Consider the following 68,172-nt stretch of genomic DNA (forward strand, 5'->3'; position numbering starts at 1 on the left):
TTCCTGCAAAGACATGGCTAACAATCACCTGTAGAAGTAAGGTAAACTGATCTTACTTCTTCAGTAAATGCAGGACAAAGAGTTGTTGACCACTGGCATGATAGAGAATACATGTGTGAGATTTTAATTCAAACCTTTGCTGTATTCTGAATCATCTTGAGAGAATGTGCACAAGATTGCTAGTAATCACCATCACAATTCTGATCTTTTAGAACTTTCCACCATTGTCCATCCAGTTGGCCAGGTTGAGAAGTAGAACTGTAAGCACAAGATAGAGGCTCCATGGAAGGTTAGAGAGAATACCAGCTTGTTGACTCCACCATCTCTCCACTAAGCATCAATCTACCAGTGCTAAAAAGAAAATAAATGGATTTTGAGAGTTTATGAAGGCCTCAAACACAGCCATCGCCATTGGAGTATTCACCATAAATCTACAAGAGAATTACAGGGGGAAAAAAAAGAAAAACAAATTCACCATATAGAAAATTCAGCCAGAAAAATAGGTTGCATGAGAGAACAAAGTAGCATATAATTTAGCAAACGATTACAAGTTTTCGAGACTCCTAATTAACGAGTCAGTCTTAAATCCGACATGTATATATGCATATCATTTCTTCCATTTTGGCATCAAAGCAAAAGGTTTATCCATCCAACTTCACCATTTGTCTGCCATGAAAGAGACATCCTGATGTTTTTCTCTCAGAGAAATACACAATGAATTACATTCTTTTCCATGTTTGATGGATCAGCCAAAGTAATATCTGAACACAATTAGCTTATCCTAATTCATCAATTCACATGGAAAGAAGTGGATGAACCACATAGAATTTAAAGGAATAATCAGGTTGCTTTATTGCTCACTAAGTTAGCAACGTGATGAGCAACAAGAAAAGCACGAAAGCCACGTCTTTTGGGCAGCAACTGGTTCTTCTTTTGGAGGCTCTGCTTCTTGATGCTCTGTTTGTGGTAGAGGCTGCTCGAGCTGTTCCTTTTGAAATGCAGGACGCACTGATTCTTTCACAGACCCATTTCTTCCTTCAGCAGTCAATCTGAAACAGCCAAGTGATCACTTTTAGAAGTGGAAAAAGCAATTTTACACAGACATCTAAATTTCAAAGCCAAGTCATCCCAAGATGCATCAATTAGAAAAATTGATCCTAACCAAAACCCTAACAATTCCCTCTTAAGATGCTACATTGAGCAAATGCAATAACAGCTGCAACATATAGCAAAGCTTGAATTGTATCAGTTTCAGTACGTCAAGTTGTGTTTCATAAGGATTAAGATGATAATAATGGACCCCACAACCATGCTACTTTCAGATTGTGAATGCATTGTCAACTCAATGTATTCATATGTATATTTATAAGTATCAGTTTTATGGCGGAGGGTGAGAGAAGTACATACATTGGAAATGCAAAAGAACGATAGCTGTTCACACTGCCACCATCAGAAAACTGAGATGTGCTATCAGAATGACGAATACCATCAGTTGCACGAGATTTGTCATTTTCAGCATGCTCCTCGATGGTTGTCTTTAAAACATCATCCTTCATAGCTTCATCATTTGCTGCTCCGTATTCAACTGTTTGTTGTAAACCAGGTCCTGCTCTACGTTTTGTGGGGGTAATGTCAGCCATGGGAGAAATTGGAGGATAACCGTCCAATTGGCTACCATATAAGCCGGTCAGATCTCCAGACTTTCCCATATGGATACTGAACAACGATTCATTAGAAGCCACGCTCCATTCCATTGGTGTAGTGGACTTTGTCCTTGCGAATACAGAAGAAGGTATCCTATTTGGATCAGGGACATCTGATCTATACATTGATTGAACCGGAGGAGACTGCTTTGTTCCAGCATTGCCAGAATTATCAGATCCAGGACTGCCATTAGAATCATAGGAAGAGAATGATATTTCTGTTGGCACTTTACTTGAGCCTAGACCTGCTTCTACTTGTGTATTTTCCACACGAAGTGAAGATTGCAAGTCGTTTCTTTGCATCTCATGAACAACTGCCATTGGCTTGCCAAGCTCACTTGCATCTAACTGGAAGAATTCCTCCTCTGATGAAGTGCTTGAAGAAGAGGAATTTGAGCATGATCTTTCTTTCACAGTTTTAGGCTTAATTGCTGGCTTGGGCAGATCAGGGTTATCAACCTTGACACCGGAAATACCAGCCTTTTCATGCCCTTGATTTGCATTGTAATATTCAGAACTTTCTCTCCCATGTTCAGAATCCATAAGCAATGTCTGAATCAGGTCTTAAAGTTCCACATTACAGCATCAAGCAAATATTTCTGTTGAAAAAAAAAAAAAAATGATTCTCTGCTAACTTGTAGATGAAACCTATAAATGCTTAATGAGACAAAAAAAAACTAGAGAATGTAAATAGAAACTTTTTTGGTGCTTATTGTATTAAGATCATAAAGCAAAACAGCAGTAAAAAATTACCAAATTGATAACAGATAAGTGGCTTAGGATCATGCACACAGAATCACAAAACACGAGAAACTTTGTAAATGTGTTGCCTTTCACATGTGACTGTAGTATCAAAATTATTGATATTTTGAAAATGTGTTGCCTTTAAGAACTGAGATAACTGATGAATCTATTCTAAAGAAGTCACTAATTTATCACTCAGCTGCTTCTAATTGCACAATATCAACCTTCACAATTCTTTCCCTAGTTCACAGGAGCCATATAGTTTTGTAAATAAAAGGGCGTACCTAGTGTAAACAAGGTGGGGTATGGGAAGGGTCAATTATGTAACCTTACCTTCAAATATTTAAAGATGTTATTTCCGTGACTCGAACCCTGGTCTCCCAAATATATAGTTGTCCTTTTCTCAGCATACAAAAAAAAAAAAAAAATGCAAGATGTAACACTTAAGAGGAAGCATTTAAAAGGAAAATATATCTGGAACTACAACAGATAGAGATAAATGAATACCTAACATGGATCAGATGGACTACCTTATATTATCATTAATGAATTGGAAATGGACTTCCCACTGGTGACAGATAATCATGGATGAATTTTTCTAATTCCAATTACTGAAGCATGTGACTACTCCGATCATCTTACAAATAAGAAACTTTTGAAACAAGCCCAATATGAAATCCATAAATGCTTCATAACAGAATGGTTGCAAAATACAGGAGTGAAGTGTGTTGTGATATAAGAAATTCAGAAGATCATAGAACAGACAGATAAAATGATGCAATCTGTGCACTTACAAGAGCACATATGGTGACTTCGAAGAAGCTAAGGGAGGCTTGAGCGTATTATTAAGAACACAAAGCTACTAATCTTTATTTAAGCTATTGCAGTTAGTCTACTTTTCGTTAATCAACACTTGATGCCAAGACAACGACGATCCAAAATATGACTGGGATAACCCAAACTCCACACATTTCCTTGATTTAACTTCTGCAAGCCTGAACTCATGAACATACTATTCATGATTTCAGAATTTTACATTATATCGGTTTGACCTCTGATTCAATGGTACGAACAACCATTTTTCCTTTGATCATGATTTTGCAAAGGATTCAATCAAGAACATCTTAAAAGTGCATCAACATGAATGAACCGCCTACCAAGGCACATTATGAAAGGATCAAAGAACGAAACCTTACCCTCTTGACTCCCAGCTAGAAGCAATCTTATCGTGGCACCAAGGCTTGTTGTCTATTCAAGGCATCTTATAAAGCAGAAGTTTTGAGACATACAAAATCATAAAATCAATATCAGATGAAAACTAAAAAAAATTGCAAACTAAGATACTTTGAAGATTAGAGAGAGAGAGAGAGAGAGAGAGAGAGATCCAGAATCAACACAAAAGAAGTATGAGTTGATAAGAGTAATAAAAAAACACCTTCGGCATAATTCCACCAAACAAAAAGGTAATAAAAATCTCAGAAGGGCTGCAAAAAGTACCTCGAACGGAGCCTGATTCACAAAAACAATGACAATAAGCGAAAAAGAAAAGACAGTCCTTCCTCCTCCTCCGCCTTCCCTCTCTGAGAGGAAAACAGAGCAGGATGACTGCCTATAATTGGCAAAGAAGAATGATAAGAACCTATTGGAAACAAAGCCGAAAAGAAAAACCGAACCTTTACCCAAAATAGTGCGAAGACATCCTCTTGCAGATCTCCGTCGGGCGCAAATCACGGGATGCCCTCCGCGGCCAACCATCGAACCACACCCCTTCTTCGTTCTTCCCCTACGTTTCCTTTCCCGAGTCCATTCACGGTGGATTCTTTTGCCGCTGCGACCACCGCCGCGACTAGGACTGTCCTCTGACTCATCCATTGCCGCCACGATCGCCGCCCGGTCCCCTCTCCTCCCAGCCGCTCTCCCGGCATTAACTCCCTTCTCCGCCTTACCTGCTCAAGTGATATTGAATTCTATCGGTGCTTTCCCGATTAGCCGTATTGTGAAGATGCAGGCGCTTTCTTTCCGTTGATTGCTCGGCCAAATCATAATACTTCTATTGGCACCCCAGATCTAACAGAACAATCAAACCTTTCCCGCTCCGCTTGGTCCTCTGTTGCTTGTTTACTCAAAACTCTCGCAATACTACTTACTCGCTGAGCACATCGAGGTTCATCGCCGGACTTTGAGCTCTACGACGAGTATGAAGTCAAGTAAGAGAATCATATATGGCAAGCAAGTTAGGTACCAGTAACAACAAAATGAGGACGGAGGCGGAACTCTTCTATAAGGTCAAGCCAAAAACACAAAGCAAAGGGATGATGGTCTTGTGCCAACTGTATCTTTCTGCTTGAGCACAGGGTTTTCACCGACTTATCTTTCTACTTGAGCTCGTCTTGCGCCAGCTATATCTTTCTGCTCGAGCTCTTCCTGAGTGATCGAAGGGGGAAAGCATATCCATCCCTCACTCGCATTCTCCTAATCGAGCAGAAAGCCACACGGTGATCATCCGGTTTCGTTTGTAAAGAACCAAACCATTAAGGCCGTATCCGGTCCGTACAGGATTTATACGTCGGGTGCATGTTTCCATCGGGTTCTCTGAGATGATGGCAGCAGCTGGCCAGTTGTGTTTTTTTTGGGAACCATGAGAGCGCAACACTGGCAAAACCATCAAAGAAAGTACTGAAAGAACAGCGAATTGGTGCACCAGTCCTCCAAAGAGGGATGGCGAGCCCAATTGCCACTCCAAGCATAGATTCACGATAGCCAAAAGCATTGCGAGCCACAATGATATCATCTGATGAACTTTGGTCGCTAAGCATTTCATTACTCCCAACCCAAAAGCATTCCAGCTCATGAGGCCTGCGTTGACATGAGATAAGATAAAGCACAAGAGAAGCATACAGAACAGCGAAATAAAATGCAGGCAACTAATCAGCCTTAATAGACAGACTGACAGTTTGGTGTTTTCCCTTTATCAACCTTAGAAGCATCAGGAAACTGGATATATATCAGTGAACCAATGTAACCTAAATGCTTCACCTTTCACTGCAGCAGAAATGCCTCCTTTTTGCAGCTCAAAAAGAGACTGCAATTCAGCAATCGTCTTTAAACACCCAAAAACGGCCCATCATTTCCATGGAAAGCTATTTAGAAAATGGTGCTGCTGATGCGGATGTGATAATCTGATCTCAAATACCCAAGTTACATTGCTAGGTTCTCATATGACAGTTCACTCAGCATTTTATGGGTAAGAATAGACAGTCTACATACTTACCATTGGTCCGATAATCCAAATTGCAAGACATCATAAGAAAAACCAAGTCCAAAGTGCCAGAATTGAAAGTCCTAGATATCGCCTGAGCAAAATACAGACCAGTCCACAAGAGGAAGTCCTACAGATGACTTACCAGACTTCAAGTCGGGGGTGCCTTGCTCGCTGCTGCACCAGTTGAAACAGCAGGTGCAGCAGCAGATGCATCATAGGTCCCATGCGCAGCAGCATTGTCATTAGAGTATGCAGGAGGCTGTGCATAGCCACCACCAGCATAAGAGTCACCATATGATTGTTGCTGTTGCTGACCATAACCTGGTTGGTTATGCGTTTGGACTCCATACGACTGTTGTTGCCCATAACCAGATTGTGAGGTTGGAGGTTGACCATAACCCGATTGCACAGGAGCACCCTGCATATAGCCAGATGGAGTAGACAGAGCCTGTTGTTGACCCTGTCCATAAACAGCCTGAGTACCTGGCGGCTTCTGGACCTGAGAAGGCTGCCCATAACTAGGTGCCGCTGCTTGGCCATATCCAGTCATAGCAGGGGGTTGACTCCCATATCCTGGCTGTGACGTTGGGGGAATGCCAAATCCAGATGGCGATGTTGCCTGGGCAGGATAGCTAGCAGTGCTGTTATTTATTGGTTGACCTGTGTACCCTTGGACGTCAGAAGGCTGACTTGATGGAGCTTGTTGAGTTGGAGGTGCTTGAGCAGACACACCCTGAGCACCATATGCAGAGGCAGATCCATCCTGAGAGAGGTTACTCATTGAACCATAGCTAGGTGTTGAACCATAGCTCTGTTGATCATACCCAGTCTGGACATTTGGTGCAGGCTGAGAATATCCAGTTTGAGGTGCAGGAGCATTATAACCACTAGAATATCCATCCTGTCCGTAACTTTGTTGTTGGCCAACAGTTGTCTGAGAGTAAGAAGCATCACCATAAGACACTTGTCCATAATTGTAACTTGTGTTTCCAGCAGGTGCAGAAGATCCCCCATAAGGTTGTTGCTGCAGCTGAGATTGTTGGTTGTAGTAATCATATCCAGTACCTGGTGCAGCTTGCTGACCAGGCTGATTGGATGTTTGGTCCCACCCAGAAGAGAAACCAGTAGACGAGGGTGGAGGATATCCCGCATAAGGTGGCTGAGGTACATTATACTGAGGTGGTTGACCAGGATAAGCTCCTGGTGGCATGTAACCATAACCAGGTTGCTGCATGGGGGGTGTGCCAGCAGGACCCCAACTTGTTTGAGGACGAGGTGGATGGTAGCCTTGCTGAGGATACCCTCCAGCCATAGCTGGATTCCTGACACGATTCTGCATGTACATTATACTTGATGTGAATTTATGTAATTTTTGCATGCATATAGCTCAAAAAAGAACATCTGAGTCAAACAAAGAATTTAACAAAAGCACAATAAACAAAGAGAATTATGAAGCAATGTGATGAATGATACAAACAATTGATTAAAATGAAGAAGGCCATCAACTTACCATACCAGGAAGAAACAATTTCAAGGTACATTGAATGCTCACCTATCTTCTCTTCACATGAGAACCTAATGGACTAGCAGCAGTCGACATATCTAGACAAATAGTCTGAACAAAAGCAAACATGTAGTGCCACAGCTAACAAAAGGTTTCAAATTTGAGGCAAAAGAACTATCAGAGTGGCATAGTCGCAGCCAACTGATTCCATTCAACCAGTTGATAAGGATTATGGAGATTAAGATATTCAACATGATAATCTAATATGAAATTATACATGGCAGGCACCTTGCAAAATTCTCATCAGGAAGGAAACCATTACTTCTGTGTTAGTTCTCAAAAAGCACATACTAAATATAAAACATACAGCAACAATGGTTGCCAAATAAACAAATATGACAAGAAGAAGGTCCTACAGCCAAGGTACACTATCACAAAATATACGAGGTTAGGCCAGGTAACAAAAAATGCAAAGAAAAATTGCTTGCAGCTGATCAATGTTAAAAGAAGAAAACGAAGATCAAATATATTAAGATGAAAGCACAACATAAGAGTGTATACAAATTGCAGCAGCCCAAGTTGTTGGAAAAGCTTGTAAACCATGGAAGAAAGACTTCTCAAATTTACACATAATCACATCTTAAAGTAAAAACATAAGCATATCTAAAAAATGTTAAAAGTTGCTTGCAGTTGATCAATATTAAAAGTATAAATGAAGATCAAATATATTAAGATGAAAGCAAAACATAAGCATGTCGACAAATTGCAGCAGCCCAAGTTCTAGGAAAAGCTTGTAAACCGTGGAAGTAAGACATTTCAAATTTACACATAATTGCATTCTGCTTTGTGCTGGAAAGCATCGTATTGCTATATGTGTCTTTATAATGAAAAGATCACTTCGGCAAAATTATCTTAATAAGCATGTCCAAAACATGTAGCACACGAGTTCTAGGAGAAATTTGTCAATATGAATACCTCTTTTTTATCGTCTCCTCAAGCATCTGAACATGCAATGGTATCACATGGCGAAGGCTTGCCACTATGTAATGATTTATTCACAGACTAGCAAAACATTACAGTAGAAGACTCTATTGTAAATATTTACTACAGAGATAATCCTCTATGTTAGATAAAATTTAAATATATACTGATTTATACAAAATTTAACACAGAAGATTTAGGCAAGATTCCCTTGCAGTTATAAATAAAAATGCACTCTCTGTGTGGAAAATTAACTTGCACTTGATTTCAATGACACTGACGAAGACCATGCATTGAGACCACTCAGCCTGCAGTTTGCCCCTACAAGAAACAGGGATCCCAGAGTCTGAAAATTTTCCAGATCCAACTGGAGAACAGAGGGCCAACGCTATTATAACCAATATTTTTGGAGTTAAAGTATACAGTTTAGTAGTAGTTATTATAACATCAAATGCAGGGTAAGACTACGAAACATAATCAAATGACACAAAGAACGTCGAGCTTCATCATGAAAAGAAGACTAGATAACAATTCCAATAACCATCCAGAAAGCAATTAAGCTTGCAGGATCCCTCTATACATTGGCTAACAATTACAAGAAATTGAGGCTAAATACCATACCAGTGACAAGCCAACAAAGACCAAAATGGAATTGCCTATACCCTCGCACAATGTTGGAGCACCAACACAAGCTATACTCCTACAATTACCATATTTCTCAAAAAACAAAGCTCAAAACAAGAAGTGTAAGTCAGAACCCATCCTTTCATTCAATACCCAAAAGATTGGCCAGAACATTTAATCTGAGCAAACCATACTAATATGATGCATACACACACACACACACACACACATACATATATACATACACACACACACATACATATATATATATATATATATATATACATATACATATATATACATATACATATATATACATATACATATACATATATATATATATATATATATAATGATGCAAACCATATTAGAAATATGAATCCAACAAGGATATAAATAAAATGACTGAACAGGTTCAGAAGTCAACAAATAAGCAAAGATAAGCAAGCAAACTTCAACCTTAAGTATTACAGAATCAGATTCTCATAACTCTGTGTATTCCAACATTAATAAGTCAAGTGTTTATAGAAATTTGAGAAATTGGCAAAACAAAAGCAATGGACGTGAAAAAATGGCAGGTGCCTCAAAATTATGTTCCCTTCTAAATCTGGTAAGACAAATTATAACTACTCTTTTGGATAGTGGAACATTTTTCAGATTGTAAACAATTACAAAACCAATCTCTGCATTGTCAACCCTAGTCAAAATATCCTGATGCAAGTGTAGCCCCAAGTTATTGTGCACTCCAAGATTTGGCACTGATCATTGTGTCAAATTAAAAAAGAAGTTAAAACAAAAGAAACAGATACAGGCAGAATAAAGTATATGTTAACCTTTACCAAGGATTTAACAAAATTCTGCTTTGCATTTTAGTTGCATAAACAGTCAGTATGATGTTACCGTGCATTTTAAAGTATCTTCAATAAAAAATAAGATAAAATGACAGTTACAGGAAATCTATACAAATCATGTAAAATAAGGACACAGCAAGCAAGCATGATCTTCATCCATTAACTGGTCTAGAGACAATGCAACAATCTCAAACGTAGAATTTTATTCTTCTGATCCTCCACCGCCCCTTCCTCTTCACCCTCTTTTTCTTCCTCGTCAAAACGTTGAAACACCGATACGCATTGGCATACCGTGTCAATACACCGATACAAACCGATACATCCCATTCCAATAGATTGCTGAAACTAGTCCGATACCCGAAAAGGAAAACCTTGGTTCTAATATCTAGATAAGAACCAAGGAATTAGCTAGAGTAGTGTTATCCAGTTCGAGAATCCCTAATTTCCAAAGTCGGAAACATAAGAACCATAGCATATATTAGCCAAGAATATTCATAGTGGAAGCAACATTCCTGTCAAGCTGAAAACAAGTATATATATATGACTCTCTCACAGAACAGATTGAGTAGAACTGTGAAACAATTTCAGAACTAAACTTTTTTATGTATGAGTGTTCTAACCATACAGATATACAATAACAATGAAGCGCACAGCAAAAGAGACCTCATTTAAGAAAGAAGTTAGTACTAAGAAGACTTTCTCCCAGGTTGGTCTTTACTCTATAGAATGTATCAGCAGAGAACTGTAGAGATCAAATTTTGATGCATTTTAGAACAAGTCTGCCTATGCCTTTACATTATCACTAGCATCAGTTCAGAAGTGCACTAAAAAGTGTAGAATCTTGCATGCTTCAGCCACCATTTATTGTTCTTTTAAGGGGGGAAAATCAGAAGTGCATCAAGTAGACTTAGGCTTTATGGAAAAAAAGGAAGAATATGAAAATCCAAAATGTTAATATGAATTTTATAGTCACATTCCATCCTTACCAGTCTGTGCAAACCAGTACCTGATGGTTTCAGTGCAAACAGGCATCCACACTTGGCCGTTTCACTCAGATTGGTCCAAGGCACTACTTAATGCTCAGTACACCTATTGTATACCAATAACAAGTTTGTATCAGGAAGTATCAATACCTGAATCTGAGAAAGAGCAAACCCAACACACAAGGCACCTTCCAATGCAGGAAGTACCATTATTTGAATCCTATAAACCCTAAGCCTCTCTCCCAGTCCCATCTTACTCACTGTTGCCATTCTCCCCTCCCTTACTGCCATCGTTCGCTGTTGACCACCATGCCAACAGGAGCAGCGCCACTTTTCTCGCAACTAGTTGCTACCCTCCCTGTCCCTCACTGCTCATCCTGTTCCTCAGTGCTGTATTCAGACACTCTACCAACACCACCTACCACCACCCACTGCACCATCCAGCACAGACTCATACCTAAAAAATAGTATAAATTGATGTACAATACCAAACCAAGATTTAATCCTTGATGTGAAGATTGTACTGCAACATGTCGATCAGATAGAGCATAAAGATCAACCTTCTAACCAAATAAAAAAACTAATGGAAAGAGCAAAAGGGAACTGCCAAAACATAGACTACAACTACAGTCATTTACCCCAATAAGAAAAGATATACAAGCACTACACTCAAGAAAGCACAATTGTATTGCAGTAGGAATAATGGAAAAGAAATAAACAAAAGTTTAACAGAATCATAGTTCTTCTGACGACAGTTTCTAGATATAGGTCTTTGATTAACTTGGAAAATACCTAAAAATATAAGAAACTTAAGTACCTTTAATAAAGACACATAACTAAGATGTACATAACCAAAACAAGATAATTGAATCTTTTAAATGGAATATAAGCACATGTTCTAACAGAAGTCAAGAAAAAAAGAATGAAAAGAAGGAAATAGTGATTCTTAAATAGATACTGATTAAAAATAAAAAGCTACTATTTAAGTATTATGCTGGAATGTAGAACCAAAAGAAACTGTATATGTCACCAAAACTTTACAGAACAAATACAAAAAATAATAAGAAAAGGTGTCATTTAGATAGCTTAGTCAATTAATGGCCTAAAAATATAAGTTCTAACATAAGCATTATCCACAACCCGGAGTAACTGCATAACCGCTTGTTGAAAGTTATTCAAACAGCTTATGACATAGAATAAGCCCTGGCAGGACTGAGAAGATAATTCGAATGTATAGACAGAAATTCAATCAGTTTAAAGTACAATATAGAATCCTGAAACATACATCCAACTAGCAAAGTTCCTTTTTAAAGATGGAAATTCTGAATTATCATACCTCACTAATAACTTCATTGACCAACTGTTTTGCTGCTTCAATCTGCTCCTTTGTGCCATCTATATACACTGTTCTTTCGTTTGATGTATCACCAGGTGGCAGATGCAGAGGTATCACCTACAACCAAATATATCAAGTTTGTTACAGTTATACCACACATGCAAAAATATCACTCAAAATCAAAATGCATCATTTGGCATTATATATCAAGCAGCAAAGCAGCAGCAGAGGCCAACATCAAACCCTCGAGACTTTAAAGCACAAATATACAGAAGCTAAACATGTTTAAAACTTAAAAGCCATTAGTTGTTTATATAAAAAGGAAGCCAAGACACAAAAATATAGATAAGGGTGTTCTTAGTTCTGAGTTGTAAAAATAACCAAGGATCAGAAGCAAATGCAATGAGTCAGATAAAACTTTACGCCTTGCTATAATACAAAAACCTATCAAACATAGTAGAGATTCGATCCGACCATTAAGAACAGTTATTCAAGGACACATATGTTTTGTGATAAGCATGCCCAGGTATGATGTTGTGCAAATAACAAGGACTCAAAGCAAATCTAAAGATAATTTCTGAAAAACAACACTACACTATCATGACTTCAAGATTCAATCTCTGCGCATGATAAACAAGGTGTTAAAATGACATCAAATAAATCCAGCAAAAGTTCCAAAAAGTTCTCAAACTGAACAACAAACAAAATGAGCACCTCTGAGAAAGCAATTTAATAACTAATCAGAAATTGTAAGCTTGATTAGTACGTTATAAGGTTAAAACTTATCATCAACTTGCTCAGTGTGAGTCACCATAAACATTATGGTTAGTTAAAAAAACATTTTCCATTTGACTAGTGAACAAATCTCCTAACCAGAAAAGAACCAAGGATGTGTTCGGCATTGTATTTGTTTTATTTACTTTAAAAATAAGATTTTCAAACAACACTTATGTTCTCTTGATGCTTCTTTATTTTTGGAAATTTTGCCTGAATTACAATTTTAGATATTTTAGATACCCCAATTTCCCATTAGAATTTCCTTTCCCTGCTTAAAAATGATGCCCTACTTTCCTGTAAATTGTACTAGGTAATAATAGTGGCATGCTTTCTTTTAAAAAAAAAACTAGTATAAGTTTCTTACTTTGGATATTTAGAAAAAAAATAACTGCTTTCTATAACAATAAACAAAAAATAATATTTTTTTTTGCAAAAGGTAAGTAACGAAAGTGAGATTCGAACTCAAGACCTTGTGATAAACTATCAAGATCTTTACTAAGTTACCTAACACCTTCAACAAATTAAACTTATCATAGATATTTTTAACATTTTACTTAAAAAAAATTAATGCTAAATGCAACCTAGATTTCTTGATTACTGCATTTTTTGTAAGATCTAAGCTTTGGTTGGAAGATGAATGATGCTAAAAGAAGAAGATAACAATCAACGAAGACAACAATGCTAACCTGGATACGTGCACCAGACCTAGCTTGCATATTTTTGATAGTCTCACCACCTTTACCAATCACCAGACCAACCTGAAATAAAAGATCAAAACTGCAGAATCAATTCAAGGAACAGCTGTAACACAATGATATCAAATACTAATTTACCTTGTTGTTTGGAACTTTCATTTGAAATTGCTCTGCACCCGCTTGAACACCACCATGTTTCCGAGCCGCAATGACGCCAGAAGCCCCAGCATCAGCCTAGGTATTTTACATAAAGTACAATATAACAGGAAAATACATCAGCTACCATACTAATCATTCTACCTATAAAGAACACTCCAATAGTACCTCAGCAAGCACATCATTAATTAATTGCTCGGCCCGACTAATCTGTTCAGAAGTACCCATAAGTTCTACTGATCTAGTCTGCGAATTAGGATCTGCATCCATGTCTCTGGTTACTTGAATCTTTGCTCCTGATTGAGCCTGAAGATATTTAATTGTCTCTCCACTTTTGCCAATGATCACACCAACCTAAGACAACCCACGACATTGAAGCAAATACAGAATCTCCAGAAAAGTCATATAGCACACAAATGTGTTACTTAATATTTTGTCACATAGCGTAGATAACTAAAGCCAGCACACAATCAAAAGGAAAGCATACCCTTCCATTTGGAATTTCAATCTTTTTGCTTGAACCTTGATAACCATACACGGGAACTGACTGGGATGTCATGCCAATTTGAGAAGGTATTGGCTGATTCAGAGACTTCTGTGTATGGTCTGATAAATATGGAAAAGTCAGGCACCAAACATCACAGTTAAGGAGTAGGCAAATATGAACGATAGAAATTTTCCACTATAAAAAGATGATTGAAAATATATGGCATTATTTAGTGAGAATTATCAAGTATAATACAAGGGTAAAATAAAAAAAATTAAGTATCTAAATCAAACAATTAAGCTTATTTAGAAAGCACAAGAACTAAGCACAACTGACCTTAAAGTTCCAGCTATTATTTGCAAAAATCATCAGGGATATAGAGATCCAGATTTGGAACCTTATAATGTTTCTTGAGAAGGAATCTAAACTCATATTCCAGTTGACTTTTATTCATCAACATGGTAGAACTTGGCAGATATACTATGCTAGTGTTAGATCATTTGGTAGAAAGTGTTGATTTTTAATCGCCATTTGATTTGTATACTGCATAAAGCTAGATTGTTACAACATGAAAAGTCTGTGTTTAAAAAATTAAAAGCATATATTTCATCTAACCGTTTGCAGCTAGCATTTAGTGACAGCACAAGATTTATATCTTTCATGACTTGTCTTGCATGTTCAAGTGTAGCGCAATGGTCAGTCTATATCAGATTGATTCAAACCTAATCTACATCAGATTGATTTAAACCAATTCATCATGGCTGAGAGGTTTTATAACAGCACTAGGCACATTTTTCAGTTATTTCTAGGGCTTAAGTTGCATGTTCAATAAATGCCCACAACCAGCTTGATTTTCCTCAGTCAACTGAAGATTGAGATAAATAATCCCAAAACATAAAACAACTGAACAGACAATATATGGGGCAATAATCTGAGTCAACAATTTTAAAGGATATAGATATTTCTATGGCTTGGCTTGCATCTTTAATCAAGGCCCACAATCAGGTTAATTCTTCTACAGTTTAGTTGACTGAAGCCCGTAAATAGATAAATCATTCAGGGCAAAAAGCAATCAACAAATAATATGAGGTGAAAATCTCAATCAAAAATTGAAGGATATTACTTCTGCTGCCAAATATCTATTAATAATTTGTTTGGGCAACCCTATGAAGTTTTGCAACAAACGAAACAAACTGTTCATGACGGCAGCTGAACCATCAAGCTTGGCAGACTCAGAAAAGTTATTGACAGCAATTGTTCCTGCTTTGGCTAGAGTTTGAACATTTGAGGACTCAAGTTGGCACTTCTTAGGTTACTCGTATGCATCTGGCTCTCAAAATGAAAATTGCAATTGATGGTGTCACAAATATATGGCACAAATCAGGAACACAAGCAGGAGGTTTTCTGTACAGACCAGCTGTAACAAAAATTCTACAAACAAAAACATTAGTCATGATACATCCAGATAGCCTAGAGCTTAAAATGGTCAACAAAATCTGTTTTATATCTTCTTCAAATGGCATGAAGCAAGAAATCAGAAAAACACAACTTTTTGTCACTAAAATAAAGAAACAATACAAAAAATAAATAAATAGTTTACTCAAAAAAATAAGCTAGAAAATTGGAGTATTCTGTCTTTATACGTGCAACGAATTGAGAGAAATAGCGAGCATCAATATAGAATTGGTTTAATATATGATTTTCAGGATACAAAATCCCTGGATTGAAAACCATGAACATCAAGAAAACAACACAATAAAGCAAAAAACACAAAGAAATATGGACTCCACACCATAAAAACCCTAGCCCTCAACCTGTTGAACTTAAACTTCTGAAGTCTTGTTGATGTCAAAGATGGAAATGGTCAAGGAATCAAAGAATAGGCATATTGGTGTGGATTGAATCACTGTTTCTCAAACTGTCTAAATCCTTAAACCTACAATCGCTTTAGCAATTTGGCAGGGCAGGATGAACAGTTTGCATGGTTTCATCAGATTGTGAAATACACCAACTCCTATCATGTGAACGTATCAGGCCAAGGGGCAGTGACCATTCAACCTTGTTCAACTGGCCTCAGGAATACCAATGAAATCTTTAAATGAGAAAGTTGCCTAAAAGAGGGAATCTGCGAGAACAAACGAGGGTTGATGCAGGCATATAACATGGGGAGGAGACACAACCAAGAATTTGGTCGCGAAACTGCCAACATGTTCCGTTCTATACCTTATTGGTTGTTAGTCTATTACCTGTGTTCACATCTCCTCTCACTAGCTCCTATTTTCGGGCTCTGTTTGCATAACAAGTTATGGAGAAGAGAGAAAACGAAAGAGAGTAAGGAAGACGAAGGAAAACACAATCTTTTCTCTCGTTTGCTTCGTTAAGACATGAGAAGGGAGGCCCTTCATGCATTCTTAAAGATCAAAAGCCGGACAGATTGCCTGTGAAACCCTAAATCGAAGACCAAGAAGTTCACAAGAACGACACAATCAAGCACAAAGCACAATAAATGCCAACTCAGCCTACACATCAGAACTGTGATGCCAAAGCTGTCATAGAGGGAAGGGAAAAGATGCACTAAAACATACAGATCCAGGACGACAACAATTACCGGTTGCAGAGGAACTGAACCCCTTGTCCCTCGAATCATCCGCACCCCCGCCGTTGTCGACCCTGGGGCGCTTGGCCTCGGCGTCGCTGAAGAGCCTCGCGGCGATTTCCTGGGCACGCTGCTTGGCGAGCTGGATCCCATCGAGGGGCGGCGGTACGCTGTTGTAGGACGCCGGTGGGGGGGGGCCGTCGGGGGACGGCGAGGCGATCGGCGCTGAGAAGCCCGTGGGACGCCTAGCGGGCGGCGAGGGGCCGGCACCGGCGGCCGGATCGTCGAACTTTCGCTTGTTGTCGGGTCGAGAAGAGTAGTGGAATTCGTCGGCCATGGAAGGCGGCCGGTGTTGGCAGAGCTCGAGAGAGCGCGAGAATGAGAGACGGATATCGAAACCCTAAGCGCAGGGTAAGAGGGCAGAGTATTTATGCTGCGACTGCAGCCCGCCGCGAAGCTTAGGGGGCGAGCGATTCCGTGTGCGGCGGATGGGCACGCTGATATCGGTATGCCGTACCGGTTTAGTATTCGTATTCTGCGTCTGATCTAAAACGAGCGGTTCCGATGTGATGATCGAGGGTGATGATTTTTTTGTGTTTTCACAAGGTTTTCCGAAGACTGTAAGATTGTGTTCAACATAAATCAGGACATGTTCCATCTTACCAATTATTATTGTATAAAAATATGTATATATATATATATGTGATTTGTGTTGAATTTGAATTTTCTTTTTCTAAAATTAGCTCTGCAAGGATAAGGAATCATATTCCTTGAGAATGAAGGAAATTTTGAATATTAAGGTTTAGTTATTGGAATAATATGGATATTAGGAGAGTGAGAAAGAAGTATGAGAAATAATTGTGAAGTATTTGATTTTCTCAATTGATGTAAAGTTTCGAACCATATTAATATTAAGGTTTAGCTTTCTAATTTTATTTTTTTTTATTTGTTAATCTTTATGATTTTTCACTTGGTTTTGGAAATATTCTTTTTTTTTAACAAAATGATATCAAAACTCAAGGGTTCGATGCTTAAAGATTTAATAAAGATGAGTGATGAATATTGAAATAAGCATGAAGCATGGTATATTCATTTTAGAACATACAAAAATAAATAAAATTATCACTAAGGGACAGATTGTTGAGTTGGTATATTTGTACAATGAATCATAGTACGAAAATAACTCATTTTAAATTAAAAAATAAATAAATTTAAGATTTAATTATTCTATAAATATCTTATATATCTCTATATAATTTTTTTATAAATACAATATGTGAGAAAAATACTATATTATTTTATTGGGATCTACGGATGATGAGAGAAAAAGTATAAAAATATATTTTAAAATTTTATGTGAGAGGATATAAAAAATTATAATTAAATTATTCAAACTCAAGAGTCGTAATTGATTTCATATGATAAAGAATCTGATTTTTACTATTGATATAATCAATGAGTGTGTTATGCCGATTTTTTAGTATACTTTTTGTTTTTTACTCTTATGGTATGTTCTTTGTTTATCAATATATAAAATTTCTTTTTTGATTTTGAAAGTCTTTTAATCATACTAACTTGATATTAGCTATTCGTTAGATGAAGTTTTGAACTCTCAATATTTAGCAAGCAAGGTTTCATGTCCTCAATATGATATAGCACTATCACATCAAAATTTTATGTGTAAAAAAATTATTAATTAAGATCTAAAATCTTCCACGTCGGTAAGTGGATATAATTTTTTATTGCTAAACTAATATCTTGTGTTTTTTTTTTGTGATTTTTATTGTACGCTTGTAAATCCAAAATGTTATTATTGCAATGTGGTGTGATATTTTGATATTTCATTAGGACTTAACATGCATAATTTATGGCATGATTTACTTAAGGCAATGGGGAATGCCTCGTTTTTATAATCTACAAATGGTATGACAAGTGTATGCCTTCTTTCTTCATCATCTGCACTTTGAAATGTCTATACGAAGGAGATGATGTTTGATCTTAACTATTTGAAGGTCAAGTATTTTCTCAGTCATCTGAATCTTCTTCTCTTCCGATCACATCAACTTGACTGACCATATGGTGAGAGAGAAGTATCCGATCATGCCTATTCTTCTCGGTACTGGCAGTATCAGATGGCTCTTTGTTCTCTACAGCTTACAGGGAACAAGAAAGTGTTACTGAACATGGATTTGTGCCTTTGCCTGTGCAGTATGGTTCCTCAGTGCAAGATATTCTGATCATATATAGAACAGATGTATAGAATTATTAGCTGAAGGATTGAATTCCACTAATCTTTTATGCCTCTCTGTGTTAATTCTCAGATCATGTTTTGTCTAGGCTTTGCCATCAATGGGAATAGAATTCATAGGCCATTCTCAGATCTTCAGAATGAAGCAGTTGCAGCTTCGATCAGTGGTGACAGGAGATAGATGCTCCCTTGGTCATCCTCAATAGACAAAGAAATCTTGCATAGCAACGATCATGGTGAAGAATGTTATATCAGTGAGAATAGTCATCTCTTGGAGCTACAGACTTGGCAGTGCCAGCTTTACCATGGCATGAAATGACATGTTGAACAGAAGAACAACTCCAAAGCCAACTCAACATCACAAATTACGCAAGAACATGTTCTTCTGGTGGTGCATTTAAGAGAGCATAAGCCAGTGAATGCATACAGCCTGTTTACTACCCAGTGCAGCGTTATCCTGACAGAGGTCATGGCAATGACGGCAATGAGGTGGACAAGGTGAATGAAACGCCAGCCACACCACCTCCCTGACCCATGGCGGCAGCGCAAGCCACAGCCTGCGTTGATGGTATCCTGAGGCAGCTGAGATCCACTCCAGGTAGCCCTGTGCACTCCGGTGGAGGCCTCTGCATGTCCCTCCCAGCCACACAGTTCCCGGAGAAATCAAACCCCACATTCCTGAAGGACAGCTTGTCACAGTCCTGGCTGAACCCAGAGAAGAAGTTGAAGGATAGAGAAAGGTTGAGCAGGCTCTTCAGGTCGCAGACCAGGTCTGGGAGCTCCCCTGAGAGCTGGTTGTGTGCTACGTTGAGGACCTCGATGTCGGATAGGCATGACAATGAGCTCGGAACACGGCCTGTGAGTGAATTGAAGCTCAAGTCCAGGACTTCAATGTCGTTGAGCAAACCTACCCCCTGCGGGATGCAACCCGTGAGCTTGTTGTTGAGGAAGAGGACCTCCCTAATGCCGGAGCCCGTGTAGCCGAAGTTGGCCGGAATGGAGCCGGAGAACTTGTTGCTGGCCAGGGTGATCACAGAGGCCGAGGAGGCCCAGAGGTTCATGGGGATCTGGCCTTCGAACTGGTTGTTGTTGAGGAAGATGGCATCCAAGTCCCTCTCGAAGAGCTCATCGGGAAGTTCACCGGAGAAGCTGTTGAACCTGAGGTCAAGGTAGACGAGGTTGGGGATGAGGAGTGTGGAGGTGGGGAAGGGGCCGGAGAACTGGTTGCTGCTGAGGTCCAGCTCGGTCAGGTACTGCAGCTCTCTGAAGGAGTCTGGGACTGCACCTGAGAACCTGTTGCTGTTCAGGTGGAGGAAGGATAGGTGGATGAGCAAAGAGAGCTCCTTCACCAGTGAGCCCTTGAGGTTGGCACGGTTGAGGTCTATGCCTGAGACCACAGAGGGCGAGGAGGAGCTGTCCTCTGGTGGCTCTGAGCAGAAGACACCTTTGTATGAGCACACATTAGGGCCAACCCAGGAGGCCAGGATTCCATTAGGATCCTCTGTCATGGCAGACTTCCAAGCTTGAAGAGCTGGGTACTCACTGCTGGAGGCGGCACCTGAGGGATCGGATGGTGGTGCTTGGGCGGTGGCAGTGGTGATGCTGGTGCCTCTTCCATTGATCCAGACACCAACGCCACCACCGATGCCAACAAAAGCTGAGGTTGTCAGGGAGGAGAACTGGAACAAGGAAAGAATGAGATACCACCACGCTGTTCGCATCTTAGCAGAACAGAGCAAGGAGTGGAGATTACAGAGCTTTCGGAGGTTCTGAGATCTGGTGACCAGTGTGCTGCTGCTGGTTGATGAACTCTCAGCAGCCTTATGTTCGTTTCCTCTACATATGGAGGACTGTCTTTTGTCCAACACATGTCATCATCTCATTTGCAGTGCTAAATATTTTAGCATTCCTCAAGGTTGGTTCAAAGGAATTGAAGTGCAAGGAAGCAGCATTTATGATGTTGGCTGGGATTTGGTGGAGAGTGTCATCCGCTTGAAGCATACAGTACAAATCATGCCCTATCTGATCTGTAACATATTCAGTCTTTATAAATTGTGGAAGGATTAATCATGAGAGTAGCAGATATGAAGCATTTTAACGAGTTCCATTAACTATAAAGGTCTTTAGTTGCTATATGAGATAGTCGACCCTCTCTGTCAAACATTGCTTTGATTACTGAACATACATACTGGTGTAATCCTCTCGAAGCTGACACTCGAGCTTTTATTTTCGATCATGTAGATTAGAGTATGAACAATAATTATTGATGGCGCATGTGGATGCAAGTGAACTGACTCATGCTGCCCACTGTATGTATGCATGGGGACTGGACTGGTCGACTATGTTGTGGGGTGGTAAGATATGTGGTGCTTCTTGGTGATTGGCATAAATTTAGTAAGAGTACAGCAAAAGTAAGAAGAAAAAGTAAGAAGGGAGAGAGAGAGAGAATAAAAATGTACAGTAAAAGTAAGAAGAAAAAATTTCGTTATTTCATTTTTTTGAATGATTTTAAATAAATACTTTGTATGATTTGAAAGAAATGATTATTGTTTACATGTCACACTTGGTGGCTGGAACGAACACATATCCATTTATTTTCACTTTGTGCTTTGAAGTAAAAGGCCTTGTTTGATAGTGATCTTTCGAGGCCGAATGTACACGACCCCCTGCCGCAATGTTTAATAGGCTTTCTTAGGGGGAATTATTCTAGCAGTTATGATGATTAACTCAATGTCATTTATTGGATCTCGCTGGAACTCGATCTTTTGTTTGAGGTCAATGACTGGTGCAATTATCTTGGATACTGGTCCTTGGGGGGTCTCACTCAAGAAGGATCCAAAACTTTCTCGTGGTGGTATGCGAACACTGTCGTTGTCAATAGCTGTAACACTACTGTTCTCATTTCCCTATCTTCCTCGAGAGAACTATTTGCGTGAGTTTTAATGCAATTGCCACTGGATGACAGCCTGTGCATTTGCTCAAGATAGTTTCAAGGAATCCTTAGCTTGTTGTCATGGTGGATCCAAGTCGGGCATCCTCATATCTTTTCAGCACTAACCAAAAAATAAAGTTCCATTATGGATCACATTAAGGCCTTTTGCTCATCTTTACGGAATCCATTTAATCTCTTTAAGCGATGCACACTCATAAAATTTAATTATGTGCCTTCTCAGTCAAAAACCTAGAGGCTGACAAAACTAACAAAAGTTCAGACTACTCGAGTCATAAACAGCACTTCCAATTGTCTTTTGGACATCACACCACATAAACAAAACTAACAAAGGAGTTTTGTTTTTCACTCAAAACTGTTGTAGCAAGTGCCCTTGTTATGATCCCTACTTCAGAATGTAATCAAATGCTAAGAAATTGAAGTTGTCGGAGCAGTACGCTCAAAATTTGTTGCATACCTCCTCAGTGCTGAAAGTGCTACATTTAAGTGCCGAAGCTGCGGTCACCAGCATCTCCCAGTCCTGGGACTATGAACCTGGTGATGGAAAAAATACATAAAACAAGATAAGCCACATGCATTTAAGGCTTTGCATACTTCCGTGGATAGAAGAATATACCCTTTCTCGTTTAGAATTGGATCTACAATTCCTGTATACACATGAAGCCTGAAAACAACCAGCACTAATTAGGTAAATGACTAATCCGTAATTATACAATTATGGAAGTTGAGTTACCCCGGAAACTTCTGGCTAAGCTTCCGAAGGGCTGGAGGGGCAGCAATAGCAGAAATCTGACAGATTATATATAAAAAACAAACGAGTCACAAGCGTTGTATCAAGTGGGGGTTGGACTAGAAAGAGGCTGAACTTTGTAAGGCTTACAACTTTTATTTGTTTGTCCTCTGCTCCACGGTCCTTCAACAAGTCAACAGCTGCAATTACTGTACCACCTGAAAGAGCTCAAAAACAGGGTGATAAGCCATAATTCATGTTATATTACATGGTAAATAAAAATGCTAGTCAAAGGAACACGGATTGGAACCAAGGGACATGCTATTATCACTAATATTATTTCCATGACTACTATGACCTCTATGACCACCACCATACTATTTATCACTAATACCCCTTTCCCGCCACCACATGGTTAACAACTTCATCATCTGCTAGGACAACAGCCACTTGGACTGCAAGTTGCTCTTCCTCCTCCAAACAGAAATTGGAGCGCCAACACCGGCTCCCACAGCCTGCATTGTCAGGAACACTTTTCAGAACCCAAAAGTTCACCTCTTCCTATTTTTTGCTTCATCTCTGAAAGTTTTTGGGCATTTTCCTTGGCAGATATGCCAGGCATTTGGACACATCCCCTAATGTCTGTAACATATTTGTTTACGATGTCATGTGCATCCTTACTACCAGTGCATAAATTTCTATCTGAAGGTTGTGATGCCCTATACTGGTTCATTACATGTTTGTTGGAACCTCGAACAAATTTGATTCTAAAATGAATTATTGAAATACCAAGTCTACATCATCAGCCTAATGTGCAAGAGTGTAGGTATTCATCATAAAATAAAGGATATATGTTACCATGTGGCTCAACCTCATATCCCCTTCTTATAAACCTCAAGCAAAGCCAATTCTGACCCAAGTCAGCTCTCCCAACTTTCACAAGGTCCCAAATAGGGGCTGACATATTCTGCTTCAGCCTTTTACAATTTGCGGTTGCCTAAAACATATTGATTCAGACTTTCACTGAGGGTGCATATAACTCATCCCTATTTGGATAGGAGTGGAGAATTCCTTTTCAAAATTCAACTGGTTAATTAGGAAAGGAGAGGGCTAACTGAGCCACCTTATTCAGGTCTAGTGGTAAAGATCTAGATTCTCTATATCTCATTATTTCAGAAGGTCTTAGTCATTATTCTTTTATAGCTAATTTAGAAAGCCTATAGTCTTGTTTTGAGTCTCTTTGAGCAAAAAAAATTCAAATTTGATTAGGAGTTAAATTTTAAGAGTTCAAGGGGTCTCTTTTGGTAGAATTTTGATACAGGCTTATACTTAATATTAGATATTAGTTTGAAAAAAAAAGGGGAGAATATGAATGGAACTTAGTTCCAACAAGCCTAAAGATAGTTTTCAACCAGTATAGTGAAAAGTACACCATTAAAAAGAAAGATACCAGTTGCAAGCATAGGATCAATAAGAAGTATTTGAGACCCCTCCTGAAACTTGTCAGGTAATCTGCATTTTAACAGCAAAAAAAGGAAAAACAGTAATTCATTACATGGTTATCTCATGTATATCAACTAACATGCTCATGATCACATGAAACACAGCAGGAAAGATCAAGCAGATTGTTGAACAGAATATAAAAGATAAAAGAGCACAGTACTTTTCATGGAGAAATGAAAGAGAAGAGACATCTTTTCCATTTTCGTATAACTACTATTTGACAAGATATGAAAATCATATTACATAAGCTTAATATTTCATGGGAACACTTACTCATTACTTTCACTACAAATTTTTGAACCGAAGAACTGCCATTTATCAGTACATCACTTTATCTGATCTTTAAATCACACCAATGGGACTTTAAATTCATAAAGTCCCGATTGAAAAACAATTAATTTTCCATTCAGTTCCTGAGGCATGCATAATTAATTAATAAAAGAATACTAAATAGTAGTGGAAAACTAAGAATGCAAGATTACCATAGGAAGCAATGTGGAGGTTAAGGGCTCAAAACCAGCAGCACAAGGTATTGCTCCACATAAATTAATGGAAAACTATTGCACCCTTTAGATTTTTAGAGAACCATTAATAAGAATGTTATGCAATAGAGATGCGGGTTCATAGTGAGGAACTATTAGCAAAAGTTAAACTATACCCTAGAGATGCACACATAAATTTTTTTAGATCTGAATAGAGATATACCACATGATAAATCAAAATTCATTTATGAAGTGATATTCAAAAGTTCAAATTTTCCACATATTGTCTTTGCATGAAGAACATTCACCAAATGGCCAGTTGTCAAAGACTCAAAAGTTACATAAATCACAATTAATAATGCAGATAACAAAAACTAAACATTTGTACATCAAAGACTGATGAGCGAAACCTGTAGAGACAGAAAGCAACTACAAGCAAGTTAAAATATAATATTTGATCCAAACAGCAATGACAATTTCAGAAAAAAGAGAAAACACTGTAAACCTTATGTTAAAAAAAAGACAAGGAACAGTAGCTCTTACTTGTTGAGGTACAAGGATGGCTCTAGAGTCATCTCATCCCTACGCATGCCTTCATTTGAAAGAAGAATATGGCAACATCATTCAGGAGAACATATCATGCAACTATAAACAGTTAAAAGTTCTACAGCTTGGTTTCAAGTTCTGTGGATTTTAAACCAGCTATGTGATAATAGCTTCATAATTTGTGGTTAACAATCTGGTTTGGTAACAGATAATTTCTGCCTTCTGAACTAAGAGACAACTCCTGCACCTCACTAATCAACAACAGATACAGAGAACAAGGATTTGAATATCATACCATACCACCGGTCCACCAGTAGACCGGCATGTAGACCACCCGCTACCGAGCAATATCAAGTATTTGGCCCTGTATCGGGTGATACGGGGCTGTATCGAGTGGTGACGATTGAAATTTTTATCGTTACCGATCTACACCGGCCAGTACCGATCGATTTTGACCGTTACCAAATGGTAACAATGTTCTAATAGTCAATTTGACCGTTGGAGGCCTCCTCAAGGGTTTTTAAACCCTTTCCACCCCTCCTGTTATGGAGAATCTTACGACCAACAACAGTACGATGATAGTTGGTCATACTTCTCCGAGCAACAGTATGATACGGAGCAATAGATCAGTGTCGAAAGTAGATACCGATCATAGCGACAATCCATCACCATATTGATGTACCAATGTCATACGGTGTGTCAATACACTATGTCGTGGGATCAATTTCAGGATTGGATTCGACAAACATATCATATTGATATACAGATACATAGGATCGAGAAACCCGATCCACCACCCGTAAACGCCCGTCGTTTGTTTTGATGATAGAATGAGATAAATCTACACATGTGATTACTTAATTCATTTGAATCTTAAAATTTAAGTAGTATACAAAATAATATAACAATTCAAATAATTTTTCTGTAGATAATTCAATATTAACGGAAGAACGATCCAAAATGGATTGAAATTACGAACCTTGCACAAGGCTACTCCTTAAAGTTTGAAAAAGATATGTGGCACTATTCTTATCTAATTCACATTAGTTTTGCTAAAACTATACTAAATGTATATTTATGTCTAACTTAAAAATCTTATCCTAACTTTTTTTTCTTTCTATTTTTTAGGTATTTTCGAAGGTTTTTATGTCTATTTTAGGTGTATTGCTCAGTACATCGTACCATACCATACCGAGCAAAGCTCGATACACTGGTACCGTATGGTATTTAGAACATTGACAAAGAAGACTAGTAATTTGAACACTTCAAGATATCTCTTAGTTTGAAGGCTTCCAAATGTCAACAATGGTCAATCTGCATATCTAATTCATTTATAATTAGGTTCCTGGATGTTGAATACCAACAGCATTTAGTCATTGTAAAAACCCTATTATAAATATAGTGATGCTTAATGTATTTGTTCTCACCGAGGTGGTAGGTTCTCGTTGCAGGCAAAACTGATGAAGCATGCTCGGCTAGAGCAAGACCAGCCCTCAAGATGGGAACTATCTGTCAAGTGAAAAACCATCAGTAAGTTAATGTGCAATGAAATACTACCAATCAAGGTAATTCTATGTAAATAAGGCAGCATACAACAAGACTACTATGTCTAATGAATCATCTACACACTGAAAACGCAAAGTACCCCTGACCATTATGGGCTCATGTGGATCAACAAATTCAACAGTAGCAACACCCATTGGAGTCCGAATCTCTCCACTGACTACAGGCTGCAAGGAAAATAAACTGCCATATGATTGGGGAAAAAAAGGAAAAAGTGTACAGAATATATCAAGAGTTTTAGCTGAGGATAACATTATTCTTTGATGACATAAAAGATTTAGAAATTTAGAAATGAAGCACACCAACACATACATATTACCTACTAAATATCTGAATATACTTTTCTTTAACAACACATATAATTTCTTTTAAAGTTCTTGTATCTGTTCAACAGCATTGGAAATTGTGATGTGCTCTTCTAACTTTATTATGATCTGAACCTGTTAATGGGGTCAAATGTTGTTCAGGGATATATTCTAGAGTTGGTGCTGTGTGGTTTTGGCTGTGGATTGCTGGTCTCCACTCAAATGGAAAAGTGTGATGTTTCATTTCCAGTTCTAGGTCTAGTCAAGGGGAACCATTGGCCATAATCACAGCCAGTAAGAGATATTTTTTGATATAGACATTAATCACGTTAACCAACTTTGCCATTATTCCTTATTCCTTGATTGGTGTCATTTGAAGATATATCTAACTGGACTTAGTCATGGGGCTGACTGATGGTGTCCACTCAAATAGAAAAGTGTGATATTTTATTTCCTGTTCTAGGCTTTGTCACATGGCAACTGGTGGCCATAGTCACAGGTCACCTAGAGATACTTTTGTCGTACTATTAATTAGTAACTGGTGGCTATAGTCACAGGTCAGTATGAGATTGATATACCCCATCAATTTGCACCGAAAGCTTGAGGTTTGTTTGAAAGGATGTAGGATAGGTAGCTAAAAAAATTATCACAGTAGTCTATATGATAGGTTCTTCAACCGGTAACACCTGTTCCACCCAAAAGAAAATTCATAGGTACATGGTCTACTTCTTCACTGTAAAAGCAACTACATATTATGTTTCACCTTGAAAATAAATAAAGTTTCTGAACCCCAAAAAAATCTAAATAATCTTTATTCACAATATTTGTCCCAACAGTGACACATAGCTTTACTGATGGATGTCTACTACCTTAGCAAATCTCAGTCCTTCATGAAAACAGTTTTTTCAACAAAAACAAAACCAACTGAGACTTGCCAACAATGAACAGTAAAGATGTTTAAAACATGGGACATAAGATAAATGAAACTTTGACGCACCAACCAATCTCTAGAAGCTTCATAGATGAGTAATCTCCCAAGTTCTGCCATGGCATTCTCTGGCAACAAGAATAAGAAAGATGAAATTAGTGATTACCACATTAACCTCTTAAAGTACCAAAAGCAGAGGATATGAGACAACAGTAAGAGAACATGCATCACTATTTCTGCAGCCATACATGTATATGCGATCATACAATGGATATATAGACAATGTTCGTCTATAAATTGTGCCTGCAGAAAGACAATGGCCCAATGCATGAGTCTCCCACCAACGTGGGGTACGAGGAAGGTAATGTATACAGCCTTACCCCTCATAAGAAAAGAGAGTTTCCATGACTCCAACCCGGGTCACCTAGGTAATGTGAAGCAATCTTTTCGTGATGCCAAGGCTTGCCCTCTTGTGTGTTTATACACGAAATTCAAATATTTCAAGGCTTCACATTTTTCAATCTAATCAACCATCTTCAACGTCAACAAAAGCCAACTCAGCATATTGACACCCAAATCATTAGAACAGAAAGAGTTCATCATCCATATCATCTAAACAAGATGACCACCAATGCCATATAAATTTTGAGAAATGCCTATCGTATGTTCAGCGAATGGTTTAAGTGAAGAAACAATCTTCAAATCAATCGACTACGCACATAAATAACGTATTCCAAGTCTACCAACAGAAATGATAGAGCAGTAAGATTCATCCAGACCAAATATAATTCCATGGGGCGAGAACTACTCACTAAATGTGGCGCAGGGAGTCTGCTCGTTCCTGAGGATGGATATCCAGTGCTTGATCAACGGGTGCGACGGGACGCAGACCTATTGCCCAGTAGATACCAGAACAAGGATCAAGGGAACGAACATCACACTCTAAAACAGAGGGGCAAAGGAGGGCAAGAAATCCTACCATCGTCGTCCCGTTGGCGACCGGCTCCTCCTCCATCGCGGTGCCTGCTCTCGAGGAGAAGCAGCCGCAGACCCCCGATCGAGATTTAGGGAGGAAGGGATTTGGAGGGCTAGGGTTTTAGATGGCGCGGCGTTTGGGGAGGAGAGGAATCGAGTAGCGGAGTCCTCACGCTTGCAGCCATCAAATGCGGCAAATACTTGTATATATCGGGGAGGAGAGGAATCAACTAGCGGAGTCCTCAGGCTTGCAACGGGAGCAGAGGAATCAAGTAGCGGAGTCCTCACCCTTGCCGCCTTCAAATGCGGCATATATATATATATATATATATATATATATATATATATATATATATATATATATATATATATATATATATATATATATATATATATATATATATATATATATATATATATATATATATATATATATATATATATATACACGCATGAACCCGAATACATGTATCCAATGAATTTGAAGTATCAACTAAGATGGGTCGGATTTATATCATTCAAACGGGTATGTTATCTTATTGGATCTAGCTTCGGAGATGGATCCAAATATGTTCAATCATAATCTAATAAAATATAATTTATACTTAATTTGACATCTCAATGAGTATTTTTTTTATGGTTGGTAATAAAGTAGAACAAGAAATTTTATTTTCATTCAAAAATGATAAATTTATCCTAAAAATAAAAATAAAAAAAGTTAGTTAAAATAATTTAAATGATATGATTATATTTTATGGATATTAACCAAAATGATTGAGATTAATGGTATAAAAACTATCAAAAAATATTTATTATTACTAATATGAAATGTTTGACATGTGTTATGTACATAGGTATCATATCTCGTCATAATAAGTATGAGCCATCGTCTGTAGTATTTGACACTTAGATATTTTAGATGGCTCCTCAAGTTCGAATAATACCTAATAACTTTACGATAACTCCTACAAAGTAATGATGGTTACTTTAATCATGTATAGAAAAGGATATTAAGTATTAGCTCGAGGGATTCAGGCCTCTTTGTTTATGTGTTGGGTGTCTTTGGACCTTCACCACTTAACCCATGGTTGTTTTTTTTTTTATTCAAGTGATTATATGACATGGAGCTCATTGATCAGACGATGAAGATTAGCATCAAAATGGTGATATCGGATCAATAGAAATTGAATCACTTTAGATCTGGTAATGTAACCAAAGCAAAATAGATCTTTCATTGATAGTTGTCAATGATCTCTTGAATCCATGAAAGGATCAAATCTGACCCTAAAGATCTCTTAAATCTATAATATGACCGAATTCAACCATTAAAGTGATTCAGTTATAATACATGACATGATCGAATTTGATCATAAAGTATCTTAAATGCTTAATGCAATTACATGATGTAGTTGATATCGATCATGAAACATCTAAATTATGATAATTATGTGAACCATGTATGAAAAATCTTAAATACATTAGTTCTTGTTGAGTACCTTTTAGAAATAATAGTTTTTCTCTTTTTCTAACTGAAATATTATATGAACAATTAGTCAGAGTTCTAACAAAACTCACTTGCTTCTTGACATCGATCTTATAATTAAATTAACAATAATAAGATTAGTTTCTCAACCAAAATGAGTCAATCAAGAAGTAATCTTAATAATTACTAAAATTAATAAAATAAAATTTCTTATCATGTTTGATCAACATTTTCCTATAGCAGATTGACGAATAGGATTTTTAGATTAATTTTGTCGAGATAAATAGACAATATTATTATCTTTCTAAAATAGGGTAGTGATCACACAATCATTCGCTGAAACGGCGAGGAGAATGTAGTGATGCGTCCCCCCTTGGACGAGTACGCTCTCGTCGGCCTCAGATTTCGACCCACTCTCGGCCCCCACAGGCATCAAGTGGTCCCATATGTAGATGCTGCGGAGGTCCCGCCTCGACTCACCAATCATCGCGCCGGTAGTTTCGATGATAAGACGCACAAGTGTGCACGTCTTTTCTATTTTCTTCGGGAATGCATCGAAACGCCACCACGACCGGCGTCAGACTGTCCCATATATGGGTGAAACCGACAGAGTTTTCCTCCTCCGCCTTCCCTCGCTCGTCCCCGATCGATGGCGTCTCCTCTGGAATCCTGTTGGCTGGTACTCTCTCTCTCTCTCTCTCTCTGTCTCTCTCTGCTTCTTTCCATTGTTGTGCTTCGGACCCGTCAAGGAATGGAAATCGACGGATTCGATCCTGACTTACCACGCGGAGTTCTTTAGGTAGTGCGTCGTGGTTCCTTCGTGTAACAAACACTATTCGATCGGAAGTGCTTGAGCGGCGAGTGACATTCCGATCGAGACACCGCCGAGTCGAATGGTGATCACACTCGCACGAGGGTTGATTCTTGCGCAGCATGGATGGTTGAGGAACGATCAACTTTTCCGTTTTCCCGTTTCTACCCTTCTTGCTTCTGGTTCGGGAGTAGCAAGCTTCCACCTGCTTTATGCTTTCGAGTTCTCGTTGTTCAGATTACGATCACCTTTAGTTTTCCTTGTGGAGTCAAGCAGGGTATGGTTTGTCTGTCGCGGAAAGGTTTCCCTGATTGAAGCTTATGTGGGACTTTTGGTTTTTCCAAGATTTTCCTTATGAGGTGTTGATAGGGAGTTCAAACTTCAAATGTTATTGGCATAGTATTTATTGGCTCGCTTTACAATCCATTATTGGGAAATTGAGAATGGGACAGTTCGAGGGATGAGAATTCTTGATTGGTTACTACGACCAACATGATTGACATTAGACTTCGTGGTAGTGAGCAAGTTACAGTGTCATCCTTCGTACATTGGCTGCCTAGCTTGTAAGAGCATAGGTGCGGCCTTTGTGATTCAAAGACTTTTTTTTTTCACTCTAGGCATTAATAACAATCAAGAACCTTTGGCTTGTTTCGTGTGCCTAAATTACTGCATTTAAACTTTGATGATTTGTACCTTACTATGTTTGTCATTCTATGCAGTATCTTATTACTCATTTCAGTGAGTTCCAATTGGCAACTATCGGCAGTTTTTTAATTCATGAAAGCGTGTTTTTCTTGTCTGGATTCCCATCCATATTCTTGGAGAGATCAGGGCTCTTCAGCAAATACAAAATTCAGGTTTGGTCAGCCTAAATCGCAGAGATTTACTTTTTTCTAATTTTTCTAATATTGACAGCCATTGCTTCCTATCTGTCCTTTATTTCTGAAAGGCACTATTTTCTACTGTAAAATTCAAACATTGGACAAGAAAGCAGTAGGATCATGCTCAATTTTCCATGCAATATGAAAATGGAAATTGCTGTTAACTTGGTATTATTTTTTCTGTTTTCTTGTATTTATCTGTTTCATTAAGTTCATTGTTTATATTTCTGTTTTAAAGGGCAAAACATTAGTACAATTCCAAGATTCACTCACTCATTCATTCTTTTTTTTCTTTTTCAATTTGATTGTAGCCATGGAATAGCAGTAGATGGGCTTAGAACCATTATTGACTATTAACACATCACTTTGTGCTAATTGCTTCAGTATTAAAGAATGTGGATTGCAAGGAACTATTACCTTCTCTTTGTTTGTCATCTATTTAATTTATGGCTTCCATGTTTATTCACTAAACTATTCTTATTTAAATTTCCGTGAACAGATTATTCACTTATTTGTTTCTGTGTTTGACTTGTCCTAGCGACCTATGGTCATCAACATGTGAAGAAGAAGTGTTTGCCTATTGTTTGATTGGCTGTACCATAAAATCTTCAGTCTTTGCCTTTTTTCTTTATTGTTTTACTATAGAACCTTCTTAAATTGTGCCTCTTTACTTTATTGATTGTACTATAAAACTTTCTTAACATGTGCCACTTGTGGTTTCATGTTACAAGGAGATATTGTGCTTATGCAATTGTATCCACCTAAAAGACAATTTTCTATGATAAGCACGCTCGGAATCTTAATTGCTCTATTTAGGATGTCTTCCTTCCATCTCATATTACTCTTTGCAAGCCATTTACACTATTGTGTAGAACCTTCAGAAGCATGAATTCACTTTTTTCTCAATTGTGTTTAGCTTACAAGTAACATCCACATTCAGCATCAAGCAATTACTCAACTTATTTCTTGGTTAAGGATGACTTTCTTTCCCTTGAGTAGTAGTCATTTCCTTATTGCTTGAATGCTACATCTTAAAGAGACGTGTATATTACTTGTGCAGAAAAAGAGCAACACTGCAGAAGCACACAAGAAATGTGTTTTGCGTCTAATCATGTACCATGTCTGTGTCAACTTACCAGTTATGCTCATCTCTTATCCTGCGTTCAGATACATGGGTCTGAGAAGCAGTCTTCCATTGCCAAATTGGTAAGTTGCTTCTTGCTTTGTAGAATGCTTTGGAAAAAGAATTGTATGTTAGAGCCACACTGTATTTTAGCTTAATGCGTTTATATAAGCCTTTGATGCTCTGACAAGACCATCAAAGAATGAAAAATGGGATCTAAAAAATGCTGATGCAAACTGAACCTTGAATTGATGGGGGTATGACATATAGTTTGGCTAGATTACAATTTCTTAGCTGATATTTTTGTTTTTTGTTTTTTCCTTCTTATTTTCCTTATAGGACTGTCATCGTCTCTCAAATACTTTTTTACTTCATCTTGGAGGATTTTGTGTTTTACTGGGGGCACAGGATACTGCATACCAAATGGCTATACAAGCATGTTCACAGTATCCATCATGAGTAAGTGGAATGACCTCTGTCAGTATCCATTCATGAGTTTTCTCTTACCATTGTTCCATATGCAGATATGCTACACCATTTGGACTGACTTCTGAGTATGCCCATCCTGCTGAAATCTTATTCCTCGGCTTTGCCACAATTGTGGGTCCAGCTCTAACCGGCCCTCACCTATTTACACTGTGGTTATGGATGGCATTGAGAGTCTTGGAGACGGTTGAGGTTCACAGTGGATACCATTTCCCATGGAGCCCATCAAACTTCTTCCCTTTATATGGAGGGTGAGTTACATTGTATTAAGTGTGCTTGATCCTTCTATATTACATGAGTTAATTTATTGACACCCGATCGCTTTTGCAGTTCTGAATTCCATGACTACCATCATCGTATTCTTTTCACCAAGTCAGGGAATTATTCATCAACTTTTGTTTACATGGACTGGTTAGTAATAATAGCTTTTTCCTGTATACATACATGTTCAATTATATAGTTACAGAGGCAAACTGGTCAAGCTGAATTATCACTCAATTAAAGCGAATGCGTCCATGGAGTACCTGTCTCCAAGTCCTTCTATCCATAGAACAAGGATTTCTGGTTATATTTACGAAGAACTACTAGCTCATTCATTTTCCTCTCGAACAGAATTTTGTTTCCCACAAAATCCATTAATTAGAAGATAAATAATTCAAGCACAACAACCGTGATATTTCATTACTTTGTTAATTACTGGATTTGACTATTCTCAGTAAGATGAGATCTAGAAGCTCCCCAACATAAAATGCAAATAAGTAACTCATGTTTGTGAACTTTTTATTCTGCCTATGATGGCATCTGCCTACCTGTATTATCATATAGACCTGCAAAGGAGGACTTGATAATCCTGATTCCTTTATGTTAGAAAATGCCAAGCACTGAAATACCACTAGTTGGAGTATTTATAGACATGTCTAAGATGCTAGCAGTAAGGTGTTTGTTTTTTATTTCTTTTGTTGATAAACTAAACCTTCTGGGAAATCAGAGAAGGATGCTCTTGGCTTGTTGTTCGTGTTATGCTCTGAGAAAATGGCTACAAGATCCTTGTTATCAGAACAAACACCATTTAAGTTGTTCCTCTCCTTTCAGATATTGTAATTCACTTGAATTGGGGCATTGGGACATATTTGAACATGCCTTTCCAATAGTATCACATCTTTGATATCGGAATCAACCATCCTTATCCATATTTTTCTTTGTTATTTGTCAGGTTGTTCGGCACTGATAAAGGTTATCGAAAGCTGAAGGTCGAGGAGATAGAAGGAAAGGATTACTAAGCTAAGTTTTCGGCATATATTATTTCCGATAAGCATATCTGATGGAATCATCTGAGATGTGGTGTCCACTGATCATGTTTGGTTTTACAGAGATGATTTTTAAAAGTGTAACAAGTGTTGTAAAACCTCACTAAAGACCATATGTTAGTCTTATGCACATTCTCCAGTTAAAAGGGATACAAGTTTCTAATGGGTATACCTTCTTTGATCACTGGATTTCAGTGATCAAAGAATTCAAATGTAGTTTGAATTCCGTTCATTTTGATTCGACATGTAATAAGAAAAGATCAATTGAAGATTGGTTGCCAAGTTTTTCTCTTTTGGTGATCTTAATCAATTATTATAAGATCCATATTGAATGTCTGAACATGCTCGACACCCGGTGAGTAATCATTTGCAAACTTGTAATTATTTGTTTGTCTTCTAAAATCTTTGTTTTCTTTTTCATCTCTTTTCTTTCTTACATACCAAGTGTTTGTTGAATTACTTATAAAGCTATCCTCTTTATGAGACGTGAAGACTTGTCTATCACTTGTTTTTGAAACTAATCGGTTTACTCTTTTATAGGTCCTTTGAGACTTAAGTGAGGTTACAACTAGGTTGATCATTTACGGACAAATAACATAATAGGCAATTCCAAGTAAGTCCATGATATTTTGGTGTTATAGCTTTTATGGGCACTCCCTCACCATGTGTGATCCTCCACACAAAAAATATTCATTTGGTTTTAGAAACTTATCTTTTGAATTCGGTCGTTTTTTTATGATAACTTATTTTTTTGATCAACTGAGTCGATAAGTGTTTTTTAACTACAATTGTCCTAACCAAATAAGTGACAATCTTTTGATATAATTCCGCCCATGGCTTCAGATAATCGACGAATCTAAACGATTGTCATTTTCGAATATATTTTATATATTCAACATATGCTAAAAATTGCATATTTAGGTTGGCCTAACATCCCATCCCATGATGCATATTTGTTGGAGAAAGAAGATCATCGAACCAATGCAATATTTTAATAGTGGTATATCTAAAGCAAAGTATAAAATGAATTGTCTTCATCAAAGCAAAATATGAAAGAAATTCTTAACTTGTAAGTAATTTGTTTTCAAGCTTATTGGGTTAAAATATTAACAAGGTTAACAAGATACAGAAAAGAGAGGAAGAAAATCTACTGCATCATGGAGGGAAAACTCCATTAAACATGTAACTATGAACACTACAACCATCAAGAAATCTTAAGTATGCATCGAACTACATTCTTATTCATAATCTATGGGCAGCAAAGAGTAAATTTGGTTTGGCAGGAGGGAAATTAATGAGGTGCAAATATAAAATAATTCACCCACAATTATGAAAGCATATAAGAAGTTTTCACACCCATGTTATTGCACCAATTGCGTTTAGAAAAGACTACGCAATCGATATCATTACTCGGCTTTTAATGGATGTTTGATCTAAATATTTGATTCATATTTTGGGTCACTAATAAATTTGGGTTTAAATGAATTGAAGAAATATTATCACTCTTCCCTTGCGATTTAGCAGCAAGTGCTTTCTTTCTTTTGTTCTTCAAACGTTTGTGGCATCGGAAATCGTGCACTCGCACTGCGAGTTGTGTGGAAAGACTGGAAAGACGGTGGCATGGATGCATGCATGTCACGGTCTGAATTGGCATGGCAGATGCCGATGATCCGACGACGAGTGACGTGAATGAAATGAATGCCTCGGAACTCTGTCTATGTCGCCTTGTGCCACCCTTACCATCGCTTTCCCGAACCTGCACAGGAGAGAGAGAGAGAGCGGGGCACACAAATATTGTGCATCTCGGGTCCTCTCTCCCACTGTATCTCCATTCCCAAACATGCTCCGTTCATCTACAAGGATCGTAAATTTTTTTGGATCCGCATTCGACCACTGTTGAGATCAGTAGAGGAACATACTGCTCTCGAATCGATCATGCAATTGTGAATCATTCTATCGTTAATAAAAAAGGGGGTTATCGATATAACTTTGGCTCAATAAATTTTCCATCAATAAATTTGTTATTACTTTTTACTAGCCTCAAACCACTATGGAGATAGAAAAAATTACATTGTTAATTGGCTGTCCAATCATACTAGGGTTAATAAACTTTATGATCTTCGGAGGAATTCATTTCCCCCATACTTCGATCTTTTAGCTCTCGTTGACACGAACGAGATTGTTTTCTTTGGTCAATAAAATTCTCTAGCTCTTTAAATAAATAAATAAATAAATATATATATATATATATATATATATATTACAGAGGTTTTATTCTCTTCTTTGTTTAATACACAATGACGTAGGCTAACTTTGGTTGGTTAATTCGATCGGTTCATTTATGATCAACGAGTACGATTGTTCTAATATGATCTTTCACGTATTTTATGTGCACCTAACAATTGCATTATTGAAATGCAACACAAAAGCTCCATTCTATTCAGAAAAAAATATTTGGATCTATTGAAGTTAGGAGTGAGATCCACTACAACCAGAATAGACCTCAATCCATCCAACAATTCAAAACCATTCAATTATATTGGATTTATTATTGAACCATAAAAGACGTCTTATTTTTAATTAAAAAAAGTATGCATATATATTTTGTTTTTGTGAAAAACAGACATGTCAATGCCATGTACCCGACCCGTTAGCTTTAAGAGGTCGACACATTAGCTTCACATAGATGCTATGACTAAGCCACATAGTTGATATGTAAATCCTCATGGTCGACACCTCGACTACACATTGACTCCAACTCAGCATCGTGTGGACACCCCATGGGACAAAACTATGCTCGATCATTGCCACATGTGAAAATGCTACGCAATCTTAAGTTTAACGCAAACTAGCAACAATTACGATCAAATTTCATGTCCCCTCAATTGCACAAATTGTATAATAGACGAGCATAACGATTTTGAACACTTTAAATGTTTACTATAAAGGAGACTCATAGGTATATCTCAAAAAAATAAAATTTATATATCTAACTTATCCAACAATCTACTGACTTAAGCATCAAAGAGGTATTATTAAAAATAATACAATTTGTAGGATTCTAATAACTTGTGAAGAAATTCATATTGAGATTGGCTTGTAAAAAGGAATCATGTTGACTCTAAATTAGTTTTCAACTCGAACAAAAAAAAACCTAACCTTACACCTATAAAATTCAAAAACTTACACACTAATCATATCGGACTCTTTTTGAAATTGTATGATTAAGTATATAAACAAAGTAACAATCAATACAATACTAATGATTTATTAATGCTTCTGTCCTGTACATGATTGATTTATGAATGCTCCTGCACACGACTGTCCCACAATAACAATCAGTAGCCATCTCAGTCCTGCTTTTGTTGATAATAGAAAGATAGAGATGTGGGAGACACAACATGGAGAGAAGATATAAAGGCATTGATAATAATAATAATAATATATATTGAATAAGGATGGATGTGTGTCAGCAAAACCTACCGATAGCCGGTAGGATATGGAAATAAAGTTCGGAAGGGACCTGGATAAATTTAAATAGTAAAATTAATCAGGAACTTATTTTTATATTTATGACTTTGTGGCCAGTTCTGCAAGTCGTCACGTACAGGAGGCAGATTCCCATGTTATGGATGAATGAGAGGTTCACCGTAAGATTTCATTTCATATATTTAAGTGATCAACCCGGTTTAACGATCGTGAAGAAGACAACGAGCCAATGATGGGGTGTGGGAACACGCACCGGGTGCTCGGGGTTTAAGAAACCGCGATTGAGGATTTTGTCGTGGACTAGCAGTCTCAGTGGAGGAACGAGAAATCTCGATCTACCGCGACCTTTGTGGTGGAGAGAGAGAGAGAGAGGATGACCAAAGCTATCAGGGCAATCAGTATGCCAATATAGCTGGAAAAGGAGAGGCAAGGGAAGAAGGTAGAGGAAGATGATGATGAGAGGGATATGGGATAGAGAAGATGATAGCTTTTGATAAGCGGCAGGTCGCAGCGGAGATGGGGCTATCCTGTACTTAAGATAGTGCCCATTAAATGAGCAAGAGGAGTACCTCTAGTTGATTGTGGTATATCTGAGCTGCCTTTCCGCAGTTTAGTGGATCGTCTCCTCTCCCTTTGGCGGTGCAGGTGGTACAGTCTACTCTTCTCTTCTCCTTGCAAGTTGACTCATACCTGACGGAAGAACTGGCGAGCCGGTGGTGGAGTGAAGCTACGGCAATGGAAGGGGTCGACCATCGGGTCACATCTGCGAGCTCGAACCCTCCCTTTCATCTCTGCAACCCCAACAGCTCCGACGACCACCACAACCACCGTTTACATAGAAGAGACCGAGAGCCCAAGAACGCCGCCACCGCCGCCAACAGCAGCGGCAGCAACACCCAACCCTACGAAGACGACGACGGCAATGTCAAGGTAGACCATGGAGCCGTAGCGAGCGGCACCACCGGCCAACGCCACCGAGGCCGGCCGCCTGGGTCCAAGAACAAGCCGAAGCCGCCTATCATCATCACGAGGGAGAGCCCCAGTGCGCTCCGCTCCCACGTGCTCGAGATCGCGAGCGGGGCGGACATCATGGACGCCGTGGCCACCTTCGCCCGCCGGAGGCAGCGCGGTGTCTGCATCATGAGCGGCACCGGGGTGGTCACCAACGTCACGCTTCGCCAGCCGGGTGCGCAGCGTGGGGTTATCAACCTCCACGGCCGCTTCGAAATCCTCTCTCTCTCCGGGGCGTTCTTTCCGGCGCCATCCCCACCCGGGGCAACCGGGGTCACGCTCTACGTAGCCGGCGGCCAGGGGCAGGTGGTTGGCGGGGATGTGGTTGGAGAATTGGTCGCATCAGGGACCGTGATGGTGATCGCAGCCACATTTTCGAATGCAACATACGAGCTATTGCCCCTGGTGGAGGAAGAAGAGCCGTCCACGGCGGCAGGCCAGTGGCAGCAGAGCCCAAGAGGCAATGGAGGCGCGTCGATGCCACAGAACAATCTGCCGCCAAGTGTTTTGCCTCATGGTGAGATTTGCCACGAGGTTTTCGGCGCTTGGGCGTCTGCTGCACCTCCAAGGCCACCACCATCCTACTAAGCATCTTCTCTTCATCTATATATGAATAAAGTTTTGACTTCAGGAGTGCTTCTTGTTCACCTCCATGTAACTGTTATTGCATGTTCCTCTTCTGTTAGAAAGTGTTCAGGGATAATCCATGAAACTGAATATTTGTTATCTTAACGAAAATTATCATCCTGCAACCCCTAACAGATACACCTTAGAAGATCTCAATTAAACACAATCGGAAGTCAAAACCCAGCCAATACCAAAGTTGGAGGATCATTTTGTTAGAAATGAAGCTGGGGCTGATAGCAATAGTATTATCCATAAGCTTCCGCATGATCTTGATCGTGTTTTGGTCTCTGTTGGTGCATTGAATTCGCTAAACTTATTGTTTCAGTTTCAGGTCTAATTTAAGGCAATTGCGCTATTTGGGAATGCAATCCTTAGCTTCAAAGCAATCTGCATGATTTCTATGGGCAAAGCATAACTAGCAAAGAATTATTTGAACTTCTTTGGTTGCATCAACCCTGTCAATCTCTGTACTATGACTTACTGCAGTTCTACCACAACCGGATCTGAAATTTGATCGTTTTTTATTTCATATGTAAGTAGACAAGAAGATTATTCTGATTATTTACTCATTATTGACTTTGCCCCACAAGTTGTTTTAGGTTGCTAATCTCCTTGGCTTATTATCTTTGGCTTAGAACTTCCCTACTCGTTTAACAATTCACTCTAGATAGTAAATCTTAGCAACTGGTATCGGGTTAACTTTGGCTTAGAACTTCCCTACTCGTTTAACAATTCACTCTAGATAGTAAATCTTAGCAACTGGTATCGGGTTAACTTCTTACATGTAGAGGATCCACATTTATGAAATGAAATGGTGGCAAGAGAGCAATCAATTCTGAGGAATATTATTTACTATGAAATTAACATTCCCATCTCTTGCATCACATTTTCAGATCAATGCTATAAATGCAGTTTTAAAATGTTCTATTTCATATTTGCCTTAGTTGAATTAGTTCAAGAGAAGAAACAAGTCTTGCCTGGAAATCTCTAGAAGTTGGACAGATTATTTGTTCTCCCTAGAGACCAAATGGATTTCATCAAACAAAAAGGTTTATCCAGCTCAGGAAGATCATACTTTGCAGGTTAGAGTTGACCCTAGTCAAATTTGACATGTTTTAGCAAGTCCTACATTACGTTTCAATGATTAGAATGAGAATTATAAGTACTAGCAGTAAGCAGATTACAGAGTTAACATAATATTTGCATCAATGATCAGTGTATGTTGAAAACCTCAAATACCTCATGAATTGTATTCTTTCAGATAATACCTCATAAACATCTAAAAAAAGAGAACGATGTCGAAATAAAGTACATGAAATAGGCATGGTTCTCGACTCTTACCAGAGCAAAGAGCCATATATATTCCCATCAGTCTCCATGGGTTATGATGAGTAATAGTGACGGCAATCAGCATGTCTTCAACGCTGCATCATTCAAGGAACGTCAAGAAATATTAAGTCGCAAACCAACATCTTTCTTCTTCAGAAATAAGTAAATACTGCATATGTCACTAAAGCTATTATAGGATAACAAAAGACGATAACCAAGCACCAAAATCACTAGAATTACTGACGAGGGTTTCTATCAACGCATGCACGGGATGAGAAACCCTAATGCTAGCCACCGAACCTGACACAGCACGACAGTGGCATCCATTATCCAAAATTTGTCACCATCTCCACCTGGTTCAAGCGCAGGACTTCCTCCGTAGCGTCGTTGCATAGAGAGAGTCGAGACCGGGCGAGTGGATTCGTCCGTTCTCGGCCGGAGCTCTGCGCTTGCTTTTGTAGCACGCCGCGGTAGGGGGTCTCTTCTTGGGCGATGCAGGGGCAGAGTTCAAGGGCAAGGTGCTCTCCTGGGAGAGAGGGCGAAGAGGGCTTCGAGATCGGGCGGGTGGAAGTACCCGTACTTGGGCGGGGCTCTCCTCTTGCCGGACGCCGCGGCAGGGACCTTCTTCTTGGGCGGCGGGGGGCAGCGAGTCCCCGCCGGGTTCCGACCCTCTTGCCGCTCCATTTTCATCGTCTTCATCCACCATTCTCTCTCTCTCTCTCTCTCTCTCTTGCAATCGAATGAAGGAGAAGGGCGAGAAGTTTTCAAACAAGGGTTAAGAGGGGAGGGCGTTTTATAGGGAAAGAAAAGAGAACGGCGTCGTGGCGTGCGATGGAAGCCAACCGAGTGGGAAACGAATCAACTCGGCGAAACGAATAATGAACTGATAGGTCGGGCGGGAATTGGATCGGCAGGAAGGCGGGAAAATTACCGCTTAACTCGCGGTTTCTACTTGAAATCATAGCAGGTTTAGAATGATCTCCGTGCCACGTACTACCGCCCGTTGAGTCACCCTTCCCCTTCTTCTGGGACAGGGTGGGACTCTTGCCGTCCACTTAATGATCGGGTATGGGTAGAAAAGGGTGGAAAAAAGTTTCTGCTTGTTTAATGAAGTCATCTTACTTTCAGACATGGTGGGTGCCATGTCAGCGAAGCGGAGGAAGCCTCGAACCGGGAAGACAGGCGTGGGGCCCGCTGGTCGCTGAGGGATACGCTAGGTCGGTCGGTGTGGTCAGTGGGACGTTGGTGGGTTGTATCGTGTCGGCTGAGTGTTCTCCCGATAGATGACTAATTATTAGTTATCTTAGTATTTAAATTTTTTATTTTAAAAAATTATATTTACTCCTTTTATAATTAATTATGAAAGTAAAACATTTAGATTTATTTATCCTAACACCATCGATTTTACTAACAAAAATTAAAAAAAAATATAAATAAAAAATAATTTTAACGTTTCGTCGATAGTAACAAACGACGACATCGTTAGGAGCTGAGAGCGGCTGTTGTGGATAATCAGAGTGACAATAAAAAATGAAGGCCGCTTGACAATTGCATCAACAATAAGTATGATGATGTACTTAGCGTCGAATTTAGGGACCCATATTTTTCTACCGTTATAAGATGCATCTATTGAGAGCTCAATAACGCTTGCCTACTAGCCTTCCAGAGCCTCCCTTCCCCATCAATGACAATCATAATGAATATAACTCCTTCGATAAGACCCCATCTCTCCTTTTTCATATTCATACCAGAATTGATGTGATAGTGGGGGTGAGCAACAAGAGCTCCAACAACTTTAGCTTCGGGTCGAGTGATCCACCCAACGAATCCTCGACGATATGACCATCATCTTCGCTGTAGACACCATGGTAGCCACCATCATCTGCGTCGACACCAACGCTTGTCAAGTGGTGAAAGAGTTATCGATATAAATGTCGAGCGACCATTTTGCTACTAGACATTTATGTTGACACCGCGACGATCACCACCATTTGCATCAAAACTAATGCAGTTGTCAAGCGACACCACTCTGCATTTGTATTGATGTTGACATGGTTGATGAGCGACACCGCTCTATATTTGCGTCAGCGTTGATGTAGTTATCAAGCAACAAAAGGAGTATTTCACATCAGTAGATATTTTGTCGCTCAGCAACTATGCTAGTGTTGATGCATATAGTGATGGTTGTCAAGGCATCTACAATGAAAACGGTGGTCATCTCGTTGTTGACCGATTGAGCAAATTGCTCGACTCAAAGTCAAGGTCGTCGAAGCTCTTGCCACTCTCTCTATTGTCATTTCAATTTCGACATTGACATGAAAAAGGGGGATGTGAGGGTTGTTGAAGGAGGAGTTATATTCACCGTGGTTGTCATCGACTAAGAAGGGAAGTATTGGAAGGTTGGCAAGTGAGCGATTATCGAGCTCCCAACATATGTATCCGATGACGGTAAAAAAATATGACGCTGAGTATACTATCGTGCTCGTCGTCGATATAGTTGCCGAGAAGCTCTCATCTCTCGTCATTCCTCTTCTAATCTACAATAGCTACCCGAGCCTTAGCAACGTCATTATTTGTCATCATCGATATCATTCATCACCACCAATCGAAACATTAAAGTTATCTTTTTGACTTTTATTTTCATATATTGATAAAACTAACAAGGTTAGAGTAAATAAACTTAGATATTTCAATTTCATAACTAATGAGATATCAATATAATTTTAAAAAATATACAAATTAAAATATTAAATATAATTATTTACAGCAATAATCCCTCGATAGAAGATAATATAAACACACGTGAAAATAATGAGGCCAAATGCACCCGTCTATGGAATAAGAAGGACATGCCCCATTAGTTGAGAACCGAGGACATGGATGGGCACATTGTACATATAGATCTCTACCAACCAACAGAGATCCGATGATTCATGCGATTTAGCGAAACAATGAGACATAGAGAAAGGAGACGACATAGCGAAACGAACCCAAATTAGAATGTCCTTGAGCCCTAGAGACAACCAGAAGGGAACAAACAGGTTGGGTCCATCTCCTCAATTGTCAATCCAACAATGTGTCAAACATCTAGAGTAATTGAATTTGTTGTTAGATACAAATGTTATTATCTAATAAATTAGCCAAAGGTGAGATAAATTAACTTTTATTAATTGAATTAAGTGAAAAATATATGACGAATGAGGATCACCAAATCGCCATATTATTTATACAATATGAAACTGAGTCAACGATGGTCCCAGTCAACGAAGAAAACATTTCATCTTCTCACAAAAATGACAGCACAACAAAAAGAAATCATAAGATGTCGATCAAGAGCACCCAAATTAGTCAAACGGCCGATCCGCCAAGATTAGCATTTGGGAAGATCCGACGGTGGAGGTGGCAGCGTCTGGTTCGGCAGTCTTCCATTCAAGACCAGCCATGCCATCCTCAACCCCCAACTCATGTGAGCCTCAATGTGACAGTGCATGAACCACACACCTGCAGGTGATTAGAAGCCAAAGCAATCAGGTGAGACACCGAACAGTGTCGCGTACCAATTCGATCAAGAGAACATGCATTCTGGTAAACACAGACCTGGATTGTCGGCCAAGAATCTGATGGCCACCCAACCGCCGGCCGTAACGCCGATGGTGTTCCTCTCCACCGGATCCACCAGGTTAAACTTGGCGGGGTCGTTCACTGGATCGTAGTTGCCGAACCCTTGCCCGACGACGAAGAAGTTGTAGCCATGGAGGTGTAGCGGGTGGCTCTCCGCCCCTAGAACGCTGGTGTCCTGCATCACCAACTCGACGCTGGTGTTGAACGGAAGCACCACCAACTTGGTCCCATTGCTCACCATCGTGTTGTTCGGCGGAGCTCCGGTGTAGTTGAACGGCATCAGGGGGACGACAGGGAAGTCCGGGGTGTAGACGCCGCTGGACTTCCCGGTGAAGTGTGCCTGGAGGAGAGCCGTCGTGGGCGACACGAACGAGATGTTGTTGACGGCGGCGGCGAACATGGTGCCGTTGGGCCCTTGGCACGTCTGGTTCTTCGGGCACGGTCTCGTCCCGAGCCCAACCGTGAAGAAGAAGCGTCGGTCCACGGTTTGCGGCACGTTCGCCGGAAACAGAGCTGTTGCCAGACTACGTAACTTGCCGGTGAAGTTTGTGGCGGAAGAAGTGTCATTGAATGCTGGAAGGGTCGGCTTGTAGAGCGGGAGGTTCTTGTCAAAGCCGGCGGCGGATGAACTGTAGGGCTTTCGGTACTCGAGCACGGCGGCGACCGTGGAGTTGTCGAACGTGCCGGATCCAGTGGCGTAAGGCCTGGCCATCATGAAGAAGGTGGCGCTGGGGTAAGTAGGCTTGGCATGGAGGAGGACGTTGGTCGTCTGGCCCGGTGATATCACGATAGTCTCGGTGTCTAAGGGCTTCACGTAGACGGCATCGACTTCGATGACGGTGACAGAATGGTTGGCGATACTGAAGAAGAGCTCGTCATTGACTGCAGCGTTGATCAGGCGAAGGAGGTACGTCTTTCCTGGCTTCACCTTGAGCTTAAATGTATCTGCAATGACGAAACGTCCATGTTGTCAGCACGCGCAACTCTTTGGACGCAGGCAAATCTCTGTTCGCCTTCGCAGCTGTACCTTTAGCCGAACAGTTGTACAGGGGACCTGGGAGGCCATTGATCGTGTAGGCATCTGAAACATTAGGGCCGCCGCCGGTCTGAAGTGCCTGGCTGATGATGGCCTCTGTGTCAGCCTTCCACCACTCACCTGCATCCACAACAAGCCGCCGCCAAGTTTACATCAAAGCGAAGACAACGCCAACCGGTGCAACAATAGAAAAGGTCGGCACCGAAGATGATGGGGACTTCTTTGTAGGGTTTGGCGAACGGGTAGGGAACGCCATGCTTGGGGAGGATGATGATGGGGCCGTAGAGGGTGGCCCTCAGCCATGAAACGTGGGCGTGCCAGAAGAGGGTCCCTCTCTGTCCCACCATCGTGAAGTTGTAGACGTAGTTGTGCCCTGTCTGAATCGGGCACTGGGTCACGTACGCCGGCCCATCCGCCCACCCGCTCCGCAGCTGCCGGACGCCATGCCTGTCCTCAAAGCATCAGCTGCCGTCCATTTCGCAACCCGGTGCCAACTACTAAACATGATCAAGGACACCATACATACCAATGAATGGTGACGTTGTGCGGTACATGGTTGGACACCTTGACGACGACGCGGTCGCCTTCTCTGGCCACGATCCTCGGCCCCGGGAACTCCCCGTTGACGGTCAAGATGCTCTTTGTGGCGCAGAGCCTGCTCACATTTGCCATTCGTATCTGCAAACCAGGCTCTCATTAGTTTAACAACGATGGAAGTTCCACTGCAATGTGCGCATGTATCGGATTACACATCTAACTTTCAGGTAGGCAATGAAGAAGAACTCACGTCGAAGCTGTAGTGCCTGGTCGTGCCAGCATGCTCGGCTCGTACATCATATGGAAACGCAAACGCAACCATGGATGACAAGAACAAGGCTCCCATGAGAACTGAGGAAGCCATCCCTGTATCTGTGGCGATACAAGAGAGAAATGGTAAGACTTATGGTGCCACGAGAAGTAGAGAGATGTATTTATATGTTTTATGACATGTTTGGTGAATGAGGTTAGCTTTAGATTGTAGGCAAAGAAGACACATATACCATTATCTTTGACACTGTTGGCCTTCTCCTTCGAACTACCACCATGAAAATTATCAGAAAAATATTGACGGTATGTTCTCCATGCAAAAGTGTGATACAAGCATACAACCATCATTCTTAGATATCAAGCGATCACCCTCTACAGTCGACATGCATGTTGTCCTTTGATGTCCTGTCACTGCACAGATGGAGAGGAAACCTAAAATTGTAGGTGAATTGGGGGAGTAGGTAGTGAAGTTCTTCTTCTTCTCCTGTTTCTCCTTTTTGTGCTTCCTTCTTTGTGTTCCAAAGAGAGAGAGAGGGATGTTTGACCCAATTCACTTCACAAAGGCATCCCAAGGTACAGATAATGGAATGTATGGTAGGTTTGAAGTTTGATTGAAAATTATATGCTAGCTAAAAGTGAATCATATTCATGAAAGGTCCACATAAAAGCAATTGTCATGCACTAAATGCATCCTTCATTTTTGCCTCCAATTCAAGCATCTCATAATGTTGACTCTCGGAGTCGGTATTGATGTAGAAAAAAAATCAGCTTTCCTTTTACTAAAATATGTTGAGAATAGAAGAAACAATATCTTAATATCCCAATTATTTGGGATCATCGACATGGATCGTTTCCTGTCTTAGTACTATTTTTGTTGATGGGTGGATCCCAAAATTGTCTGTATCGTATAATAATAAAAAATAAATATGTAATAAAGCTTTTGTGATTTGATAAGATCATTGGACTCCCTAACTTATGGAAAGAAAGACAAACACAAAAATGATGGAAGAAGAACTTGATCAAGATGAAAGACATCCATTAAATCAGATAAACATGCTGGTTTGATTTTGATTACAGAGTGCTAATTGCTTTTTACAGACAATAATCCAACTAACAGATGAATAAACTATGAAGTTAACATCCCTGTTTTAGAGTGACAACAATCTAAAGAAGAATCGTATGTTTCTACAAAGAATGATCCTAAGGACAACAACATAATCTACATCCCTAATCCTATAGGTCGCATCTCCATCGGCCCAAAGCCCTTCTGCTTCAATCTTCTTCCACCTATGGCAATACAACAAAGCTTGTTCTTGTTAGCTCTGCGTGTGTTTATTAGAGACACATCAAGAGTTTGGCATGCAGCTTACCATCGTTCTAAACGTGACACCAACTCGTATCGCACCATGATAACGCTTATCTTCGAGGACAACCCTGTACTTGGTTGGTGGTAGTTCTGCAATCCCCTTCTCCATCCCCGAAGCAATCACTTCCCCCACATGAATCCTACATCAATTACAGAGCACCATCAGTTCGAGGGAATCGCGTTGAGGAGCTCGAGTTTTTGTTGTTTCCCATGAAAGCAAAAACTTACGTTGCGTGTCCAATGAAGTCGTCAGCTGTGACGGTGTCATAGTCCATGATTTTGAGTGTGAGCTTGTGTTGACTGGGATTGTTGATTGCTGAGGAGTACACAGGGAACTTTAATGTCTGATTCCAGATAGGATTCCTTCCTTGATCTGCACCAACAATTAGAGAAGAAAGATGGTGATGACGATGCGGCAAAGTCTCTTCCTCTGAGATCCATCAGAAATGACACACACGGAAAATTAACAGCTTGATGCCATATATGTACATAAAATTCTGCTCGGTTTGGGAGATCGGTGCTTACTTCGAGCAATTCTGCTCTTGCGCTCTTGATCCCTGTACTGAATCACCACATAAGGATCTATCTTCCCTGTGGAAATCAATCTCATGTCAATCACCGGATCGAGTTTGAAAGAGGAGGCAAAGGAAGTAGCTTGTGTTTGTGAAGTGCAGCCACCGATGACTCACCTATAACGTCAGCTCCTGCTAGTCCCTTGGCATCAACCAGCAACACCTCCAACTCTCCTTTGCTCATCTCTCTCTGTTTGGATCTATGTTGGTCTGTTTGGTTTTGTGTCTCTCCTCCTCTTCCTCGGCGTATATATAGATCTTCTTTGGAAGAAGGAGTCAAACGTTGATCCTGTCGTCGATGGAAACGCAGAAAGAGTACCAGCTGACCATTGCAACACGCATGGAGGTCTTCTCTTCATTTGCTGCTCTTATTTCAATATAGTTTCAGACTTACAAGATTCCAACAACTCGTAACTCTCTAATCTGACTATAACCTTTTAATTAATTTGAAGTTTCAAAAGCGAATTCGAACTCCATCCTCGAGACTCAGTCTCCTGCTGAAGTCTTCACGAAGACCAAGTCAACAGATAGCAATGACAAGATCAATTATGCTGCTCAACTCTTTATGGAGACAAGCCAACGGATGGAAACGACAGGATCGAGCATTCACCAGGACGAAGGAGACGTCTCTGACCAATCGTAAATGATGATGACTCCTTATCATCATTTAGCACGTCAGTTCAACACCAATTCAATTGAAGAACATAAGTTTATGGATCAATCTCAAAAGTTGACTCCATATCATGTAAGATATAATATTTAAAATACCAATCTAAGTCAAACTAATCATGGTTTATATATATATATATATATATATATATATATATATATATATATATATATATATATATATATATATATATATATATATATATATATATATATATATATATATATATATATATATATATATATAGCAAAATGAGGTTTGCTAATAGCAATCTTCTTGTTTTATTAATTCCATGATTTTTTTCTATTGAGAAAGGAGGTTTCTACCTACAAGAAAGATAGTAGGAGACTCTACTAGCATCATCACGTGGCCATTTGACCAGAGGGCAGTCAGCACAAAGTAGTACTTTCTCCTGGCTCAATGTCATTGTCAAAGTCAACATGCTGATGTACTGATGTCATCCATCTTTATCATGAACTCGCAACACCATACGTTCATTACACCTATAATATCATTGTTTGCAGGCAATCCAACCGAGAGGTTCACAAACTATATATTGCACAGTCTTGCATGCTTTAGATTAGGAAGCAGCTAAAGAAGAATCAAATCACTAGCTTGTTTCCAATCCTTCAACAAGTTTTCTTGGAAACTTGACAAAGATTAAAGCACCCTAAGAACAACAACATCGATCGCAATTTACGTATCAACATCCGCCAAAACCCTTCTGCTTCAATTTTCTTCCACCTACGGCAATACAACAAAGGTTGTTCTTGGTAGCTCTGCATGTATTTAGAGATAGATAGTACGAAGAGTAACTCTTGCATGCTGCTACTTACCTGTGTTGTAAACCTGACACCAACTTCTATCTCACCACAGTAACTCTCATCTTCAAGAACAACCCTGTACTTGGCTGGTTCTAGTTCAGCAAACCCCTCTTCCGTGCCCAAAGCAATCACATTTCCCAGATGAACCCTGCATTACAAGACACCGTCAGTTCAAGGTAGGAAGAAGAGTTGGATCCTTCGGTGTTTCCCATGACGGCAAAAAAGCTTACGTTGCCTGTCCAATGAAGTCATCTTCTGTGTAGGTGTCAGCGTCCATGATTCTGAGTATGAGCTTGTGTTGAATGGGATTGTCCACTGGTGAGGAGGACACCGGGAATGCGAATGTCTCATTCCATACGGGATCCCCACCTTGATCTGCACCACAAAAGCCTCATGTTAGAGAGGAAATGGAGATTGCAAAGCCTCTTCTGCTGCAGAGAATCGTGCTTACCATGAGCGGTTCTGCTCTTAAGCTCATGATTGTTGTACTGAATCACCACATAAGGACTTATACTGCCTGTGACAATTGATCACATATCAATCATTGTATCGAGTACTGAATCACCACAAAAGAAGAAGGTTGTGTTTCCGAAGTGCAGCCATTGACTCACCTACATAGTCAGCTCCTTTTAGTCCGGTGGCATCAACCAGAAACACTTTCAGCTCTCCTGTGCTCATCCCTCTCTCTCTCTCTCTCTCTCTCTCTCTCTATATATATATATATGTGTTTGGGTGTTTGCGTGCGTATATTCTATCTGAAAGAGACAGAGATCATGTCACAAACATGCATGTTGAGTTGAGTAAAAATATTCAAAAAATCATAAAAATAATATCTACTATTTATAAAAATAAATTTAAATTATTTTATATTAATATTTTAATATAAAATGATAACATATCAATTTATTATGAACCTCATGTATCGAATAAATGATAAAAAATATACAAGACATCTAAATGATATACATAAGTGTCAAGTAACAAAGATAGACATTGAATACTCAATTATGTACTCTCCTAATAGTAGATAGGGTAGCATTGCTCGGATGTGTTACACTTAATAATGATATAGAAATTATTTAGTCTTAATTCTTCAAGTAAATCATCTTATTAATACTCATAATTATTCATTTATATTTATTCATTTGTTTATGCATGAGATGCTTTGTTCAATCCTTTAAATATCATAAAATATATTAAATCTATTAATATAATATAATTTCATATTTAACTAAATTAATATGATCATATTCGATATCAAAATCTGTAAATAAATAATATCTCAAAGTAAACACAACATGGATTTAATATAAACACATAAAAGATTATTGAAATTAAAAATAAAATTTTCAATTAAAAAAAAACATACTTATACTCAGAGTGTCTTCGATCCTCGTTCGTCTCGCTTCCAAACTCTACGAGAAATAAGAAAGACATAGTCACTTTAAATAGGAAGAGACGAGCCCTCTCCACAAAGGTAAGAAAATATTTTATATTCATAATTATTATTTTTTATTTTATTTAATATCCCTACTAAAATATCTTCTACAATGATAGAAGCTTGAATATTTATTTCATAAATCATATCACAGATTATAAACCTAAAAATTAAATCGTGAAGAAAATTAAGGATTTTTTTTTTATTTAGGAAAGAGGACAAAAATCACACCGATTTCATGTATGGGAACATATGGACTGTTCATCAGTCCTACTCTTACAAGTCTTCAACCACTGAAACCTTTGTAGCTGGAAATAATTTTCCAATGTGGATTGGATTGCAGTCCTTTTAGAAAACAAAAATCTTTTTTGTTATCCTTAATTTTTTTTATAATTTTAAAAACTTTATATATTTCATAACCCAATATAAAAGATTTATATAATCACCCTAAAATACATTACATTAATTATTTTAATATATATATTTATTATTTTTTAAGATTTTTTATTCAATAATTAATAGTTAATTTGATTTCTCCTTCTATAAATATTTAATACATTTAAAAAAGGTGAAGGTTGACCTCTTCAACCTATCTTACATTTTGACTTCTCCGTACCATCCATGAGTTACTTTAGTTATATTAACTTGCACTTTAGGATTTTTTTTTTCCCTTTAGTTTTACCTCTTATCCAAATCAGAATCCAATAAAGACTTAAAGATTCAATTGCCATTCTGAATTTGACACTACCAACCCGTGCCTTGAGCAACTTTCTCTCTCTACGTTTTAGGGATGTTTATTATGCAAATGGTAGCTATGATTCAAAGTTTGCAGACAATAATACTCCAATTCTGGTCCTCGTCTCACCTTCTAGTTTTGCTTGAGATTGAAATTAGATTGGGAATGATCAAAGAAAAAGATTGAAAGGTGAGATGAGGAAGTCGCGTGTGTTCAATGTTACATAAAAGAAGGTTCCTTGTGTTCTTTGTTCTTATATTTGTTCTGATATTTGGAGTGACGATTGGACCAAGCCAAAAATAGTTATTTCTTATAGATCAATCTTGAAAGTTGACTCCATATCACGTAAGATATAAGATTTAAAATAAAGTCTAAGTCAAATTAATTATGATATATATATATATATATATATATATATATATATATATTCAAACTTATGATAGAGTTTGTTTTAGGAAATTCTTATTTGATAGCCCTTTTTGCTATTTAGAAATTTATTATAAGAATTTTTAATATTTCTATGATAACTAGAATGATTGAATTGATTTTGAGATAGCCTCTAGTCCTTATTGAATTGGTATAAAATCATTAATCCAAATGTAAAACTAATTGGATCCAGTCATGTCAAATGAGATTGAACCAACCAATCATCGTAAACATAAATAAAATTAAATAAATAAAATAATAAAATATCATAAAATCTATTAAAATTATTAATTTAACATGATTTCATGTTCAACTAAATTAAATAAGGGAGGTGAGCCCTCTCCCAAAAAAAGTAAGAACATATTTTAGTTTTTATAATTAATTAATTTATGAATTTTAGTAACCTTACTAAAATATCTCATAGAAAGATAGAAGCTTAAATATTTATTTCTTAAATCATAATAACATATTAGGGAATCTAACAATTAAGTCATGGGAGAAAATTAATAAAAAATATTTAGGAAAGAGGACAAGAATCATATCGATTACATCCATGGTAACATAGGAATTGTCATGAGCCCTAGGCTTCTATAAGAACTACGATAATTGGCTGAGGAGGATTTGGTTGTGGAGTAATTGATGGTGGATTTGGGTATTGGAAGAAGAGGATATAGTGCTGATCCTAATTTTTCTAATGAGATTTAATATGATTTCTTTGAAATATTTTATGAGGTCCTCTTAATGTCAATCTATTATGATAAATTATGATTGTCCAGGTGACTCAGATCAATCATGATCCTTTCCCAATAATATCTCAAGTCGATTAGAAGCGAGAACATTTAATCTTTGGTCGAGATCCTTTTAAATCTATGTTGAAGACATACCTAATAAAACTCCTTGATTTTTATAGTATGATAGTTAACCAAAAAACTTGGAAATATTAGTAAAAATCAAAAATGAAGATTCGAGGGGATGACCTAAACTCTCCGTGTATTATCGTGCATTTAATTACGTGCTAAATTCAAACATCCCTCTTTAATGTTATGCCAAAGGGATCATATACCACAAAGGAGTTGACAACATTGTTGAAGATATAAACAACTTGGTATAATCTTCCCTTATCACATCTCAAATTGATTCCCCCATGTTTGAACATTATAGTTAGAGAGGTTTATATTACTATCAGATTCTATCTATAATTTACCATAAAAGGGTCATGAAGTGCATCCTATTTTCAGAAAATACTCTTATTTTTTGTGTTCGAACATTTTCTATACAATCATGCATTTATATAGTGATCAAGTTTCCATAAAAGCATTTTCTGGCACACCCAAAAATTTCAGACCATTTTCAGAGACCGGAAGGAGTTTATATGTACAATTAATTAGGTATTTTGGATGTGTCAACATCTTCATAAATTTTGGTGCAAGGTCATAAAGAAGGGGCATCATCTGCACACTTTGTGACGATAAACACAACAGGTTTCTCTGGCATTCCAACCAGTTATTAAGAATTATAAGGAGAGAGAGAGATCACCAATCTACCAAATCTTCTACTCAGGCTTCCCTCTGTATCAAGCAGAAGAAAAAACAGATAAAGTCTTCAACCTTCCAAGGCCAGATGAGAGAGATCACCAATCTGCCAAATCTTTTACTCAGACTTCATTCTGTATCAAACAGCGGAAAAAACAGATAAAATCTTCAACCTTCCAAGGCCAGATAAGACTCTTACCTACACTAGCAAAAGGAACAAGAAGAGTCAGTGGCTAGTTTGTTATCAGCAAATAACCAGATCATACTTACCGTTTAGCAGAAATCTTCAATTGAGTTGTAAAATGGATGCAGACAAGGAGGTCACTATGGATGGTTGAAGAGGATCTCATTAACACAGACCGGTAAAATTGGAGATTGTTGTTTACCGAATAGAAATATCCATAATCAATTTATGAACGCTTCCAGTACAGTATAATATAAAATGTAAAACTGAAAATTCAGTAACAGGTTAAAGTAAACAAACAGAATTATACATTGAAGATGCAATCTCTAATCTCAATAGGGAGGTATATGTGTTGATCAAAATATGCATCAATCAAAACAAAGCAAGGTTCCAAAAAGTACTTACAACTTGTGCATCAGCTCATGGCCATCTCTACATTTTCTGTCCTTGCACTTGACAAAGCCTCCATGAGTCCTCTCCTATATGATTGGAAGGACATTTCTGGATTTAAAAATAGAACTGCTGTCCACAGCCATTTTAAGGGGATTGGCATTACCATCACAATTAGTTTTCTCAAATGCAAAATCAAGCTTCTTCTCAACAGATTTGATAATTGCAGTTCTTCTGGACCTCAACCTGTATGGAGGAGAAACATTCAAGTTCTTCCCATTGAATAATAAGGCCCCTCTACTACAAGGACTCGTACTGAATTTTGACTCTGAGGTGTTGATTGTCTCCACATTATCAGAACTGTCCAGAAATTTTGCCCTACTTTTCTGTGAAGTACTATCAGAAGCAAGGGATGCTTCTGCATTCCTTTTTGTCCTCATGAAGATAGAGGGAGTGTGTGGGTAACTTCTAGCTGCATTTATTAATATGGATTTCACACAGAAAACTCCATTATTACTGGTTACAGAGGGAGGAGTCAGATAACCATTGGACTGTTTCACAATCACCGAGCAGTGTGATTGTTGCGTAGAGTCATATGAGGTGAAGAGAGCAGAATCTTTGGAGTGGCAAACATCTTCTGGCAGAGGTGGCTTACAAAAGAGAGCACCAAGGAGACTAGGAGCTGCCGGGTGCAATGATGGTGCAGATGTATCATTCAATTGATCATTCTCACCTGTGTTACTACATTCTGCCGACTCTGTTCCCAAATCAGATATAGTGCAGATATCAGATAGCGGAGTGAGCATACTGCTTTCAACAGTAGAATTATTAACAGCTTCAGCATTATATTCTTGAACTGTTGACAGTTCCAACCAATTTTTTTGATCTTCCAATCTACATAGTCCAGTAGGCAGACCAGAATACGTGGAACTGGCTGATCCAACTAATTCCTTTGAGCCATTAAGCATCTTAGGTTTTACAACTTTTGGAAGCTTACCAGTTTCCAAAAAGAAATCTAACTTTTTCTTTAAGGAACAATTCCAGTGATTCTTAATTGAGTTGTGAGTCCTAGCCACAAAGATAATGATCAGAAAATTACAACAAACCTTGAAGTGCTAGCAAATGAAAGCCAGACATTAACAAGGTTCTCCTGAAAGAGAGGCAGTATTGCATGATATGTAATACTAGGTGTATAAGATTGCTAATTAAATTTATTCACATTATCCAGTGTCTAGAAATAGAAACAAATATGCCTATAGAAAAAAGCCTAACATGGATGAGATACCACAAATATAGTAAAAGAACTATTTAATTCGAGGAAAAGGTATGAGAACAATAGGATTAGCATTACACAGTAATCAGTTAAACTTGACGACTTTTTGCAAGAAGTTGAGAGAATAAGATTAATTTAAGTTAATTCAACATGTCAACATGTCAACATGGATCGAAAGTTACCATGCTAGTAAGGTCTAGGCACACACGACACTACTTAGTGTCAAAGGTCTAGGCACGACACTACTTAGGCACACACGACACTACTTAGGTCTAGGCACACACAACTCGTATGTGACACATGAAACTATGCTGCCATCCTTTGTGCTCTACTGATATCTTATGTGCATGATAAATGGCACAAAAGGACTAGCATGACAATCTACCCTCGTAATACTCTATATTTGATAACTCAAATAGAGAACAATATTATGGTACTTTATAAACAACACAAAGCATTATCAAGAAAAGAAAAGCAATTCCTGAATTATTTAAATATTAATATTAATGAAACTGATTCTATTGCGTTAAACATAAGCATGTCAGATGAGAATCAAATACCTTCCAGGTAAGACCTTTGCAATTTCTGCCCATTTATTACCACGTATATGATGGGCATTCAAGAGGGCAAGTTCTTCCTCTTCAGTCCAAGCATCTTTATTTATCGTAGGATTTAAATGATTATGCCACCTAAAAGAGGTTAAAAGATGTTCTTTTAGAAGGATGTTAAAGACCATAAGTTCTGTTTTATCAAGCATAATACTGAACACTTATCATGAAATGGTAGAATTTATAGATTAAGTTCTCGCTGTACATCCTAAAGAACTTATAGGTGGCAGGTAATAGGAATCAAAAGCATAAAGTCCATTAATCATATAATTTTATTTTCAGAAATGTAAGGGACTGCCCGTGGTGTTGATTCTTTAATAAAGATAACTGACAGTGAACATGGAACATCAGGAAAAAAAAGAAAAAGCTTGTCAAACCATAATTGAAGCAAGCATTCAACTCAAATTTTACAGTTACATTAAATCATATGACATAAGTAGATTCTTGAAACCAATTGCATTGTATCTGTACAAAGATGACCAAACATCATATTACAGCTTCCTAAGAGTTGGTTTCCCAGGGCTGATTATCCATCATACAAAATATGAATTAAAAGAAGTTGAGAGTGCAAAAAACATTGACGAACGCATTCTCCTCCGTGGATAGCATTTCGTACCATATCTGCAGATAGACTTGACTGACATGATAAGTGTATTTAACGAGTACAATTTTTCCTTCATTTTCTACAGTGGCAAATTGACAAACAATAGTTTATAGTTTATACTAGGAAAAGGCAGGACAAACAAAAGGTCCTTCCCTGAAAACTTTGTCTTATTCTTCTATATAGAAGACAGGAAAGATTGGTTCACCTGGCTTTTTATCCTAGGAAAAATCGGGTAAGTTCCAGCAAATCTAATTTCCAGGTGTACTATTATTTATTTGTCCCCTGACTTGAAAAGCAAAAAAACTTTTTAAATTTATAGAAAGGATCTCCTTAGGGGTTCCATGGGGACTTTAAAAAACCAGCAAGGATTGAACTGTTATCAACTTTCTATATATGATGATATACAGAAAGTCTAAGGGGAAAAGAATAACAAAGTATTTTTCCGTATAACTCAAAACTAATTATTGGGAATGCTTTTTCAGTAATCACAGAGTAAACGATCTGAACTTACCTCTCCCAACATTGCTTCCCAATTCGACCAGGAAGAGAGTTTGCAATGACAGACCATTTTTTTGGCCCATACTTTGCTACAAGACTTGTGAGTTTCTCATCTTCCTGTAATCATGAGGGAACATATAAGTGTCTTGAAGTATTAATGTTCTAAAGATACACCAATGACCAAACTTATAAATAAAGTTAGAGCTAAACCTCTGGGTTCCATGGACCTTTAATAAGTTCAGGATTGAGAACTTTTTGCCACCGATGAAGACATTGAACTTCCGTTCTATCAGGAAAAGATTCAGCTGGACAGGTAGAAATCAACAGCATAAATCTCACATATAACATATAACATCAGTACTACAGGATTGAAAGTAAATTCTTGAAAACTTGCAGATTGTTATCGGGGGTCCTAAATTTTTTTGTGTTCATAATTTGAACTTCAAAGGCTATTGCAACAACTACAATACAAAATAATAACTTGGGGCACCATGCAAGACGATCTAGCACAAAACATAAAGACACCACTATAGGAGAAATCACGTCATGTTTTAGCATGTGCAAGCACCTGAAATTAAAAAAAAAAAATCTAAAATGGAAAATGACAAATATTTCATACAGAGGAATCACTTTGATTTTCTAGAGTATTTTAACCAACCAGGCCCTGGTCTAATGGCTGGTTCTCTTATTCCTGTTGAAGAGGGGCCTGGTTAGAACAAATAAGGTGGGGAGCTTTATGCAAAAATCCCTATATCTGAACAGCAAATGTATTCATGCTGGTATTTCCTTTTTGTTGTGATAAAGCAGCAAAGGCCCTGCAGAACCGTGTTTTCATTTTGAAGTTGGATATTCATCATCAGTGTTGTTTACTAGTTTCTAGTTGCACCTATAGAATTTACACTAGGCATCTAGTTTTCTGATATTCAGAATGTTCAGAAAGTTTCGTCTTATAATGTTCTTTTTATGCCAAACTCCACAAAGCTCCATTCAAAGACTTGTAATGCTTCTTTGATGGGATGTAGTCTGCAGAATCCATGTCAAATCTATTAGGATATCATGTAGGGGCCTGGTTAGAACAAATAAGGTGGGGAGCTTTATGCAAAAATCCTTATATCTGAACAGCAAATGTATTCATGCTGGTATTTCCTTTTTGTTGTGATAAAGCAGCAAAGGCCCTGCAGAACCGTGTTTTCATTTTGAAGTTGGATATTCTTCATCAGTGTTGTTTACTAGTTTCTAGTTGCACCTATAGAATTTACACTAGGCATCTAGTTTTCTGATATTCAGAATGTTCAGAAAGTTTCGTCTTATAATGTTCTTTTTATGCCAAACTCCACAAAGCTCCATTCAAAGACTTGTAATGCTTCTTTGATGGGATGTAGTCTGCAGAATCCATGTCAAATCTATTAGGATATCATGTAGGGTCCTGGTGACCTCCATCTACAACCCATGTTAACAACTGCAGTCTCATGTGAACGAGGTTTAGGCCCACTAACAAGTGTGCACCACAATAGCATGTGTCAGCTCACCATTAGATCATCACTCTCCTAATTTGTCCATCAGAGTGGTCACTCTGCTAGAGAAATTTTTGGCACCAATCTAGCCCTACTTCTGCAAGCAGCCACATCATTAATTGAAACTTGCAACAGAACACTTGATTTGTAGAATCTGATGGCAACATGATTATAACACTTCTAATGCCCACCAAATTACTCATAAGCATCCAACTATTTTATGATCCCTTCAGTATATAGTTGCCTTCCAATTTTGCTGTCCAACACCTTGGGTTTTCATTGTATACTTAAAAGATATTAACCTTTCACTGTTACATACATACATACATACACATACTGAAGGGATTTAAAGATATTAACAATGTATATGTGTATATATATATATATATACATACACACACACACACACACACACATATATATATATATATATATATATATATGTATATGTATGTATGTATATATATATATATATATATATATATGTATATATATATATACATTTATATATACATATACATATATATATATATATACATATATACATATATATACATATATATATATATATATATATATTTGTATATATATGTATATATATATTGTATGGAGAGAAGAAACTAATAATGACCATATTGGTTTATGGGTCGTTAATTACAAACAAGAAATATCATGGCACCACCATACCTATTTTCTTCCAACATCTTCCTTTGTAAGCTTCAACAGCTTTCCGTAATGTCTCATCCTATCCAAATTAAATAAAAGTTATCAGAAATTCGGAACTATATATAAATAGCATGAAAATATGAGAAAACATTCATTCACATGTTCTTTAGATTAATTATAGCACAAAAGCATCGAGCTTTAATTTAAAAGGCCTAATCCAAAGGCAATAAAGGTGGAGGCACAATTAATAGAACTCAAGCACCGCAGAACCTTTTGCAATTCTGGAGATATAAGGACATTTCCTCTTAAATTGATTACTTTCTGGTCAGATTTTCCTTCCAATGTTCTAAAAAATAAAAGAGATAGAAAAATAGGCATATTCCTCTAAAGCCAGACACTATTATACCAATTGAAAAAAAATATATAAATGTTACTTGGAACTTTTTCTTCCCCTTTACAAATTATATTGGACCCATGTCCAAAATTCAAACACTAATCAAAGCTTTTTCTGATATTTTAAAAATTCAGCATATAGATGAAACAACACTGGGTCATGTTTTATTCTAAAGGTTTATATCTGCTTATGTCACAATATTAGATTTACATAATGATATGTGACTCATTGAGACTCATTAAAAAATTCTTCTTTATCTATATACGCATATACAAATTTAGTCTCCATGCTACTCAGGTTAATATGAGTTCGAATGCCATAGACATGTCAACAGGTTGACATCATGAACCAGTTTTAGCATCCATTTGGGCTTGAAACAAAATCGAATACTTGGTAATTCTAGAGCCTTGCAGAATAGCATATTTTAGTCAAACTTAGTAAAGATGGCAAATTGGTAGGCCTGAATCAGATGACAATTCAAATATATTTAATTGAAATTCTAACTAGCCTGTGATTCTTAAACAAAGATATGGTAGAACTCATGAATAATGATAAGCCACTTACATCCTGCGGTGTCCAACCACTCTTAGCTCGCCTTGTAGGACCACTAGTTCTCCTAAATATAACATAAAATAAAAATGTTAGAAATAAGTTAGTAAACATAGTTTTCAAAATGATGATTTGATACAAATATCCTTATTGAAGATTAAATCATCAAAATAAAAAAAAACCCTCAAAAGAGAATTGCAATTTCCCAACAAAAGAAAGATATGTAAAACAAGAATGAAATCTAGAAAGGTGAGCAAAATCCAGGACCTGCATAAAAACACAATCTACTCACCATTGGATATGTATCAATTGACTGTTCAAAATTCATCTTCTGCACTACTCAAACAAAATAGTAATTACAAATTACCTCTGAAAATTACATCACAAAATAATGCTTTTTTTCTTCTAGAAACATTTTCCATTTGAAGGTTTTTTTACCTCAAACATTCTTATTTCTTCAAGAAACATTTTCATCACAATAAACTATGGAAATCACTAGCAGATGCACCCTGCTAACACAGTTGATTATGCTCCTCGGAATTAGATAAACTTCACCCAGCTTGAATGACGCACACATCCAGCTCTGAAATCACAATGACTTGTGATCCAGAAGAAATGTTCCAACCATAGTATGCAAGTAGTTATTATGAAAATGCATATTATAAAATAAAGAAGTTCTATTTCAACTGAATTACCGTAAAGATAATTTCTTCCTGCGTATTTCTGAAATGCAGATGCATTGCTATTTCAAACCCTATAGGAACTATTAGAATTCACAAAATATATTACAAAAATAGGAACCAAAACTAAAAATGAATAATTGACCTTTATTAACTCTATCTGCATTACCTATGGAACGTACAAAGAAACTATCTTTCACCCAGGAGAGAACCCAACTTTAACGGAAACAAGAGATACATACATGAAGACACGTAGCACTATACAAGTCCCCTAGATCAAATTCACCAAGAGTCGAGAAGTACCTCCTCGACGGCAAAGATGTCGGTGGACTAGAAACGGCAGGCGACACCCTAGACAAACCAAACCTTCCCTCCGACAGGGATGAGATTGAGGCTACAGCTGATTGCTTGTTCTCAACACAACTCTGCTGTATCTTCATCTCTGCGCGAACAAGCCATCATATATTAGACTAAACCCAAAGAATCCTCTATAAACCCAAAATCATATCAAAAACCACATCACCAATGGTTCCGGTGGCCAAGTCCCCAACATGAAGCAACAGTAGACCCCGCTCAATCCAGCACCGACGGCATCAGCAGAAATCGAATCAAATACTAGAGTCTGGAACCGACAAAAGGAGAACAAGACCGGGAAAGATCAACGATACCGCAGCAAAAGAACAATCCAAAGCGGTGCGAGAGGAGATCAAGCAGACAAAATCGCTAAAACAATGGAGTCCGCTACAGCGTGAGCGGGAGAAGAGCTAGAGATCGGATTCGAAACCTTCGAGTCGAGGGAGCACGAGGGATTCCCGACTCGCGAGGGCTTTCGACACCGAAGCCTCGCTCGCTGAACCGAAAGGGAAGGGAGGGGGGGGGGAGGAAAGGGTAATCAACGCGGTGACGGTGCCGTTAGGTGTGGCCTTGTATGGATAGGAGTTTAGGTAACCGAAGCTGACGGACGGAGTCGTTACCGTTGGCGAGCGCAAAGTTTGAACGTCAGACGGCACTCTCCTACGCTCTCACGCTATTTTGTGGAGGGGATCGGGTGGCGATTGTGGTCCGTCAGATCCTTCGCGGGTTTGTAGAGGCCGTCGGATTTGGTGAGAGGGACGCGGAACAGTGCTTGCTTTGGATTCGGTGTCAAAAAATTAGGGAGCTCAATTGGCATGCATTGGGTTTGTTGTCTGTGGTTAGATTGGATTAGATACAGCGAGATTGATGCAGCTACAAAATAATAATTTACAAAACTAACCCAAACATTGATTAAATGAATATATATATATATATATATATATATATATATATATATATATATATATATATATCTCCAAAGTTAGAAGTCTTCCCGTAGATATTTGGTACAGTTTTAAGACATTAAAACTAGTATAATTATTGTTATGACTATAATAGTACAACTATTATAATAGTTTTAAAAAGATTTTTCCTATATTAATCTTTCCTATTCAAATGAAAAAAATAATTACTTCAGTATTTGACGGCACCACCTGTAAAACTATTACAATCCACTTTATGTATTGCTATCTATAATTTTGTTAGGTCAAAAAAGTGATGAGAAACTAAGTATTTATAGACAAGATAAAAACAATATGTTAATTATGCTATATATAGGGGGCACTTCTCTATGTATGATTTGCATTCCACATAAACGAGGATAATATTGGATTCGATTTTGCGTCAAAATCGGTCAACGTTCTTACGAGGACCGCATTAAACGTAGGGAAATTAGATATACAAACGCCAGATTTTAGTTTGACACTTAGATGGCCATCAGTTTCTTCCGCTTCTCTTCCTCTCCTTCTAAAGGAGCACATTAATATAAAACAGGAGTGGATTTATCATATACACCGTGCTTAAATAGACATGAACTCTCGCCACCACCACCTTCTTATGGCCCTGCCATCCCGCCCTCCGATGGCGCCACCGCCTCTGCAACCTTGCAAACTCTATGCTGACATCCTCAGTCTCTTCGTCCTCATCCTGTTCTCCTCCGCATCCTCTGTCTCCGGGCTCTCCATCGGCGTGAACTACGGCACCATCGCCGACAACCTTCCCCCGCCGCCCCAGGTCGCCGCCTTCCTCAAGGACCACACCATCATCGACCGCATCAAGCTTTACGATGCCAACCCCGACATCATCCGCGCATTCGCTGGCACCCCCATCTCTGTCACCATCACCGCCCCCAACGGCGAAATCCCCTCCTTCGCCAGCTCTCGCGAGGCGGCCGACGCCTGGGTAGCCGCCAACGTGGCCCCGTTCGTCCCCGCCACACGCATCACCCTCGTCCTCGTCGGAAACGAGATCCTCAATACCGGAGACGCTGGCCTCATGGAACGCCTCGTCCCCGCGATGGTGTCGCTCTCTGGCGCCCTCTCCGCGGCCGGTTTCCACAGGATCCGGGTCAGCACGCCGCACTCCATGGGGATCCTCTCTTCCTCTGACCCACCGTCGTCCGGCAGGTTCATCAGAGGCTACGACCGGTCGGTCTTTGCCCCGATGCTGGCCTTCCACCGTAAGACGCGGACTCCCTTCATGGTGAACCCCTACCCCTACTTCAACTACAACCCGGCGTCGCTCGCCTACACGCAATTCAGGCCCAACAGGGGAAAGCGCGACCGGGTGACGGGAATCACGTACACGAACATGTTCGACGCGCAGCTGGACGCGGTGCACTCGGCCATGGAGAAGCTGGGCTACGGCGATGTGGCGATCGCGGTGGGGGAGACGGGTTGGCCCACGGTGGCGGACAACAACCAGTTCGGGGTAAGCCCGGCGGACGCCCTGGCCTACAACGGTAACCTGATAAAGCACGTGAACTCCGGGCGTGGGACGCCGCTGATGCCGAACCGGACAATCGAGACGTACATCTTCGCGCTGTTCAACGAGGACTTGAAGCCCGGGCCACTGGCCGAGCGGAACTTTGGGTTGTTTAAGCCCGACCTCACGCCACTATACGACTCGGGGGTGATGCAGACGGGGCCAGGGGGAGAGGCGGGGAGGAGCCATAGGAAGAGGGGGAGAGGGAGGGGGAGGGGGAGGGGGAGGGCGGGAAGAGGAACGGGAAACAAGTGGTGCGTGCCGAAGAGCGACGCCGGTGACGCGGCTCTTCAGGCGAACATAAATTACGTGTGCAGCAGCGGGAAGGTGGACTGCAAACCGATCCAGGACGGCGGGGCGTGCTTCTCGCCCAACTCCCTGCACTCCCACGCCGCATACGCCATGAACGCCTTCTACAAGGCGGCCGGGCAGCACGAGTTCGACTGCGACTTCTCCGGCAGCGCCATCATCACCACCACTGATCCCAGTAAGACGCATCCAAAACCCTTAAGGATCACATCTCATTAAATGCTACAACATAACCATTCTTCCTGATGCTCGACAGGCTACGGGACTTGCAAGTATATGTAGCTCAAGCAAGCTCAGAAGCAGATTCGACGACGTTCGGAGTCTTCATCTGGCCATCACAAGTCAAAGTCTTGCTTCACGAATGAAGTTGAAGTAAGGTTGTGGACTCTGTATAAGTTACTGCATCATCTGTAATGATGTTGTCGAGTGCTTTTAGCTAGAGAGCAGCTCATGTACTGTCATTTTTGTAATTGATGATATCGAGTGAATCTTGAAGCTCAAGTCTCTTCATGATATTAAGATGGACGACGAGGACAGATCTCTAATACCATTCATTGTCATTGTTTTAGATGCACAGATAATTTTACTCACGCCAACAGAAATGGATTATGATTCTGAGAGAACAACTAAGAAAGTCGATCAAAATTCTTTATTTTAAATTTATATAAATAGTTATTCTACTAATTTTTCTTTTTTATTATTATAAAAGCTTCTTTGGTCTAATTTTTTTTTGTTAACTTCTTTTTAATATAAAATCTTCTTTATTCTACTAAATTTATATAAATTTATTTTGACTTATGGATATTTAATTCTACTAAATTTACCTCGCATGTTGAAGTCACAACTGCATGCAGAAACGCGGCCCTTCGTTTGTGATTCATGAATACCGTTGGATTTGCATGCTCCTCTTCGATCCACCGTTGAAACTACCCCTGAACCAAAATTGAACCGACTCGGCTGGCGTCGGGCGCGTCTTTTCAAATTTAAACCGCTCCGCAGCTTTAATTCAAACCGAAAACCGACCTAACGGTCGTGGGATTTCATGAACCTTGTCGAACAGAATTCACCACTTTACTACACCGGTACGATAGCCCCACGAGTGCTGATGCTTAGGTGCTCCCAACTTAAAACTTCCCCGCTCGATTCGATCCATATTCTGCAAACCGACCCAAAGCTCGATTCGAACCCTTCTCATGGCTAACGAAGCGTCGAACTCCTCCGCGAAGCATCTCGCCTCTTCGATCCCGTCCCCCGTGAGGGTGGTGCTGCGGGTGCGCCCCTTTCTACCTTCGGAGATCGACTCCAACGGCGAGCGCTCGATCCCCTGCATTAACCTCCTCGAGTCCGATCGCGGCGTTGGCGAGGAAGTCACCGTGCACCTGAAAGATCAATGGACCAGGTGCGTGGGTCTTCGTGATTTCTCGACCTCCTCGACAGCTTCGTCTCTTGATGGTGACACTGGAATCTTCACAGCCGGAGCGAATGCTACAAGTTGGACTCCTTCTTCGGCCAAGGCGATCGCGTCGGCCAGATCTTCCAGCAGGAGGTCAGCGCCGTGATCCCGGGTGTCCTCCGAGGGTTGAACGCGACGGTCTTCGCCTACGGTGCCACCGGGAGCGGGAAGACCTACACGATGCAGGCGAGGCAGCAGCGCAACGATCGCTGGTTCTTTATTCCTTTTTTTGTTCTGTTTTGTAGTAGTAGTAGCAAGATATCATGCCGAATCGATTCCTGAAGCAGGGCGCAGAGGGCGAACCAGGGATGATTACATTAGCGATTTCGGCCGTCTTGTCCTCATGCGAGAACACGGAGGACTGTTCCGTGGAGATATCGTTCTTCGAGATCTACATGGACCGATGTTATGACTTGTTGGAGCCAAAGGCGAAGGAGATCATCGCTATGGATGATAAGGACGGAAGAGTCCGGCTCAAGGGACTCTCCTGGGTATCATCTCGTCACCAATTAGGAATCTTCTCAACCTTTTTTCAGCTCATAGATAGTTTTAACTTTCTTTCTATTCGGTGATCTCAGGCTCAGATACGCTCGATGGATGAGTTCCATGAAGTGTTCGACACCGGTGTTCAGAGGAGAAAGGTTGCACGGACGGGCCTCAACGATGTCTCGAGTAGGAGCCACGCAGTGCTTGCGATCGCTGTCACGAATGGTGCCGTCAAAGGGAAGCTAAATCTCATAGACTTGGCAGGTCAGATCCGTCGTCAAAGGTCAAACTTTTCCTGTTTGGCTTCTCGGTGTGACTGGAAAGTGCCTATTTGTGCCCACCTGTTTGTGTGTTCGCAGGTAACGAAGATAATAGGAGAACCTGTAACGAGGGAATCCGCCTCCAGGAGAGCGCAAAGATCAATCAGTCCTTGTTCGCCTTGTCGAATGTAATTTATGCTCTCAACAACAACCAGCCACGGATTCCGTACCGAGAGAGCAAATTGACCCGGATACTGCAGGATTCGCTGGGAGGGACGAGTCGTGCTTTGATGATAGCATGTCTTGTAGGAATCATTCTTCTTGTCATGATAATATGTAGATAGCAATTGTTGTTTTTGTAAAACTTACTGAAAGTTCGATGCAGAATCCTGCCTCGTACCAAGAGGCTGTCCACACAGTTAGTTTGGCTGCTCGAAGTAGAAAAGTCGTGAATTATGTTGGTCTGGTAAGCAAGAAAGAGACTCCAAAGGTGAAAGTTGACATGGAGGCGAAGCTACGAGCTTGGCTTGATTCGAAGGGAAAGACAAAAAGTGTTAAGAGAATGCTAGGACCTTGTCGGACATTTGTGTCCAAACCCCCGTCCTCCACAATCCATTCAAAGAAAGAAGGATCAATATGTTCTTCTGCAAAATATGTCTCAAAAACCAAGGGGAGGTTAGTTTTCTCGTGTTGCTTTAAAATGCACGGTTTTTGTGGATTCTTTCCTTTGCTTTTAGCTATAGGTTGCTTCATTCCTTTATGGTATGTGTTAGCAGAAGACTATTTGATTCGGAGGCTCCAGCTTCAACTAGTATGCAGGTAAATTCCAGTTATCTGTTGACCCATACTTGATGACCACTATGCTAAGAAGTTAGCAGGTGTATGATCTTTTGTTTCATTTCGTTTTTAGGAATCAATAACATCGAGTGATACTACTTCCAAGGATCAATTACTTCTAAGTG

General features: G+C 39.1%; 12 protein-coding genes across 38 annotated transcripts in view; 4 read left to right on the top strand and 8 right to left on the bottom strand.

Annotated features, from left to right (window-relative positions):
- Positions 1-504: 504 nt before the first annotated feature.
- Positions 505-5,490, bottom strand: LOC135614376 (uncharacterized). 6 transcript variants are annotated; one of them, XM_065111688.1, is made up of 4 exons: positions 3,945-5,490; positions 3,644-3,708; positions 1,408-2,302; positions 505-1,049 (listed from the first exon to the last, which is right to left on the bottom strand). In XM_065111688.1, the coding sequence occupies exons 3-4, from the start codon at positions 2,244-2,246 to the stop codon at positions 866-868; spliced, it is 1,023 nt and encodes a 340-aa protein (XP_064967760.1). In that variant the 5' UTR covers positions 2,247-2,302; positions 3,644-3,708; positions 3,945-5,490; the 3' UTR covers positions 505-865. The 6 variants fall into 6 exon arrangements, with proteins under 6 accessions (XP_064967760.1, XP_064967761.1, XP_064967765.1 ...); XM_065111689.1 differs by having other exon boundaries at positions 3,883-5,490; XM_065111693.1 differs by lacking the exon at positions 3,644-3,708 and having other exon boundaries at positions 4,127-5,490.
- A 137-nt stretch (positions 5,491-5,627) lies between these two features.
- LOC135614375 (uncharacterized) lies at positions 5,628-17,178 on the bottom strand. The gene is made up of 7 exons (XM_065111687.1): positions 16,712-17,178; positions 14,104-14,222; positions 13,785-13,970; positions 13,599-13,694; positions 13,452-13,523; positions 11,989-12,105; positions 5,628-7,042 (listed from the first exon to the last, which is right to left on the bottom strand). The coding sequence occupies exons 1-7, from the start codon at positions 17,034-17,036 to the stop codon at positions 5,858-5,860; spliced, it is 2,100 nt and encodes a 699-aa protein (XP_064967759.1). The 5' UTR covers positions 17,037-17,178; the 3' UTR covers positions 5,628-5,857.
- Positions 17,179-19,164: 1,986 nt separating this feature from the next.
- Positions 19,165-20,770, bottom strand: LOC135614377 (leucine-rich repeat extensin-like protein 4). Its single transcript, XM_065111695.1, has one exon. It carries the CDS (start codon positions 20,666-20,668, stop codon positions 19,415-19,417), a length of 1,254 nt encoding a protein of 417 aa, XP_064967767.1. The 5' UTR covers positions 20,669-20,770; the 3' UTR covers positions 19,165-19,414.
- Positions 20,771-22,145: 1,375 nt separating this feature from the next.
- Positions 22,146-29,224, bottom strand: LOC135614378 (uracil phosphoribosyltransferase-like). Its single transcript, XM_065111696.1, has 11 exons — positions 28,934-29,224; positions 28,767-28,845; positions 28,024-28,082; positions 26,811-26,888; positions 26,586-26,667; positions 25,156-25,204; positions 24,078-24,139; positions 22,778-22,845; positions 22,631-22,686; positions 22,514-22,561; positions 22,146-22,431 (listed from the first exon to the last, which is right to left on the bottom strand). Exons 1-11 carry the CDS (start codon positions 28,967-28,969, stop codon positions 22,380-22,382), a joined length of 669 nt encoding a protein of 222 aa, XP_064967768.1. The 5' UTR covers positions 28,970-29,224; the 3' UTR covers positions 22,146-22,379.
- Positions 29,225-31,021: 1,797 nt separating this feature from the next.
- Positions 31,022-35,131, top strand: LOC135613426 (very-long-chain aldehyde decarbonylase GL1-11-like). Its single transcript, XM_065110456.1, has 7 exons — positions 31,022-31,091; positions 31,943-32,080; positions 33,165-33,310; positions 33,567-33,686; positions 33,752-33,964; positions 34,044-34,124; positions 34,927-35,131. Exons 1-7 carry the CDS (start codon positions 31,062-31,064, stop codon positions 34,991-34,993), a joined length of 795 nt encoding a protein of 264 aa, XP_064966528.1. The 5' UTR covers positions 31,022-31,061; the 3' UTR covers positions 34,994-35,131.
- A 3,708-nt stretch (positions 35,132-38,839) lies between these two features.
- Positions 38,840-40,308, top strand: LOC103988238 (AT-hook motif nuclear-localized protein 20-like). Its single transcript, XM_009406791.3, has one exon. It carries the CDS (start codon positions 39,245-39,247, stop codon positions 40,106-40,108), a length of 864 nt encoding a protein of 287 aa, XP_009405066.2. The 5' UTR covers positions 38,840-39,244; the 3' UTR covers positions 40,109-40,308.
- A 4,336-nt stretch (positions 40,309-44,644) lies between these two features.
- Positions 44,645-47,058, bottom strand: LOC135613427 (laccase-4-like). Its single transcript, XM_065110457.1, has 6 exons — positions 46,921-47,058; positions 46,660-46,811; positions 46,336-46,580; positions 46,125-46,253; positions 45,074-46,042; positions 44,645-44,977 (listed from the first exon to the last, which is right to left on the bottom strand). The coding sequence occupies exons 1-6, from the start codon at positions 47,032-47,034 to the stop codon at positions 44,847-44,849; spliced, it is 1,740 nt and encodes a 579-aa protein (XP_064966529.1). The 5' UTR covers positions 47,035-47,058; the 3' UTR covers positions 44,645-44,846.
- Positions 47,059-47,961: 903 nt separating this feature from the next.
- Positions 47,962-49,094, bottom strand: LOC103986997 (elicitor-responsive protein 1). Its single transcript, XM_009405167.3, has 5 exons — positions 48,996-49,094; positions 48,832-48,897; positions 48,535-48,679; positions 48,311-48,446; positions 47,962-48,227 (listed from the first exon to the last, which is right to left on the bottom strand). Exons 1-5 carry the CDS (start codon positions 49,060-49,062, stop codon positions 48,213-48,215), a joined length of 429 nt encoding a protein of 142 aa, XP_009403442.2. The 5' UTR covers positions 49,063-49,094; the 3' UTR covers positions 47,962-48,212.
- A 1,064-nt stretch (positions 49,095-50,158) lies between these two features.
- On the bottom strand, positions 50,159-51,050 carry LOC103988239 (elicitor-responsive protein 1-like). The gene is made up of 5 exons (XM_065110692.1): positions 50,984-51,050; positions 50,824-50,889; positions 50,603-50,747; positions 50,385-50,520; positions 50,159-50,218 (listed from the first exon to the last, which is right to left on the bottom strand). Exons 1-5 carry the CDS (start codon positions 51,048-51,050, stop codon positions 50,159-50,161), a joined length of 474 nt encoding a protein of 157 aa, XP_064966764.1.
- A 3,286-nt stretch (positions 51,051-54,336) lies between these two features.
- Positions 54,337-62,751, bottom strand: LOC135585833 (transcription factor MYB3R-3-like). Of its 22 annotated transcripts, none has more exons than XR_010487521.1 (12): positions 62,649-62,751; positions 62,388-62,486; positions 62,168-62,306; positions 61,200-61,251; positions 60,263-60,320; positions 58,272-58,366; positions 58,075-58,178; positions 56,912-57,040; positions 55,245-56,146; positions 55,094-55,167; positions 54,775-54,828; positions 54,337-54,610 (listed from the first exon to the last, which is right to left on the bottom strand). XR_010487521.1 is itself a non-coding variant. In XM_065111704.1 (11 exons), exons 3-10 carry the CDS (start codon positions 62,302-62,304, stop codon positions 55,121-55,123), a joined length of 1,524 nt encoding a protein of 507 aa, XP_064967776.1. In that variant the 5' UTR covers positions 62,305-62,306; positions 62,388-62,486; positions 62,649-62,751; the 3' UTR covers positions 54,337-54,638; positions 55,094-55,120. The 22 variants fall into 22 exon arrangements, 10 of the variants coding, with proteins under 10 accessions (XP_064967776.1, XP_064967775.1, XP_064967774.1 ...); XR_010487520.1 differs by having other exon boundaries at positions 54,337-54,638; XR_010487519.1 differs by having other exon boundaries at positions 54,337-54,703.
- A 1,046-nt stretch (positions 62,752-63,797) lies between these two features.
- LOC103988240 (glucan endo-1,3-beta-glucosidase-like) lies at positions 63,798-65,293 on the top strand. Its single transcript, XM_009406794.3, has 2 exons — positions 63,798-65,189; positions 65,268-65,293. The coding sequence occupies exons 1-2, from the start codon at positions 63,800-63,802 to the stop codon at positions 65,291-65,293; spliced, it is 1,416 nt and encodes a 471-aa protein (XP_009405069.2). The 5' UTR covers positions 63,798-63,799.
- Positions 65,294-66,078: 785 nt separating this feature from the next.
- LOC135614380 (kinesin-like protein KIN-10C) overlaps positions 66,079-68,172 on the top strand; it is a 7,284-nt gene continuing 5,190 nt past the window's right edge. Inside the window, exons 1-8 of the mRNA XM_065111708.1 lie at positions 66,079-66,410; positions 66,485-66,650; positions 66,752-66,955; positions 67,043-67,214; positions 67,310-67,515; positions 67,596-67,885; positions 67,987-68,029; positions 68,121-68,172. The exon at positions 68,121-68,172 is cut by the window's right edge and continues 2 nt beyond it. Coding sequence (XP_064967780.1) covers positions 66,205-66,410; positions 66,485-66,650; positions 66,752-66,955; positions 67,043-67,214; positions 67,310-67,515; positions 67,596-67,885; positions 67,987-68,029; positions 68,121-68,172 — 1,339 coding nt within the window. The 5' untranslated portion in view covers positions 66,079-66,204. The remainder of the gene's footprint in view (positions 66,411-66,484; positions 66,651-66,751; positions 66,956-67,042; positions 67,215-67,309; positions 67,516-67,595; positions 67,886-67,986; positions 68,030-68,120) is intronic.

Source organism: Musa acuminata, chromosome BXJ2-6, assembly GCF_036884655.1.
Source record: "Musa acuminata AAA Group cultivar baxijiao chromosome BXJ2-6, Cavendish_Baxijiao_AAA, whole genome shotgun sequence".
Lineage (NCBI taxonomy): Eukaryota > Viridiplantae > Streptophyta > Magnoliopsida > Zingiberales > Musaceae > Musa > Musa acuminata.

Bases quoted from the DNA above. Each gene is read 5' to 3' on its own strand.
- LOC135614376 (XM_065111693.1), bottom strand. From the start codon at position 2,246: ATGGATTCTGAACATGGGAGAGAAAGTTCTGAATATTACAATGCAAAT. The intron at 1,050-1,407 runs GTATGTACTTCT...TGGCTGTTTCAG, and splicing joins CGTTCTTTTGCATTTCCAAT to ATTGACTGCTGAAGGAAGAA.
- LOC135614375 (XM_065111687.1), bottom strand. From the start codon at position 17,036: ATGGCCGACGAATTCCACTACTCTTCTCGACCCGACAACAAGCGAAAG. The intron at 13,971-14,103 runs GTATGCTTTCCT...GGGTTGTCTTAG, and splicing joins TTGAAATTCCAAATGGAAGG to GTTGGTGTGATCATTGGCAA. The intron at 13,695-13,784 runs GTACTATTGGAG...TAAAATACCTAG, and splicing joins TTAATGATGTGCTTGCTGAG to GCTGATGCTGGGGCTTCTGG.
- LOC135614377 (XM_065111695.1), bottom strand. From the start codon at position 20,668: ATGCGAACAGCGTGGTGGTATCTCATTCTTTCCTTGTTCCAGTTCTCC.
- LOC135614378 (XM_065111696.1), bottom strand. From the start codon at position 28,969: ATGGAGGAGGAGCCGGTCGCCAACGGGACGACGATG. The intron at 25,205-26,585 runs GTGAGAACAAAT...TTTCAAATGAAG, and splicing joins AACGAGAACCTACCACCTCG to GCATGCGTAGGGATGAGATG. The intron at 22,687-22,777 runs GTAAGCCTTACA...ATAATCTGTCAG, and splicing joins AGGACAAACAAATAAAAGTT to ATTTCTGCTATTGCTGCCCC.
- LOC135613426 (XM_065110456.1), top strand. From the start codon at position 31,062: ATGGCGTCTCCTCTGGAATCCTGTTGGCTG. The intron at 33,311-33,566 runs GTAAGTTGCTTC...TTTTCCTTATAG, and splicing joins AGTCTTCCATTGCCAAATTG to GACTGTCATCGTCTCTCAAA. The intron at 34,125-34,926 runs GTTAGTAATAAT...GTTATTTGTCAG, and splicing joins ACTTTTGTTTACATGGACTG to GTTGTTCGGCACTGATAAAG.
- LOC103988238 (XM_009406791.3), top strand. From the start codon at position 39,245: ATGGAAGGGGTCGACCATCGGGTCACATCTGCGAGCTCGAACCCTCCC.
- LOC135613427 (XM_065110457.1), bottom strand. From the start codon at position 47,034: ATGGCTTCCTCAGTTCTCATGGGAGCCTTGTTCTTGTCATCCATGGTT. The intron at 46,812-46,920 runs GTGAGTTCTTCT...CCTGGTTTGCAG, and splicing joins CCAGGCACTACAGCTTCGAC to ATACGAATGGCAAATGTGAG. The intron at 44,978-45,073 runs GTCTGTGTTTAC...AATCACCTGCAG, and splicing joins ATTCTTGGCCGACAATCCAG to GTGTGTGGTTCATGCACTGT.
- LOC103986997 (XM_009405167.3), bottom strand. From the start codon at position 49,062: ATGAGCAAAGGAGAGTTGGAGGTGTTGCTGGTTGATGCCAAGGGACTA. The intron at 48,898-48,995 runs GTGAGTCATCGG...TGATTTCCACAG, and splicing joins AGCAGGAGCTGACGTTATAG to GGAAGATAGATCCTTATGTG. The intron at 48,680-48,831 runs GTAAGCACCGAT...TTGTTGGTGCAG, and splicing joins CAAGAGCAGAATTGCTCGAA to ATCAAGGAAGGAATCCTATC.
- LOC103988239 (XM_065110692.1), bottom strand. From the start codon at position 51,050: ATGAGCACAGGAGAGCTGAAAGTGTTTCTGGTTGATGCCACCGGACTA. The intron at 50,748-50,823 runs GTAAGCACGATT...TTTGTGGTGCAG, and splicing joins TAAGAGCAGAACCGCTCATG to ATCAAGGTGGGGATCCCGTA. The intron at 50,521-50,602 runs GTAAGCTTTTTT...CTTGTAATGCAG, and splicing joins GACTTCATTGGACAGGCAAC to GGTTCATCTGGGAAATGTGA.
- LOC135585833 (XM_065111697.1), bottom strand. From the start codon at position 62,304: ATGAAGATACAGCAGAGTTGTGTTGAGAACAAGCAATCAGCTGTAGCC. The intron at 58,179-58,271 runs GTTTAGCTCTAA...TCATGATTACAG, and splicing joins AAGGTCCATGGAACCCAGAG to GAAGATGAGAAACTCACAAG. The intron at 57,041-58,074 runs GTAAGTTCAGAT...AACCTCTTTTAG, and splicing joins GGGAAGCAATGTTGGGAGAG to GTGGCATAATCATTTAAATC.
- LOC103988240 (XM_009406794.3), top strand. From the start codon at position 63,800: ATGGCGCCACCGCCTCTGCAACCTTGCAAACTCTATGCTGACATCCTC. The intron at 65,190-65,267 runs GTAAGACGCATC...GATGCTCGACAG, and splicing joins CATCACCACCACTGATCCCA to GCTACGGGACTTGCAAGTAT.